This window comes from Macrotis lagotis, chromosome 7 (genome assembly GCF_037893015.1).
Source record: "Macrotis lagotis isolate mMagLag1 chromosome 7, bilby.v1.9.chrom.fasta, whole genome shotgun sequence".
NCBI lineage: Eukaryota > Metazoa > Chordata > Mammalia > Peramelemorphia > Peramelidae > Macrotis > Macrotis lagotis.
Window position 1 is genome coordinate 174,951,117 of NC_133664.1, and position 66,662 is coordinate 175,017,778.

Consider the following 66,662-nt stretch of genomic DNA (forward strand, 5'->3'; position numbering starts at 1 on the left):
AGGGTTTGCATGAAATAACGAAGAGTGAAATGAGCAGAACCAAGATAACATTTACTCAGTTACAGAAATATTGTTTTAAGAACAACTTTGATGGACTAAGTTATTTTGACTGCTATAAATATACAAATAATCTAGAGAAAGAACTGATAAATAGAAGTATGTGTAAAAGGATTTTACATATTGACATACCTATCTATCTATCTATCTATCTATTTATCTATCTATCTATCTATCTATCTATCTATCATCTATGTAACTATCTATCTATCTATCTATCTATGTGTCTAATGGTAGTCATCTTTAGAGTGGAGGAGGAAGAAAAAAAGAAAGTTACCTGATAACTTTTTATATATTTAAAAAGAATAACACATTATAGATTTGCAGTTTCATCTGCAATCATCTTTAAAAAAGTTTTACTATATTATAGTTATGATTGTATTATTTCAGAAATTTAAAAAAATGTGTAGCAAGTTCATCTCCTGATTGAGAGATAATAGACAAAAATGCATAATAAAGTGCACATTTTTTGAAGCCAATATGGAGATTTGTTTTGCTTGACTATACATATTTGTTATAAGGGTTTTGTTTTGTTTTTCAGGGGGATCAGGAAAATATTGGCTGGAGAAAAAATTAATTCTTGATCATTTAAAAATAAACAAAATATCTAATATCAAAAATAAAACAAAACATCTAGCTACTCTCTATTCAAGACCAACTGGCAATAGGATTAAAAATTTTCTTTGCCTCACTAGCATCATGCTTTACCTAAATGGGCTAACAACTCTGTCATAAAGAGTTCTCTTTTTAAATAGCATTCCCATGGGGCAGCTAGGTGGCATAGTGGATAAAGCACCAGCCCTGGAGTCAGGAGTACCTGGGTTCAAATCCAGTCTCAGACACTTAATAATTACCTAGCTGTGTGGCCTTGGGCAAGCCACTCAACCCCGTTTGCCTCACAAAAACCTAAAAAAAAAATAATAAATAAATAGCATTCGTATGAGTTCAGCTGTCTGTTTAGAAAGAGTCCTACCATGACTTCACTTTTCCTTGATGACTATAACTGTCCTTACCATTTTTTTTTTTTATTTTTTGCTTTTGCAAGCTTACCAGAGAGCTAAAGGTAGATAGGGTTTCCCATATCCAACTGCAGAGTAGTAGCAGAGTATTAGGGGCACCTACCTGGGAATCTTCCAAATGTGAACAATCATTGCCCTCTGCTGGAATATATTTTTCACTGCTGTACTTAGTATTGAGGAAAAAAAGGAACAGGAAAGGCATCAATCATTAGGTTATTTTCATTTAGCAACTTCTGGCATCAGTGACTTTAATCATGTACTGATCATACCTAAATGTCTGGAGGTCAGCCTACTTAGCAGGAGAAGTTATGTGGTATAATGGATAGAATGACCAACTTTGGATTCAGAAAGTCTCTTGCTACTGACACATTGTTGGTGTTTGTCCTTTGTTCTCAAAGAAGACTGTGAAGTGGGAACTTTGGCTTTTTTTTAAGCTAAAATCTTTAATAGGTCTCAGTATGAATGAGGCACAATGCCCATTCAGTGATTAAGGCTAGGTAAGAAATGAGATAAAGATAGCTTCTTTTACCAAGTCAAAAAAAAAAAAAAACCCAACACAAAACAGTCTGGAAGGAGAAGACCTCCGGTTTCCTGGTCAAAACAGAAACAATTTCCATATACACTCACTCTGAGCCATCAGGACCCAAACAATGACTAAGTGGGACTTGGTTGGGACCTATTATTGGCCAATCAAGAAGAACCAGAGTGATTCTGGTTTAAGGCATGGTTGTCTTTTGGGCTTGTTGCCCTTCTTTCTTGAAAAAGACCATGACCTCAGGGACTATGACATGCAAGTGAGGCACTGCTGTGAAAAGTCAACAGCTCCACATTCTCCTCTGGAGCTAGTTTCTCTTCCAGAGTGGTCAGATATGGATCAGGGTTACTAACATAAACAAGGCAGCTAGTTGACTCAGTGGCCAGAGTCCTGGACCTGGAGTTTGAGTTCAAATCCAGCCTCAGACATTTACTAAACTGTGTGACCCTGGGCAAGTTACTTAATCTGTTTGCCTTAATCTACTGGAAATGGCAATCCACTCAAGGGGATTTGAGTATTTTTGCCAAGAAAACCCCATGGATAATGTTGGTGAGCTATGGTCTACCGGGTTATGAAGAATTGGATCCATCTAAACAAATAACACTTGACATATACAAGCAAATCATTTAACCAATCAATGTCCCCATGATAATAATTATGACAGGAAGTCATGACATGTCTTGGAGGAAAAAATCAAAAAACGAACACAAGCTCTGTTTCTGACCCCAACTCTTTCATCACCTGTAGGGCATTTTGAACTGCATGTCCCAAAGACACCTCAAATTTCACAAGTTCAAAACAGAACTCATTAGTTTCCCCCCAACCCACCATCTATCTGACATAGTCTATTGCTGCCATAGGCAAAGGCATCCTTTTGTTTCAAATATGAGTCCATCCATTTGATTTCCTTCTCCTTTTCAGCCCACATATTCACCCAGTTACCATTTCTTGTCTTTCCTCCCTCCAAAACTTCTCTCCTTTCAAACTCCTAATTACTTTTATAGCTATCACCTTAGTTCTGGCTCCCGTCGCCTCTCACTTGGACTATTGCAATAGTGGACTGATTTGTTTCCCCTACTCAGTTTTCTCTTCACTACAAATCTATCCCCTAACACAGCTGCCAAAGCAATTTGTCTCAAGTGCTGTCTGACTATTTCATACCCCTACTAATAACCTCAAGTGGCTCACTATTGCCTTTAGAATAAAAACCAACAACTCTTTTAGAACTTTTTAAGCCTTTCAGCAATCTGATTTCAACTCACCTTTCTATCCTCATTAGATATGATTCCCTTTCTCAATTGATGATCCAGGCAAACTGATTTCTTTGCTGTTCCTCATACACAAGTCATTCCTTTTTCTGTCCCTATTGGACCCTGGACTGTCTCTCAAGTTTGAAGTATCTTCCTCCTTATCACTACTTCTTAGAATCCCTTACCTCCTTTAGGAATCAGCTCAAGTCCACCTTATACATGAGACTTTCCCTGACTTCTCTTGAAGTTTCTTACAGAACACATATGAATGTATGTGTATATAGAAGTATGTATATAAAAACACATACATATATATTTATGTAAACATATACATATACATCCACATGCATGGACCCTTTAGATATTTATATATGTGTCAGTTGTCTCCCCAGATAGAATGTTAGCTCCTTGAGGACAGGAATAGTTTTTTTTCTTTGTATTCCTAGCATCTATTATAGTGCCTGGCATAGAGCAGTATTTAATTAATGCTTGTTGAATAATTAATTAATAGATAAAAATTACAGCCTTGTCATCATCAAAGGAAGGAGTCCTATCTATACTGGGAATTGAGAAATATTAATCCTGGATTGAAGGTCAAATTCCTAGCATAGTAGGAACACATGAACAATTTTTCTTTGTTGATGATAACCCAAGATTCTTCATTGTCCTCTAAAGAAATAAAATTAATTTGATATTTGTTTAAATATTCAAATATAGGTAAGTTTATGATCCTGAGGGTTCCTCCAACATAGCAAGATATGAGAATTGTTTTCAGACCATAGCATAAAATAATTGGGGGATCCTATTAGATAATGGCATAATTTTGGCCCGATTTCTCTGGTGTCAGTATTTGAGCCAAGGAAGAAGATATAATCACTATCAGATCAAATCAAATTATGTATTAGGTGAAGGATATAAGAAGAATACTAGTCAGGAATCAATGTTCATTCAGTATCAGCTATACCCCACACTCTCAGATTCCAGACTCTGGGGTGTGGAGTTCCACAGATGTCGGCATAGTATTTACCAACCTGCAGGTTGTTAAGCATTGATTTGGGATAGACTCTTCAGGCTGAAGAGCCCCAATAGGAGTGATTAGGAATGCAGGCTGTTTAAATGCAGTTTCAAATATGAGTCCACTTAAAAAAAAATTCCAAATATTGTAAGAATCAGCTTCTAGCATTAAGAAAGGTCCGAATGGGAATAAATGTTGCATCATGATCAACCAGGGGAAAGAATTAGAATTAGACCAATTCCATCAAGGGAATTGGGCAAATTGGAATAGTAGTTCTAGGAAACCTAGAGAGGACAGAATATCCAGGATGCCAAATGTCAAAAGCAGCATAAAGGTCAAGAAAAGCAAACGATGAGAAAAGGTCATTGGATTTAGCAATCAGGAGATCATTGGTAGCCATGAAACCAGCAGTTTCAGTCAAGTGGGGGGGATTAGAAGTCAGATTTCAGGGTGTTGAGATTTGTGTGGGATAAGAAGCGCAGTATTGATTTATCCCACTTGAGTTTATGTATAAGAAGGGAGTTATAGGACAAGACTTGAGAAGAAGCTAGAGGCAAGTGATAGGTTTTTTTTTTAAAGGATGGACAGATCCTTGTATATCTGTAGACATCAGGAAGGAGCCAAAGAGAAATTGAAGATTAAAAAGAGATAGGAAATGATTGAAGAGACAGCCTCTGGCAGAAGATGGGTTATGAAGGGATGGAAACAAGGGCACAAAAAAGGGGCTACTATTTGCAAGGAGAAGGGTCACCTCACCTTCATAAACTGGGTGAGGTGATAATTGATTGGGATCATGTGCTCTTCAGAGAATGAGGGATTTCTGAATGATGGACAATATTCTGGAAGTAGCAATAACCAACAATGAATAGGCTACAGTGTGTCCATATGTCATTAGAAAACATATTTCTAACTGGATAGTGTGCCTAGGAATGCCATTTCTACTGAGGGGAACCAGGTTTCTGTGATTACAGGCAGATTGAAAAAAAAGTGTAAAAGGAAGAAGTCCAATATGCAAGTAATTTTTCAACAGTAGAATGAGGTTACAGAAGGAAGAAAACAAGTATCAGGCACTGTACTAAGTCCTTTATAATTATTAACTCATTTGATTCTCACTGCAACCTTAGAAGTATGTCTTTTATCCCATATGATTGAGGAAACTGAGGCAAATTGTCCAAGTATCTAAGATTAGATTTAGGTGGCACTGGCTTTGAAGCCAGTTCACAATCGGACTCAGTCACTTATTATCTATATGACCTTGAGCAAGTCACTTACCCCTGTTTGCCCCAGTTTTCTAATTTGTAAAATGAGCTGGAGTAGGAAATGGAAAACCACTCCAGTATCACTGCCAAGAAAACATCAAATGGGGTCATGAAGAATTTAGACATCACTCAACAACTTTTTAATTTCAGAACCAGTTCTTTGTGTACTCTCTACTACTCAAATACCTTGAGAGCAAAGCAGACTCAAACCCAGAAGAGAGAGGACAGACCTGAATGGTGATGAGGGAATCCAAAAAGGGAAATTTTTGCTTACGCAGACTCCAGATTCATTTTACATGCCCCTATCTAGAAGGCTCTCAGCTAAACTTACCTTGTCCTTCCCCTCTCCAAAATATTGTACAAAGCTCTTTTTTTTTTTTAGGTTTTTTTTTCCAAGGCAAATGGGGTTAAGTGGCCTGCCCAAGGCCACACAGCTAGGTGTCTGAGACCGGATTTGAACCCAGGTACTCCTGACTCCAAGGCCAGTGCTTTATCCACTGTGCCACCTAGCCACCCCCACAAAACTCTTTAATCACTTCCAGATCCTATAGATGTGTATTGTATGTGTTGGGTATTGGGTCTGTTGAGAAGTATAAAGACTATGTACGTGTATCTTGACACAACTGTGACTGATTATATGTAATTTATAGGCAGTTGATGGTGAACTGGTTTTGATTTTTGAATCATAGGTTCATAGTTTTAGAGATGGAAGAAATTTTGGAAAGCCCATAGCGTGATACCCTTCATTTTACAGATGGGAAAACTGAGACTCATCCAAGGTCACACAGAAGTAAGTGACAGAGTACTGCTTCCTTTGTCTCTAAAACCAGGTATTTTCCCATTTTTGCCTCAATGCCTGCTTTGTAGTATCTGTATCATAATAGTAGGTGCTTGAAATGGATTGGTTGGTTTAAGGAAATGCTGTATAGTTAATATACATAGATGGCTTACCTAGTTATTGAATGGGAAAGGCAGCCTAGTGGGGTGGATAGAGAGATAGCCTCGGTCAAGAAGATGTGGGTTTGAGTCTCACTTGTCTCAGATCCTGGTTGTGTGACTCTGGGCAAGTTATTTAAACTCTCAGAGCCCTAGGCAACTCTGACACTATGAACTGTGGTGCAGGTGCTGAGTTGCTTTGGGTAATGGAGTTTCTTTTCTGACACTTTCCTATATCAGTGAAGTCACAGGTCTGATCAAACCATTTAAAAAAATGAATGTGAAAACAAGGATACAATAAAAGTGTAGCATTCCATTCTATAGTCCCTTCTGCTCTAATCCAACTAATTAGAGTCATTCGAATAAAGACATTTCAATGATTTTTTAAAATCATCACTACACAAAATAAAACTAAGAGCATGATCATAAGGTATATATTTAGCTTGGGGAGGAGAGGATGTGTGTGTGTGGATTGTGTGGTTTTGCTCATTTAGGTTGTGTGTCTACATAGGTCTATCAGGATGTGGCTTATAGAAAGTCAAGAATAGTCTTCTCCCCACACCTTTCTCCAAAGGAGTGTTTAATACCTATCAGAAACGGAAGTGGAAAGTTGGAATCAGAGGCCCGTCTCTCTGTTCTCCTTAGAAAGTGGGTACTGGGTTAGGATTATATCTATCTCCTCCTTTAAATATTATTAGTCCAGGGAAATTAATTTTTAAATTCCAGTTGAATTCTTGATTTTATTTCCTTAATGGTAAAAACATTGCCGATATTTATACACACACATACATACATAATATATATATATATATATATATAGACACACCATTGCTTGTATATATAGATGTCATGTCTAGTGACATCTACTGTGAATAAACTAATTTATCAAACAAATAGCAAATAGAAATTAGAGAAAACTTGTATAGGAAAATATATGCCATATAAGTCTGGGAGTGATCTATCGTGTGTGTGTGTGTGTGTGTGTGTGTGTGTGTGTGTGTGTGTGTGTGTGTATGTATGTGAGAGAGAGAGAGAGAGAGAGAGAGAGAGAGAGAGAGAGAGAGAGAGAGAGTCCTTTCAAGGGAAATTTCCCTGAAATGTCTAGGGTAGCAAACTGGGGATATGAAAGTGATTGCCAACTCCTCAAAATATTAGCATCTCATCTTTCTGTCCCTTTGGGTATCTAAAGAGAGAGACTGAAATGGCACATCTTCTCTCTCAAATCTGAAAACCAGAAGACTAGGGCTTCTCTCTTAAGTAACTCCACCTCCCATACAGGCAAAGACCTCTGAGCATTCAATCTCCATCAGTGAAAATGCTATTGGTCCTTTGAATCAAGAATTATATTGGGTTTTAAACAAGCCATATTTGGAGGATAGTGGGATAGTGGGAAAGTCTGACCTATTTTTCATAGAATAATGGATTTCGAATTGAAAGAAATCTTAGCAACCAAGTCCAACTCCTTCACTTTTACATATCAGGAAACTGAAAAACAAGTGATTTGTTAAAGTGACTTGCTCAGTCACCCAACTAGAGTCTAAGACCTAATCTGAACCCAGGTTTTCCTGGCTTTAAGACCAGTGTCCCTTCCACATCACCATGATGCTTCTCCAAACGGCCCTGTGTAGCTGGCAGGATTTGAACCAATTCCACTCCCACAGACCATCCCATACTTTTTGCTTTCCATTTTCAATTTCTTTTTTCTGATCCTGTTTACCTTTTGGGAAATCTTCCTAAGTATATATCCTAAGAACAAAATCCTTCTGTGAGTGGACTTAGCAATAAAGTCCAATTCAGTAAAGCATAACTCTATTAACACATTTATTCAAATCTGGGTCTTCTGCCACTTAATGTGTGTGCCTCCTTTTAAATCTTTGGGTTTTATCTATCAGCATGGAGCAATAGGAGAAAAATTCCAACCTAGATTTTAATCTTAAAGGCCCATTGGAAAAAACCTTAATGAATTTCCTCTCAATGCCCTTCCTAGATCATAATTGTTTAAAGATGGTAGATTTAGAATCGGAAATAAACAGTTCATTAAGGAGGCCTTATTCTTTCATTTCTAGCTTGTTATTCCCAGTCTTCTTCATGTCAGACTTATCATTCTTGTATATAATCATTTCTCAAAAAGCAAGTCTAGTGATTATTTCACCAAGTTCTCTATAACTGACCTTAAAAAAATAGAACCAAAAATTTATTTGTAAAAGAATGACAGAGATGGGATCCAGAAAGATGAGCTATTCATTAAAGTGCATCCATTTGTCTGAATTTTATGTTAGTGCTCCAAGGCAGCTGTCAGCATGTTAGGGGGGAGTATTTAAGCAGGATTATTGAAGATTTATGCAGCTGTAAAGATGGATAGTCTCTATGTAGAATCTCTCCTATTCACAGTGGCCAAATGTGATACTGAACAAAATAATGGCCAGAAAGAACATCACCAAGCTCCTAATGAGAAGTTGTTGACAGAAAAATTGCTCTCACATTCATCAAAAAGGCAATAAATGTCAAGAAAGGGACAGACTGGAGATACAGTAGCTCATAAATTCCTTCTTTCAGACTGCCCTAGGAGAATTTAAGGACAATACACCTGTCATGTTCTTCTCATAAATGATGGAGAACTTTCAGAAATCCAGGACAATTGGATGGAGAAGCAGTCACTTATTCATTCATCAAGCACTACGTCAAAGTGCTAGGTTCAAGTCTCACTTCTAATATACTGGTTGTATGAGACTAAGTCAGCCACTTAACCTATGAGGACCCCAGGAAAATTCTCTCCAATAACAAATTGTAGAGCAGGTGTGCACTGGTACACAGTTTCTTTGATGGAAGGTCCTTTTAACAAATGAAATCACAGATCTGATCCAAAATAATAATTATGTTAATTGGTGGGGATATAAAGACAATAAGAAAAGTCCCTATATTCAAGGAACTTATATTCGCTAGAAGAGTATTATGCAAAATATTTTTTTAATTTTTATTAAATATACAATATAATTTGAGGAACAAAGAGGGGGATCAAGAAAACCCCGTTTCCACCCCCATCTCCCTAGGAAGTGGCACACAGAAGGAATCTAAGGCTTTTAAAAAGTAATGTATTGTAGCCATTCAAAGATTTGGAGGAGGGGAATGGAGAACCAAGTTCAGGAAACAAGAGTTTGACTGGAATGGAGAATCTGAAGGGGGAATCATATGAACTGCTGGGAAAGAAGGCTACTGTGAAGGGCTTCTGTTCAAATGAGTTCATAAAGGCAATATAGGGAAGAGGTGACAAGCCCTGATAGCAGAGCCTGTTTAAGCATAATTTCAACCTGGAGTTGGCTGTGGGTTTGTAATAAAGGCTTCTGAGTGAGAATTCCATAACTGACTGGCCCTGTAATTTTAAAAATAACTAGTCAAAAAATGACTTGTCATACACTCTGGAATATGGTACATTCACATCATGTTATCATTAGTCAGTGAAATAAAAGTTTTGATCCTAAAGAGTAATTTCTAATTGAGGAATACAAGGGTTATGTAATATCTATAAACTCAAATGAAAATCATTGAAAAAATTTAGTCCAAAAAAAGAAAAAGAAAAAAATCTAGTCACCTCTGTCTTCTCTGAACTTTTAAACTCTTGGGCTAACTTACTGTCATCAATTAATTATATTTTATTAATTTTGCTATCTCTATCAGTAATTAATATATAATTCCAACATATAATTAATTCTATATTGCTGTGCAACAGTGCCTCTATTTTTGGAATTTTGGTGGAATTGTGACTTACAACTTAAATTATTTATTAGCAAATGAGATAGTACATGCAAAATGTTTTGCAAACCTTTAAGTTCTATAAATAGGTTAATGATTATTGATATGTTACAAATTTTGGTTTGTTTCCCCAATTTGCTTGCAAATGCTTTGAAGACAAAGTAGCTTGTCTTATAATTCTACATCCTTAATCCTCTCAGTTGGTGTGGTCTTGTCCATAAAGTTTATTTGCAACTGTCCTGAGGAGCTAATACCAGGCTCAGAAAAGGGAGCTAGCATTGACGAGGAAGAAGGTGAAGTGGAAAAATGTTGGGGAAGTAGAGAAGGAATGGATGAGCTAGAGATAACTCCCACAAGTGATGAGTATCATAGGATCAATGGATTTTGGACTTGAGATCTGGAAAGGGTATTTAGAAGCAACAAAGTCCCACTCTCTCATTTTACAGTTAAGAATACTGATACTGAGAGGGAAACTATTGGGGTTTTCCTAAGGAAGGATGTACTCCAATAAGACTTTGGCAAAGTTGAAAGTCATAAAGGTCCAAGTGTGAGAAACTATAACAGTGAAGCCCTTTCAGTGATAATTAAAGCATTCTTATAAGGATTTAGAGACTTTGAGGAAATCAACTGCATTTGAAAAGGCAGACAGAGACATATTCAAAATGTTCAAAAGACAAAAAAGTGTTTTAAAAAATCATACATTTCACTCACCTGGGGATTTGAGAATCCAAACATTCTCAGTTTAGTCACAAGATACACAATAGCAAATACATTTGACCTCTTTTTTTCTCTCTCCAATCAACTCTAAGGTTTTTTTGGGTGCCTCAGTGACTCTACTTGGGCATTTTGATATTGTCAGATATGATACCAGGTATAGATAAAATGCTTTTAAAACCCCCCTGAGTTTGTTGCCACTACAATGGAGCAATGATATCTGGGAACTATGGACTTCAGGCTCTTACACAGATACATTTACTAACTGTTGAAGGAATCAGGAAAAACTTTCACTAAGTTTTTGCTTTATCTATGCATCCTCAACAGAAAAAAAACACAAAACTGTGGACTGGGAACTTTTTGATTTAATTATGAGATGCAACTTGTGTGAAGGGAATGCCACATTAATCCACTGGTAGTAGGAGCTGTGCTAGTTTAGTGCTGAGAATCAGATAGGGGTGGCTGGGACAAGATTGCATTCATAGTCCCAGCTTTACTATTCCTACTTCTCTTTTTGCCCTACACCCAGCCTTCCCTCTTCTTGTTTTTTCTATAGGTATTGTTCAATCATTTTTCACTAGTGCTCAATTCAACATGATCCCATTTAGGGTTTTCTTGGCAAAGTTACTGTAGTGGTTTTGTCATATTCTTCTCCAGTTCATTTTTCACATGAGGAACTGACACCAATAGGGTTAATTGACTTATCCAGGGACACAATTAGTATCTGAGGTCAAATCTGAATTCACATTCTCCTGACTCCAGACCTGGTGCTCTATCCACTGTGAAACCTAGCCACCCCTTTTTTGACAGGTATCCCTGACTAATATTGTACATGCTAGAAGGCAACTAGCCCCAGGTTAACAAGGCTGGCCCTATAAAAAAGAGAGAAAGGTGTTCCTGCTATTTGAAATACAAAAAGCTTAGGGGAAATTTGTTTTAGAAACTATACTGCTGGTTCCTATACACTCTGGGGGCCTCCTTTCCTGACCTTATACTCTACTGATTTTAGGAAGGGGATATTTTATAACCTCCCCTCCCTCTTTTCCCCCATAAACTTTGTTCTTTCAATATTTTTATTAGGAAAATTGTTGTTTAAAGGGTTTTAAAGTTAGAGCACCTGCGGCTTTTTAAATCTGAAAACTGGAGGGAGCTAACCTGGGAGAATAAGTGGAGGATCAAGTTTTGTTCTTAGTAGAATGAAAGAATTTTTCAGTGTGGAGATTTCCAGCACCTCTGGCATCTTATCTCAGGGACATTATCAACTATTTCATGTTATTTCACATCTGAAGATGACTGGAATCAATTCACTCAATCTTATAAGACTACAAAAGGATTGTGCATCTTTCTTTTTAAAAAATACTTGCAGCCTTTCCTTAGATTTTTACTCATCCAAGTTCCTCCAAACTATGTAAAATTCCATACTTTGTAAAAGAACAGGGTCGATATTCAATGACCTTTCATCACATTTTATTATTCTGAATAACACTTCATTTTTATTATCTGTTTGTATGTCATATCCCATGTATTAGAATCTTTAAAATGAAATAAATTGCAGTCAGGCTAATTTCATCTTGGAAATTTCAAATTTCTGCTTTTTCAACAATGTCCTTAGTCTCTTAGGACAAGTCATTGTGCTTGATGATTAGAGGCAGATGTGGGGGTACAGAGAAGGGAAGAGAATGTCACAGTGAAACTTCTAAGGCCTCAACCCATAGGTTTTCATACAAGACACTGCAGATAATGAGAAAAATGTTTTCTCCAAAAGGGGTCATTATATAATCATTTGGGGGAGATTTGAGCTTTCTTGGGCTGGCTTCATTTCCTCTGAATACTTCCAGTGGTTCAAGCCTAAGAATGTGACCATATAGGCTTGCGCTTCTGGATAAAGGCCATGATTCCCTCCCGCCCATCCTGAGTGGCCAAATTGTCCACCATAGTTTGGGAGGTGAAATGGTAGGCAGTCTTCAGATCCTGTGCCAGCTGCTTGTAGAAGGTGGCCTTGCCCAAGGACACAACAGACCGACTCACTGAACAGATCTTTTGGGCTATTTTCATGGTCTCTTCCTCCAGCTTCTCTTCTGGAACCACTTTGCTGATCAACCCATGAAGTAATGCTTCCTGTGCTGTGATGGGTTCCCCAGTAAACAGCATTTCTAAGGCAACCTAAGGAGGAAGTCAAGTCAGGTTATTAAGGTATTTGGAAATCATAAACCTCAGTCACTCAAGCTTTCTGGTTTCCTTTTCCTTCCCCTTTCCCTGAGATTATATGTACTTTGATTCACTTACAACCCTGGACCAGATATGTAGAGGACAGGAAGGTGGTATGATAGATAAAGCGCCAGAGTCAGGAAGATATGAGTTTGAATCCTACTTCAGACACTCATTATATACTCTTTTTAAAAAATAATTTATTTAAGGCAATGGGATTAAGTGACATGCCAAAGGTCACATAGCTAGGCAATTATTAAATATCTGAGGCTGGATTTGAACCCAGGACCTCCTGATTCCAAGGTTGGTGCTCTATCTACTGCACCACCTAGCTGCCCATGATATACTCTTGGTTAAGTCATAATGCCTTCTTTTTAAGTTCTTATCTCTGAAATAGAAATAATAATGGGATTTACCCTAAAGGTTGCTCTAAGGTGATGTGATAGAATGGTGACATTGGCATCAAATAGATCTGAATGCAAACCCAACCTCAGATACTTACTAGCTGTGGGACACTGGGCACTTAACCTATGTATTCCTCAATATCTGCGAAATGAGGACAATTGCACCTGCCTCCTGAGTTATTGTGAGGTTTAAGTGAGATAATATTTATAAAGTGCTTTGCAAATCTTAACATACCATATAAATGTTAACTATGACTGGTATTATTATAAATTACTTGTCTGATCACAGGCAAGTCACTTCCTTTTTCTTTTCCTTAGTTTCCTTATCTGCAGGATGATAGGGTTGGCCTAGATGGCCATTTGAGGTCTTTTCCAATTCTATTTATTATATTATGATCAATTCATATTATAGAGAAACCTTGCATATCTCTCATTGTATGCAACATTCTGGTTATATGACCCATGGCAAATCACTTAACCCATCAGTACTCTAGGAAACTCTCTAAGTTGCAGAGAAGTTACTGACCTGTACTAGTGGAGAGTTTTTCCATCCTAATTCCTTCTGCTGGGAAAATCATGGGTCTAGTTCCTATCTTTATCCTATCCTCACTGTTGTTCCATCATTTTTCAGTTGTGTCTAGCTTCTCATGACCTCATTTTGGGATTTTCTTTGCCATTTCCTACTTTAACTTATTTTACATATGAGGAAATTGAGGCAAAAGTAAACCTGTGATTTGCTGAAGGTCACACAGTTAATGTTGTCAAATTTGAACTCAGGGTCCTCCTGATTTCAGGGCTAGTTATCCTCAACACAATACCCCAAATTCCAGGACAGAGAAGGTCTTTTCAAAAGAAAAGAAAACTCACAATGACCCAAGAAAAACCATTCTATCCTTTTTGCTCCTTCCACAGGAGTGATCATCTTTCTCCTAGTCAAAGTAGATCTGATCTGTCAAGTTCATATCCCTAGCCATAACCGATGGAATAAGACCCCCTAAACTGAGAGCTGAGGAACCAATCATCACATACCCATGTACTAGACATTTACATCAGGGAAAAAAAATGTTCATTTCTTTTGACACAAAAACTCATTTTATACCATGATACCAAATTTATTTGAACCCAGTTCCCTTAATGGAGGAGGAGAGTTTAAAGCAAATTTCTTTGGATAGAAGAAAGTATATATATATATATATATATATATATATATATATATATATATATATATATATATATGTAAATTCTCTTTGATTACTAATCTCCTCGCAAACACAGAAGAAGGAAGGAAGGGAGGAAGGAAGGAAGGAAGAAAATGAGGGAGTTAGGAAAGAAGAGTGAGATGAAGGGAGGGAGGAAGGAAAGAAGGAAAAGTGAGGGAGGAAGAGAGGAAAGGAGGCAGAAAGGAGAGATGAGATGAAGGCAAAGAATGAGAGAAGGAAAGAAGAGAAGAACGGAAGGAAAAAAGAAGAAACCAAAAGGGAAATAAGGCAGGGAGGGAGGAAACATTAAACATCTACTAAGTACTGGAAATAAAGAGAAAAATGAGACAGTCCCTGACTAGGAAGGGCTTGTACTCCACCCCATTTCTGCCTAAATGATATGAAACTTCTTAAACCTTCAAGGATAATACTAATTAAAGACAGCACGAGAATCAAAATTCACTGGATTGGGAATCAAGAAATATGACTTCTAATCTTGGTTCTTCCACTATCTACTATATTGCCATGGTTTAGCCACTTCTCCTGTGTAGTTTATCAGTAAATTGAAGGACTGGGCTAATTGACCTCAAAGAACTCTTTCTGCTTCACGAAACTCTGTAAAAGGAGAATCAAGAACCTAAAACTACCAGATTGTCTAAAATTCCAAAAAAAGTTAAATAATCAATGTTGGAAAAGATGTAGGAAAACTGGGACACTAAGGAACTGTTGGTGGAGTTGTGAACTGATCCAATCATTCTGTTTTTGTTTTTTGTTGTTGTTGTTTTAGGTTTTTGCAAGGCAAATGGGGTTAAGTGGCTTGCCCAAGGCCACACAGCTAGGTAATTATTAAGTGTCTGAGAACAGATTTGATCCCAGGTACTCCTGACTCCAGGGCCGGTGCTTTATCCACTGAGTCACCTAGCCACCCCCATGATCCAATCATTCTGAAGAGCAATTTGGAACTATGCTCAAAGGGCAAAAGGAGAACCATGTCTCCTATGGAACACTTTTTGGGGATTTCATAAAGAGGTTTGCTGCTCTTGTGGAACTCATGATTCTCACTGATGAAAACAGAGAACCAGGTCCCATGGCATCGCAGATAGAGCTGATCAGGAAGACATAGCTTCGAGTGCCATTTATGATATACCTGACTGTGTGACCCTGAGCAATCAGTGATTCTCTTAGTGCCTAAGGAAGCATGCAGAAAAGATGCCAATCCAATCTGGTAGAAAGAATTCCTTATATTTATGAAATCACAGGTTCAGTCTCTTTTCCCTAATGACAAACAACAAGGAAGGCAGAATGGACAGAGAACTGATCTGTAGTTTAACAAGACCTGGGTTCAGGGTCTGCCTCTGACAAGCCCTGTGACTGTATGACTCTGAGCAATCTCATTCCTCCCAGGCCAATGCTCAAGTCTTGAAATGACACTCAAAGAACTGATTTATATTGGTAGAGAGAGTTTCTTGACTAGTGATTTTAATTCACAGGTCCAGAGACCAAACATAAAAAATGAATCAGAGAAAAGTTTCTGGACATTATTTAAAAATGAGGGTCCAACCAAATCAGAAGTCAAAGTGAAGGGGCAGCTAGGTGGTACACTGGAGTCAGGAGGACCTGACTTCAAATGTGACCTCAGATGCTTAATAATTACCTAGCTATATGATCTTGGACAAGTCACTTAACCCCATTGCCTTGCAAAAAAAAAAGTCCAAGTGGGGAAAAAAAGGTGTTCTTTATGCCCACTTGCCCAGTGTTGTCCTATTAATACATATGATTCTCAAGAGAATTGGGAGGATTATACCAACATGAAATTGCCAATTCTGAGTAATGTGATGCAAAATGAAAAACTAGCCAATTGAAACCCGCTCTCTCTATTACAGTTTGGAATGATAAAAGGCCCAAATATGTGACAAGGCATTGTAAGAAAGATGCCAAAGTTCTGGGAGGAGCAGGCAGAACTTAAAACCCTTAGTAGAGGCTCAATTCAGGGCTGGTTCCAACTGATAGAAGAAATTGTTTATTCTCGTGTTGTAACAGATGGATGCTGGTTGGTCTCATGATTTTTCCATAGGTACATTTCCTTTTTTTATCAAATATCTTCTTTCTGCCTCACACTCAGCTTTCTGACTTCTTTTTATGTCTCTTGCTCTCTCTTCCTCCCCTGTGCCTCTTTGTCTGGGTTCTCCCTTTTTATGGTCCCTATTATATATTTATAAAGAGCTCCCCTGCCTGTCTCTTGCATTATAGCTGTATCAGATCCTAGATGCCACAAGTAGCTTTCAACTAGAGTCCTTTAGATTTTTAAAGCTGCAGATTCCCATATTAGGTAGAGCATGAGATAGACACAGGGGCTATGGATTCTATTCCTATCTCTGCCACTGATTCACTGTGTGAATGAGCAGGTCATTTTTCTCTTTCAGTTTCCTTATGACTAAGACCAACTGGGAAACTAACTATAACCAGAAAGCACATGGTCCACATAAAGTTAGATGGAAAGAGTAGAAAATAGCATCTTAAAAAAAGAAAAGAAAAAAAAAGAAAAGGGCATCTTTCAGGAAACAATAAACTGGCAGAGATCATTTTGATTATTTTGCCTTGAGAAGTGAAGATCTGGGGACCTAATAATAATAATAATAATAATCTTAAAAATTTATCAGAGGTAGAGTCCAGGTGTTCTCTCTCACCACTGAAAACATGAGAATAGGTCTCAAATTATATCAGGAAAGATTAACAACATACTAACACCACATCTTTCTTCTGAATAACCCCAAGGAACTTCTTGAGATACTATATTTTTAAGTGTTGAAATCTTCTGTTAATTTTTATGTTAGGGCAGAAACATAAATTTCTTGAAACATAACCTTTGTCCAAAGGTAGGGAGATGGACTGACATCTTGATGCAGGTAAATATTTAATAATAGGCTCTCTGAAAAGGCATAACCTACTTTTTATGTTTAACATGCATTATTATTAACATCTTCATTACTTTCTTAAGTCTAATATATGAAGCCCTAGTTTGTAGCTTTTGTTGATTTCCAAAGTGTAAATGGTCTCACCTCAATATTCAATAATTAGCTCTTTCCAGCCAGCAAGAGCTGGCTCCAGCATATCCCTGAATAATGTACTTTTTGGTGGGAACACTTTTGTTCTACTAAAAAAGTTTTAGAATAACCAGTCTTCTAGTCTAGTTAATAAAAGAGGAGCAGTGTGATTTAACTACTGGTAGAGAAGCCTCATAAAAGCAGCTGAGGAGGGTGGAGTGGTGGTAAGAGTGTGGAAGTTGATTGGCTTGTTTCCTTCACCTAACCTTTGGTCCTGGCCCTTAGTTTCATTGGCATACCAATCTGAGAAGATGTTGAGATCAGGATCTACCTCACTGCCTGTGGGTTAGGACCTATTCTCGACCAGGGCAATTGTATCCCAATACATCATATGTTCAGCAAAAGTCCTTGACCAAATATTAACCTCTTCACTCTATCCATTGCAGAGTTTGGAGTAGCAGTTTTCAAAATGTGGTTTAGGGAACCCTGAAGGATCCCTGCAATACTTTCAGGGGTCTTTGAGTAAAAATAGTCAAAACTATTTTCATAATCATTATCATCATACATTTTAATTTTTACATGATAAATATCCGTAGACATAGCCACCATAAACAAAGATTCTTTGGAGCCTTCAATAATATTTAAGAGTATAAAGAAGTCTTGAGACCAAAAAGTTTGTGAATTATTAGTTTAGAGCTTAGAACCTGGCCCAGAGGAATTCATTCAATTCAGAAATTTAGGTCATGAACAAACTTTGACACTTTTGCCCTTGGTTCAAGGTCTAATCACCTAAACAGGGTATTTGGGGTTGGGTAAGAGAGGCTGATTAAGATTATTTTAAAACTCCTAGGACCTACACAAAAAGCCATCTTTTAAATGACTGCAATCAGAGGCTCTAGTTTACCCAGTTACCATGTGGGGTTTTAAAAGTTAGATTCCCCAAAGTAGATTCACATTAGGGCTATCAAAGGAGTTATAAGGAATATCTTAACCCTAAGTTACATGGTTTGATGGGAGTACAGTCTCTGATTCAGTACTAGATACAGATAACAGAATAATCTTGGGATAATCAGGTGGCACAGTGGATAGACTACTAATCTTGGAGACAAGAAAACTTGAATCCAAGTAGAAGTGGTGCCAAGGTTAAGAAAAACTGACCCCCTCATCTCTATGAGAAGAGGCCAAAGACAGCCAGAGGATTTCCAATTCTTTCTACCTCCCTTTCTCCCAAATATCCAAAATCCCAAAGTACAGATCTGGAAGGGAAGTAAATAAGTATTGATTAAGTCCCTACCTTGTGCCAGACATGTGATAAGTTCCTTACAAACCATTTACAATATTATCTCATTTGATCCTCACATCAATAACCACAGTAGAGATAATTATGACTAATTTTGCCTTGAGAAGTAAAGATCAGGAGACCTAATAATAATCTTCAAGGAAATGACAGTGTTCTTTTTCATCACTGAAGAGAAAATTACGTGGGGAAGACTTCAAGTTATACAGGAACAACATATTGAAAGGGAGGACTTACATAGTGTCTTTCCTTCTGAAGAGTCTCAGGAACTTTACGAGATATCATATTACTAAGTGATGAAATCACATAGGTACTATTCTAATCATCACTTTCCAGATGAAAAAAACTGAGGTAGATAGGAGTTAAATGATTTGTCTAGGATCTCCCAGCTTATAAGTGTCTAAAGCTGGATTTAAACTTGTCTTCCTGATTCTGGACTCAGAACTCAATTCACTGCACCACTATAGTTGCCTAAGTATAAGCAAGCATAAGCCACAGGTAACACATTGATCTCTCCTAATTGCTATTATAGAACCTCCCAAAAATGGAACATCCTGGATGTAATTCAGAAATGGGACTTGTAGTGTTCAAAGAGCAAAAACTAGGAAACTATTTGTGAAGCCCCCATTGGTACAAGCTTTGAAGGACCCCATCATGTCTTCAGCTCTCTTTTAGAGACAGGTATAGGGACTGTTCACATAGGGAACTTCTGTGTGAGGAAACTCCCTTTACCAAAGCAGACTAACACCATCTCTGCATCATGTCTTAGCTGTCCTACGCACTAAAAGTTCAGTGACTTGTCCAGGGTCATATAGTTAGGATGCAGCTCTATATATTAGTTTGGATAGCCAGTATGTATCACTTGAACTCAGATTTTTTGTATTTGAAGCTATATCTTTAAATATGTACCCTTTATGTGCCCTTTGTTAGGGCACATAAGTCTTTTAAGTAGATTTTTCTCATTTTCTCTTCCTAAATTCAAGAAGCTGATTTTATAATTATTCAGTTGTTTCAACTGTGTCTAACTTTTTGTGAACCCATTTGGGTAGGAGAACTGAGCAAGATTTTATTTTAAAACTTACACAAGTGGAGCAGCTAGGTGGCACAGTGAATAGAGCACTGATCCTGGAGTCAGGAGGACCTGAGTTCAAATCTGACCTCAGACATTTAATAATTACCCAGCTGTGTGACCTTCGGCAAGTCACTTAACCCCATTGCCTTGCAAAAATAAAAAAAACTTACACAAAAACTTTTAAATGTTTGCAATCAGGGACCCAACCACCATGCAGTTCTTGTAGGGTGTGTGTGTGTGTATATATATATATATATATATATATATATATATATATATATATATATATATATATATCTTATTTTTGAAGTTAAACTTACTTCAAGTTGATTTTCATACTCCTTTCTTTCACATCCATTAAAAAGCTTCTAAATTCCTCTTCACTTTATCACAATAGCACTATGAAGTAAATAGTTAAATATTCTCCAGATGACAAAAACAAAACAGACTTTGAATGACAGATAATGACAAATGGTTAGAGTTCAGTGATCACCTAAATCTTCCATATCCAACTTTGCCATTTTTTCTCATGCTTCTTTTCTCTTCTTTTAGGTATTTTTTTTTTGCAAGGCAAATTGCAAGGCAATGGGGTTAAGTGGCTTGCCCAAGGCCACACGGCTAGGAATTATCAAGTGTCTGAGACCAAATTTGAACCCAGGTACTCCTGACTCCAGTGCTCCTGTAGGGTTTTAAAAGTTAGATTTCCCCTAAATAAGTTCATAATCAGGGCTATCAAAGGAGTTATAAGGAATATCTTGGGGCGGCTAGGTGGTGCAGTGGATAGAACACCGGCCTTGGAGTCAGGAGTACCTGGGTTCAAATCCGACCTCAGACACTTGATAATTACCTAGCCATGTGGCCTTGGGCAAGCCACTTAACCCCATTGCCTTGAAAAATCTAAAAAAAAAAAGGAATATCTTAACCCTGTTACATAGTTTAATGGGAGTACAGTCTCTAAATCAGTACCAGATATAGTTAAAAGAACAGTCTTAGGGTAGTCAGGTGGCACAGTGAATAGATCGTTGATCTTGGAGACAAGAGAACTTGAGTTCAAATCCAGTCACAGATATTTGATATTACAAACTGTATAACCCTGGGTAAGTCACTTAATCCTGAATACCCTGTCCCCACCACAACCCCACAAAAAGATAAAAGTTGTATTTAATCTTAGCCTGAGGCATTCTACTTGTGTTGTCTACCTGGATGGTTGTGGAGGCTCAAAGACATCAACTACACAATAATTGGACTATTTTCCGGGAGAGGTTTTTCAGCTTTTACATACTAGCTGATGATAACAGCAGAAATAGACTTTGAAGACATTAGCTCATTAATGCCTAAGAAGGACCCAGAAGCGATGACATGACAAAAGATACATACATACATGGTATTAGCAGAGAACTTTCTGATAACAGAACAAGAGGACAACTGCTACTTCAGAAGTATGGGTTGTCCCAATAACTCATGTGCTCTGGTTAAACATGACCCTAAATGCAGGCTAATAGACATTAAGTCTGAGTCAACAAATGTTTATTAAATGCCTCTTCCTTTGAACCAGGAACTGTCCTAAGAGCCATGGATTCTGACATGTGTGCTTTCCATGTGTTTTTCTTGTCATATATGTTTTCTCCATGTGAATCCTCTCCCCTGCTAATGAGATACATATGGGGTATCTGAGATTGGGAAGGAAGAGGAAGAATCTTTTGTTACTACTATAATTGCCATGCTATATGCTTGATTGACTTCTGATTTGAACTATTTTTTTTTTGGCTTGGCTGATGAATGAATGGGTGCTGAGCCATAGAAAAAATAAAACTTACAGTATTTTTTTTGCAGGCCCACATATGAAGAAATGCCCCAAGTAATGACAAACTAGATAGACTGGACCTGTAATTTCATTAATATAGGGAACTCCTGAGGAAACTCCCTTTGCCAATCTAGGCTGCCACCTCTGCAATTTTTAGTTTTAGTTGCTTAGATTATGAGAGGTTGGTGACTTGCCCAGATCCACAAAGCCTATATGAATCAGAGACAGGAACTGAATCTAGGTGGGTCGTTCTGATTCTGAGGCTATCCATTACTCCATCCTATCTCACTGCACAAAAGATCTCTGGATGGGAGGCATCTAGGTGGTGTAGGGGATCTCTTGGTCCTGGAGTCTTGAAGAGTTGAATTTGTATTCTGCCTCAGACTTAGCTATATGATCCTGAGCAACTCACTTAATCATTTCCTTTTTTAAATGGCTTTCCATAAACTCATTATTCTGCAAAATATAATCAATTCTGAAACTTACTTCCTCAGAGACTCTTGCTCCTGGAGTGCCTCCCTCTCTCCAATTGAAGTGAATGAAAGATAGATTTTGAAAATCTCCTTCCTGATACTCTACCATATAAGTAGACAATTCACTTCATCAATTCCAAATTTTCCTGGACTTCATGATCTCTAGAAACACATAATTCTTCAAGATGAAATAACTCTGAAATTTTTCACCTCCTCTCATCATCTCCCTTTCTGGCTGCAGAACATCATGCCCCCTTAATACTTTTTATGTATTGTCCCCCCCCCCCCCAATTATGAGCTTCTTGAGGACAGAGACTGTTGCATGCTTTTCTTTGAATCCATGGCTCTTAGGACAGTTCCTGGCTCATAGGAAGAGGCACTTCATAAAAATTTGTTGACTCAGACTTAATGTCTATTAGCCTGTTTCTTCAACTGAAAAATAGGAATCACCATAGCAATTATCTCATCAAGTTGTGAAGATCTGAGGAGGTGATGTTTATAAAGTATGTAGACAGTGTCTGGCATGTAAATAGACAGTGCTTATCACAAAGCAGATGCTTCATATCTACTTCCCATCTCCCCTTCCTCCCTCAGAATAAGAGGCAATGGAGTTAATTGCAGAGTGATCCATTTGGATTGGAAAGAAGGAAAAAATTCCTGATGTCAAGGCTAATAAACATTATCATAGGATCATAGTTCTAGAGCTGGAAGGACATTTAGAGGCCATCTAGTCACCCTCTGTGGCCATTAACTCCTTTTGATGGCCATATTCATCCTCTCACTCTCCCAAACTTCCTTCCTTGGCCACCACTGTCCTATATGCATTGTTTTCTCCATTGCCATGCAGGTTTCTTTGAGGAGAGGGGCTGGTTTTGCCCCATTATTGTTCATACGTAGCTGGCACCTGACTCATACAGCAGCTGCTCATTAAATTGTTGAGTCATTGATTGATTTATGTTGGGCTACCAGCTTTTATTGGTTCTCTTTTTGTAATTTGTCTGCATGTTCCCTTGGACATTTTAAGAATCAACATATTGAAAGGACCACCAATTTTTTAAGAAACACAAGTTAGTCAGGGAGGGAAAGGTAGGGGAGAAGCTAACACAGGGAAAAAAACTGGTTGAATGGTTTCCTTATTAGCAACTAATGAGCACATTTCAGTCAATAGCAAATCCAGAATAGGTTTGTTGGGGGAATTATGGCTGTGCACATATGAAGCTTCTCTGCTAAATTGGAAAATAAAAATGGACAGATAGGAGAGAATTAAGCTACATGCAATTTTGTATATTCTGGCACATCTCCATCTTCCCTTTGGGCTGGAAGACTAAGAAAAGTTCTTTAATGGAATTAATTTTAATTACTGAAAAGTAACACTGATTAGTCTTGGACTCAGTTTCTTAGGCTGCCTCTGGTTTTTAATATACCTTCTCTACGTCTTTGGGTCTTCCTTTTCCCATCTAGCATGATATCTAATTAGTACAATCCTTTGCATATATTGTTTGTTTTTAAATTGTTTTAGTTATATCAGACTCTTTGTGACCCCATTTGGAGTTTGCTTGGAAAAGATACTGGAGTGGTTTGCCATTCCATTCATTTCTCCAGCTCATTTTACAGATGAGAAAAATGAGGGAAACAGGGTTAATTAACTTGCCCAGGATCCCATTGCCAATAAATATCTGAGGCCAGATTTGAATGCAAGAGGGCATAGCTGTGAATTGATTTTATTGGGATGGTGTTAAAAGAACATAGGACGAAAAAGAAGTATGCATTGGAAGAAGGCAAAGGGAGATGAGAAGGGAGAGGTAGAATGGGGCAAATTTTCTTGTATAAAGGAGAGGTGTACAAGGAAGAGATTTTATGGTGGAGAGGAAAATGGGGGTGGTGGTGATGATAGTGTGTAATACTTGAACTTTATTCTCATTGGAATTGGTTCAAAAGGGAAGAATATATAAATTATAAATATATATATATACAAATATTATATAATATATATATATATATATATATATATATATATATATAAATATGAGGGTAAGGAGATAAGAAATATGAGAGTGGAGAGATAAAGAGGAGGGCACATTAAGGGAACCAGTGGTCAAAAGTAAGAAAGACTTTTGAGGAGGCACAGGAGAGAGAGAGAGAGAGAGAGAGAGAGAGAGAGAGAGAGAGAGAGAGAGAGAGAGAGAGAGAAGAAAATGATGTGGAGAGAAATGTAACTAGTTATCATGGTTATGAATGTGAATGGGATGAAGTAAGCCATGGAATGGTTGTTACTTCAGAATGGATTGGAAATTAGTCCAACAATATGTTATATGCAAGAGATACAATTGGGACAGAAAGACACACATACACACATACAGTTGGAATGAAAAGCTGGAGCAGAGTCTTCTATGCATCAGCTGAAGTGAAGAAGCACAGGGGTGGCAATCATAATTCAAGACAAAGAAAAAGCAAAATCAGACCTAAATGTATGAAATAGTCAGGGAAATTAAATTTTGCTAAAATGTACCATAGACAATGAAGTAATATAAAAAATTTTATAGTAAGATTCTCCGACAAAGGCCTCATTTCTATATAGGGAACTGAGTCAAATTTATAAAAATAAGAACTATTCCCTAATTAATATATGGTCAAAATATATGAACAGTTTTCAAAAAAGAAATAAAAACTATCTATTTAATGTTAAAAATTCTCTAAATCATTACTGATTAGAGAAAGGCAAATTATAAAACAACAATGACTCACCACCTTACCAGAAATGACAAATGTGGAACTATGCTCCAAAAGCTAAAACTCTGTCCATACCATTTGATCCAGCACTACCACTGCAAGGTTTATACTTTGAGGAGATATTAATAAAAGGACTTATATGTACAAAAATATTTATAACAGCTCTTTTTGTGATGGCAAAAAATTGGAAATTGAGGGAATGTCCATCAATGAAGAATGACCAAATCAGTTGTGTCATATGACTAGGAATGGAGTATTACTACTTCAATTCTGCCTTACTCATAGAGTGCAGCACCCTCTCTGAGGAGGCATGCCATGATGGGCAGTCCTGAAGTATTGATTTGATGACTATTTCCAGAACAAGACATGGGTATATAAGATGGGAGGGGGAAAGTTAATGAAAAAATTTCAAGGGAAAGTACCTGGTTTCTAGTGAGCAGGTAGATCGGATGTAAAAATGTTATTAAACTAGTGAGCTATATTCACTTATCTACCAATTAGGAAGGCATGGTCCCATTAGGTGTAGATGAAGAAAATGGGAGAAAAAAGGTAGGGCAAGAAGGCAAAATTCTGGGGTAGTTTTTGGTTTCCAGTTGAATTACAAGATAGACTGTAAAGTGAGTGTGCTTCTGAAATCCCTATCTCCTTTTTCTGAATGTTTTCCCATTTCAGGATTCCATTCCTTCACATCTAATATTTTTCTATTTCTCTTGTTCCTTTTGTGATTGAGAAACTAATTCATACTAAATTATCAGTGTTATAATGTTTAATCTTCCCATGTGTATCTGTACTTTATTGATACATTCCAGGGAGAGAATAAAATTTAACTCAGTAGTAAGTTTCATTCCAACTCTCAAATTCTATATATTTCTAAAATGGTAGAATTATGGCCCTAAATGGAATTTGAGTTGAGTTTGAGACCATAGGGTCTTTTTTTTTTTTAATTAATTATTTCTTAATTCAAGGCAATTACTAAGTGTCTGAGGGCAGATTTGAACTCAGGCACTCCTGACTCCAGGGCTGGTGCTCTAACCACTGTGCAACCTAGCTGCCCCCATAGGAGGGCATAGTCTAGAAAGTCTGGCAATGATGGCTGTTTGAATGGAGGCAGGTAGTCAGCTCAGCAGCCACATACCTTCTCCAATAAAAACCTGAACGTTACACAGACCAAATTATCATCAAGCAATATAATGTGAAACTACAGTGACTTGTTCCATTTCAGAACTATCCAAAAGTTCTGTCAGAAATTCATGGATATTAGGAAAAGGGACCAGTAGCAAAATCCTTACTTACATAGGCAAACAAACTGGCAACCTCTCAGTGAGACTAAAGACTGGTCAGAGAAATGTATAGTTCACAAGACTTTGTATCTGGAGACAGTAAGAGAGGAGGACCCAGATAAGAAAGCCATAGGGAAGTCAGAAACCACCCCAGGGTGGGAATTTAGAAGCTAATGGGAGTAGCAGTGACCAGTGTGAGTGAAGTTTACACTTCAGACACCCTGAGGCTCTGAATTTACTAGTACTCAAAGATAGTCCTAAGAATACAGAGCAAGGCTGACTACCCCATTCAGAAGTGCAACAGGGAGTAGGGCCATGGCTAACCCTGGCACAAAACCTCAGGGTAGCAATTAAGGCTGGAGAGATGAGTCAAGAAATTAAAGATGACACAGATGACTCTGAAGAATTATTGTAGACTTTTCAGTGTTGTAGGAGGTCCACAGGTGTTAAACATTGTACATACTTTCTGATTTTCCCAATTCCTAATGTTTTGTTGATTTTTTCTTTCTTTTTTCTTAAAAAACAACAACAAAACTTATAAGGAATGCTTCTCTCTAGGAGAAGAAAGGGAAGGGACATAGGGAAATATTTGGGTACTATAAAAATAAAATGTCAACAAAATTTAATTTTAACAAAAGAATTATTATATATCAAAAGATGTCCCAAAGTCAAGTCCAGGAAAAAGTAATACAGAACAACTTTCAGCAAAGCCTAAAAGGAAAAAAAACATGGATTTTCAGGTAAAACTATATGAATACCAACTGGGACTATAATATATACCAAGAAGAAATGAAATGAGATAAAAAATGAAATTAAAAACTCTAGAGATTTGGAAGGAGATTAAATAGTTTAGAAGAATAAGTAATAAATCATGTGGTAAACCCAAGTAATAAATTCCCTGGAAATTAGAATAGTCTAAAGAGAAATGATCAATTTGACAAGGAAGTAAGAAATAACATAACAAAAGATTTTGTTATGTTTTTATATTTTTATATTATATAAAACAGGATAAAAATAAGATAATTTATGTCAAACTTACATTAAAAACAACTGATTCAAAAGACAGATCAAAAAGAGACCATTTAAGAATCATTGGGGGCAGCTAGGTGGCACAGTGGATAGAGTACCAGCCCTTGAGTCAGGAGACCTGAGTTCAAATCCAACCTCTAACACTTAATAATTTGCCTAGCTATGTGACCTTTGAAGCAAGTCACTTAACCCCATTGCCTTAAATATAAAAAAAGGAAAAAAAAAGAATCATTGGTCTCCCTAAAAACCATATTAAAAATACTCAAAGGTCAGACACTATATTTCAAGAACTCATAAATGAAAACTGCCTAGATCTATTAGAATCAGAGAACAAAGTAAGGATCTCTAAAGTATTTAATGATCACCTCCAAAATTCTAGGAATGTCATAACCAAAATCTGGAGCATCTATTTCAAAGAAAATATTACTGAGAGCTATCAAAAAGAAGTAATTTAAGTACCAAGGAACCATAGTTAGAATTACGTAAGACCTGGCAGTTTCTATTATAATCAAGAAGAGAACTTTGTACAATATTACAAAAGACCAAATATAAAGGCTTACAATCATGAATAACATCCTGGAAAGTTAAGTATAATCTTGTATGGTGAAAAAAATGGATCTTCAATGGAATAGAGGACTTTGAAGTATTTCTCCTGAAAAGATCACAGGTGAACAGGAACTTTGAAATGCAAACACAAGGGCCAAGGAAAACCTAGGGATGTAAACTTATTTGAGCAATTGAAAGTAGTTGTATGAAGACTTAGAGCTAATAGGGGTCTTTTCAGAATTTTGATGTTATTTAGTTGTGTCTGATTCTTCATGTCCCAATTTGGAGTTTATAAAGATTCTGGAATGATTTGCCATTTCCTCCTCCAGCTCATTTTACAACTGAGGCAAATAGGATTAAGTGCCTGGCTCAGGATCACATAGTTAATAAGTATCAGAGACCAAATTTGAACTCAGGAAGATAAATCTAGCTGCCCCCAAACGATAATGCCTTCAAAAAGTATTGAGGAAGTTAAATAAGAAAAATAGAAGGCATGGGGAGTGAATTGGTTTTATTCTGTGGGTTTTTAAGAGGGAAAAGAGAGAGGCAGCTAGGTGGTACAATGGATAGAGTACCAATCCTGTAGTTAAGAGGACCTAAGTTCATATCTGGCCTCAGATACTTAATAATTGCCTAGCTATGTGACCTTGGGCAAGTCACTGGACCCCAACATCTTGTAAAAACCAAAAAAAAAGAGGGAAAAGAGAATGAAGGTAAAGAGAATATAATAATATAGAAAGGAGGAAGAAGGGGGATGAAATTTACTATTTTTATAAATAGGATATGTAAGAAAGAATATTTAAACATGGAGGAAGGGGTGGGAGGAGCAAGCATGAGATGAATCTGACTTTATATGCACCACACACACACACACACACACACTCCCAGAGTTTGGTATAGAAATATATAAAACTTAATAGGAAAACAAAGAGCTATAGGAAAAAAGGAAGAGGGAAAAATTTGTTTTGAAAACAGAACTTCCTGATTCTAAAGTAAGGATTAAAAGGGAAAGAAAAAAAAAAGAAAACCAAAGTGCTAGAATCTTAAACTATTAATTATTAAATGGTCAAACTAATTTTTATGTATAAATGTTTATTAGATTGAATTTGATCATCAGATTTATTGGATATCATGGAATATTATTATGCCATGAGACAAAAGAAACAATTTCAGAGGATCCTGGATAAGATGTACCGATATAAAGTGAATAGAAATAGGAGAACCATTTATACAAGGACAACACTATAAAGAAAACTAACTTTGAAAGACTCAGGAACTGATCAATGAAATAACCAATCACGCCTCAAGAAGCATGTTATCTACTTTCTGACAAAGAGGTGAAGGAATTGGGGTGTTGAAAGAGATGCATTTTGGAATATGGCCACTGTGTGGACTTGTTTTGTTTATGCTTGTTTGTTAAAGTTCAGAGTAAAAAAAAATTATAGAGTACATTCTAAGACCAGATCTGTGTGTTGTTATGCTTGGGAGATCCTTAATTGCTTTATGCTTTTTTGTTTGTGGTATGTTCACCTCAAGGAGAAAATCAGCTAATGAGCCTGAAGTTATAGTTTGGAGGCTAATATACTTGAGATACAGGTAGGATGATATATATTCCTTCTCTTATGATGTTGGCCATATATTTTCTCATTCATTCTTTTTTTTTCCCTTTTACTAATTCTGATGTTAACTCTGATAAGTCCATGGTCTGACCGTATAAAGCTAGTGGATTCAGGGAAAACTATTTCATTTTTCTGACTGTTATGTGGTTCTTGTCACGTCTAGTGCCTCCCAATTCTATTACTGAATAAAGTATTCATGATATTTAAAAAAAGGTGTGAGGCTTCTGTTTAACCCACAAGTTTATATCTACCATTTAAATAAATCATCAGCAATGGGAAATGGACAATAGAAATGGTTCTGACACTGATTACAATAATTTTATCCAGAAGTTTAACCAATGTAAATTAATTATCACAAATAAGGATACTTTTCCCCTAGAAAGTGCCTTAGTCAATAAAACATTTGACTTACTTGCCAAACAGAGAGGGATGGCTGCCAAAGGCAATACTGGGTGAGAATATAAACTTGTTTGTAAAATCTTATGAAGAAGAATGATGGATGATTATGAGCAGTATTGTCTCCCAAAGCTGAGAGAAACAGTGGACAGCAAAACAAGTTTAAAGAGAGCTTGGCAAGCAGATCTACTAAGCAAAGTCATCCCAAGGGCATATAAGGATGAAAATAGCAGGAAGACCACAGAAGAAAAATAGAAAAACTTTTTGTAAAACTCATTATAAAAGACTTTTCTCTATCAAGAACAGAGGAACCACCACCCTTGGACCTAACATCACAATCCTAGATATGCTTATGGATAGGGTAGAAATTGCACTAAAGAGAATAAATAAGAAGAAAAAAGCAGCCTGACAGGATCAAGGACACATAAAGGAGATCATTGTGGGAGGCAGCACAATTGTAAGGGTGTTAAATATATCAAGATCAGAGAGGGAGAGATACTAAAGGAGTCTGGTCTAACAAGTGGAACAAGTAGATAAAGAATGTCTTTTGTCCAGATGCTTGGATGGATAATATATATTAACTTGTCCATTACTAAATGTATATGTATATGTGTCTGTCTGTTGGTCTATCTGTCATCTATGTATCTATCTATACATATAACTGGGTCAGAACCCAGTCAATAAACATTTATTTAGTGTCAACTTTGAGTTAGGCACTGTACAAAGAAGTGGGGAAAAGAATAAAGTCAAAAAGACAGTCCCTTCTCTCAAGGAGCTCACAATCTGCTATGGGAAACAACATACAAACAATTATATTCCAACAAGATAAATACAGGCTAAATTGGAAATAATCAACAAAGAGAAGATGGTAGCACTAGTAAATATTTATTAAATACACTATGTACTAAGTATGCTAAGTATGCTAAGCACTTGATCTTCCAGGATTGTAGAGTGGGTTCAGTTCTCTTCAAGAAGCTGCAAAGTCATATGAATGTAAAGGTTCATCTTCTGATAATGTTGCCATAAGGCAACAGGACACAGAATATACCAGCTTCTGAAGAATTAAAAATAAATATCACTCAAAGGGTGGGGAAAAAGCTCATGAATAAAATCGGTGAAAAAGCTCATGAATAAAATCTCAGGAATGATTTCAACAAGGAAGTTTAGGATAGAAAGAGAAGATGGGCTCCTCATATGAGGACAAGAAATGACCAAGTATTCCATTGTTACTCCCTTCCTGTTAGGAAAAAAGAAAGCTTTCAGAATGTTGGGTGGACCCTTGAGCTAGACATGTTAAGGCAGATAAAAATCCCACAAGCTAGGAAGTCGTAGATGGGTGGCAATCTGAATCACTGAAGGAACTCTCAGAAATGAGAAGAGCTGATCCACTGGAGCAATTGAGGATGATCCTGGCACTCTAATGTATGAGAGACAATGTGGCAGAGTGGACAGAGAGCTGATCTTGGAGTCAAGACCTGGGTTCAAATCTCTCCTCTGACATATACTGGCTATGGGACTCTGGGCAAATCACTTAGCCTAGAAGAGGATAGGAAATTGCAGAATGGAGGCGTGACATGATGATACCAGTGCCTTTGGAAGATCATTGTAGCTTCAGGATGCTAGGCAGTATGTGTGTTTATATAGATTTGCTAAACCTAAAGTCTGGATGTACCTATATTCAAATGACACTTATTAGCTGTGTGACCCTGGACAAGTCGCTTAAGTTTCCTCAACTGTAAAATGGAGGTAATAATAGTACCTACCTCCCAGGATTGTTGTATGAATTGTTGTATGATGTATGAATCAAATGAGATAATATTTATATGTGCTTAATATAGTGTCTGGCACAAGTAAGTACTTAATATAGGCATGCTTCCTTCCCTCCCAGGATTACAGATTACTCTCTTAAGACTGTAGAATACAGAAACAGTTGCCAGTAGGCATTTTTATAAGGGGCTTCCCCCATGAAATTTCTTTGCACTAATGAAATCAAGGGCAGCAAGGTAGCTAGAGTGCCAGGCCTGGAGTTGGGAAGACATCTTTTTAAAAAATTATTTTAAAAAATTAGTATTTGTTTTCCCCCAAAACATGCAAAAACAATTTTCAACATTTGTTTTAAAAATTTGAATTTCAAGTTTTCTTCTTCCCTCTCTCCCCTTATTGAGAAGGCAAGCAATTTGTCATAGGTTATACAAATGTAGTCATGTAAAATATATTTCCATATTAGCTAAAAGAAAATATAGATCAAAAAACTCCAAGAAAAATAAAATATAAAAAAGTATACTTTCAATCTGTTTTCAGACTCCACCAGTAATTTTTCTGGGGATGAATAATATTTTTCATCAAAAGTTCTTCAGAATTAGTTTGGATCATTGTACTGCTGAAAGCAGTCAAATCATTCACAGTTGATCATCTTACAATATAGCTATTAGTGTGTCCAATGGGTTCTGCTCATTTCACTTTGCAATAGTTCATGCAAGTCTTTCCAGGATTTTCTGAGGGCATCTAGCTCATCATTTTCTATAGCCAATAGTATTCCATCATAATCATATACCACAAATTGTTCAGTTTTTCCTCAGTTGATGGCATCCCCTCAATTTCCAATTCTTTGTCACCAGAAAAGAACTAGGATAAATATTTGGGCAGTTTCAAATTACTCTACAAAATGGTTGAATCAATTCACAACTCCACTGACCATGCATTAGTGAGTCCATTTCCCCACATCCCCTCCGTTAGGAACTTCTTGAGCTCAAATCTGGCCTCAGACACTTACCAGCCATGTGATCCTGGGTAAGTCCTTTACCCTAAGTTTCCTCATCTGTGAAACAAGCTGGAAAAGGAAATGGCAAACTGCTCTGGGATTTTTGCCAAGAAAACTCCAAATGGGGCCATAAAAAAATAGGCATACTACTGAAAAATAACTAAAATAAAATCAAAGGAATGAACCCCAAAAAATTAATACTGACATCATTGAAGATTTAAGTTATTCAAGATAAGACTATGATGGCAATTGCATAGAGGAGGGATTAGAGTACAGGACTTGGAATCATAAAATACTAATTTCAAATCTGACCTCAAATATGACACTTACTGGCTATGTGACCTTGGACAAGTCATTTATTCTCTTAGCCTCAGTTTCCTCACCTGTAAAAGGAGAAAAAGTAACACTTACCTAATAGGATGGTTGTGAGGATCAAATGAGATCAAATTGAAAACCTTAAGGCACTATATAGATGTAAGTTTTTTTTTTTAAATACTAGATGACATTGGAGAAATAGGCCTAAAAGATAAAAAGTTTAGAAAGATGGAAGAAAATAACTTTTATGTCTGGTTAATGAATGAAAGAAGAGTATTCAGTTTCCCCATTAGTACTCTCTACTGGCAACTTTGGTCCAATCAGGGATGGGGTCTGAAGCTTTTTCTATTTCCTTTGGGCTTTCTCTGATTTCTTGAACAAAGACTTTTTTAACTGCAAGTGACTCACCCCTATTTTTGTGTGGGTTGCAGTTGAGACCAGCCACAGTCACTTTGTTAGGAAGTCTATAAAGTTGAATTACTAACATTTTACAAATGCTTCATATCACCAGGAAGGGTCAGTGTGAACTTGAACCCCAGCTGTCCAGGCTTCCGGCACTTAACTGTATCCTGGTCTTGCCCTCTCCAGTGTTGCTGGGTGGGCGTGCCTTTCTGGGCAGCAGAGGGCACTGTCGACTTGCATATATTGTATTGAAGGCAGCGGTAGCTTGCTTTCCAGTGCAGTTTAGATGTAGTAATGATGAACCCTGATATCTGTTCCACCAAACTATAAATCCTGGAAGATATTTTCTGATCAGATTTTAATTTTTTCTGGCTCTACCTTTCTGAAAAAGTGAATCTGATTATTCTAGCTATTACTACAGAGAAATGGGGGCAATTGACAGTCATAGAAAATTCAGAAAAAGAGGAAAGACCTTAATTCTAATATTTTTTACATTTCAAAAAATTAATCATTAAACATTTATTAAATGCTAAAAAGGCAAAAGACAGTCCTAGAAATTCACAATGTAATGGAGGAGACAACATGTAAGTAAATATATACCAAGGAAGCTCTATGCAGGATAAATAGGAAACAACAGAGGGGAAGGCACTGGGCTTAAGAGGGACTGAGGAAGGTTTTTACTGTTTTTTCCTTTTAATTTTGAGTATTTGAATGAATAGAGTCAGTTAGAATTCAACAGCTTGATAAAAAGGTTCAAACTTTTTTTTTTGTTTGTTTGGGGGGATATTTAGAATAAAAATTCCTTGAGATGAGAGACTGTTTTTACTTTTGTGTTACTATCTCCCCCAGGCTTTATGCTCAAATAATATTTAATAAACATGTACTGATTGAATTCCATCTGCAAAAAATAAATTAGATGTCCTATACTTTGTACATTTACTTTGATGTAAAGTATACATTAAAATGCATTAGTTAATCTATCCTTCATTTTGGCTCTTTGGTATTTATGCATTATTGTGGGTTAAGTTTTTCTATTCCTTGTGGATTGAGAGAGCAAGAATTAAATCAAATGTTCAGTGAAGTCACTTTACTTTCACTTTAAAATACTGTCTAAATCAGAGGTGTCAAACCCACATCTCAGGTTGGATATGGTCCACAACATTCCTGAGTATGGCCTGAACCAGATTAAAATATAATTGGGAAATATTTAACAACAACAACAATAATAAAAATGCAACAAAACATAGATAATGATAATTTGTTGTTTTCTAGGTCAATATGAAAGCCCTAAGGAACTGCTCCTATTTTGAGTTTGCTATCCCTGGTCTAGATCGTTGATTAAGAAAGATTGGTTCCCTAAATTAAAAATATACAAATACTGTTGCTAACCCAAATAGCATTGGGGGGGAGCTATCAGGTGTCTGATCAGTACTGATACAAGTAGGACTTTAAGAAAGGCAATTAATTATTATCCTTGTCCCAAATTCCACTTTAAGCAACAACAGCTGGACAAGGTCAGTTTGAAAGTAAACTACTGAGGTTTCTAAGTATCCTTTATCCCATAGTCTCACTGCACAATAACACAAAGTAGATGTGGGTGAGTTTGTTGTTACTGTATAAAGCTTCAGATCTGTTGACTTTTTTGGAATGAGAGACCTATTCTATTTTTTTTTTTTTACATTAAGGCTTTTCCCTCCCATCCCTCATTTCTGTTTTCTGTTCCTTTTCCAGAAACAATTTATAAGATAAAAAAGATAAAACAGTGTTACAGTGTCTAAAAGATCTTTCACTAAAAAGTTTTGATTTCAAATTTTAGCACAGAGAAAGAATGGAACAAAATAAAACTGTGAGTGGTGTTTTATTAAGAATTTAAAGTGATGACCCTAGCACTCATTTTGAATGCCAAGGACAGAGACTGTGAGACTATTAGCCCAATCCTAAAGGGATTGTATTATATCTGCCTTTTATTCTATGTAGGTGTCACAATTTGATCCCATAGTCTAAATAATGAGTAATATTTCATAATCAACTTCTAATGCATTTTAATGTGTACTTTACATCAAAGTAAATGTACAAAGTATAGGACATCTAATTTATTTTTGCAGATGGAATTCAATCAGTACATGTTTATTAAATATTATTTGAGCATAAAGCCTGGGGGAGATAGTAACACAAAGGTAAAAACAGTCTCTCATCTCAAGGAACTTTTATTCTAAATATCCCCCCCCACCAAAAAAAAAGTTTGAACCTTTTTTTATCAAGCTGCTGAATTCTAACTGACTCTATTCATTCAAATACTCAAATTCTATGAATCTTTATAATGGATCACAATTAGATCACCATTTCTTGGTACAGCATTGTTATAGTCCACTTATAGTGACTTCTCCCCAAGTATGTTTTCTTCTATCTACATTCTCCCACAAACTCACACTCCTAATGAAACCCAGTAAGAGACAATGTAAAAGAGAGGCAAACCTTTCAAAATTACTCTGTCTGGCTGGCTTGATTTCCCTTGGGTCTCATTTTTTCTGTGCCCCAGGCACATGTGCAACTTTTTAATATATTCTAGATAGTCGATTTTCCCTCAAAGTTATTGTATGTGACACACTCTCTCTCACTTAACAGCAGGGGTTCTTGGCCTTTTTTTGTGTCTTGGTCAATCTGGTGGGGACTGTGGATCCCTTTTCAGAACAATCTTAGATAGAATAAAATACATGGGACTGAAAAAGGAAATGTTTTATTGAAATATATCTAGCATCTCTCTGTCTACACACCCACACCTACATTTTTTTTAATTTTGCCACCCCCAAACAAGTTCAAAGATCTTAGGTTAAGGACTTCTGCAGTGTAAACAGGCTTCCAGTATAAAGGGAAGAGCTGGTAGGGAAATTCCTTAGTGTATTGATATAATAACCTGGTACAGTATCTAAAGGATGCTCAATAAATATGATTTAATGATGGCAAAAACCATTTTCTTAATAGAGGAAATGGAAGAGTTTGCCTCTTAGGAAGGATTCAGGAGACATTCAATATATTTGAAATCAGTGCTAGGGTCATCACTTTAAATTCTTAATAAAACACTACTTAGAAATTTTATTATTTTTCCATTCTTTCTCGTTGCTAAAATTTGAAATCAAAATTTCTTTTAGTGAAAGATCTTCTAGACACTTGAACACTGTTTTATCTTTGTTAACATAAATTGTTTCTTGAAAAGTAGGAGCCTTTTATAGGAAGCTTATTTCATAGTTGTACTACCATGAATCAGATCAAGTCCCCAGGGGAAAAACCATACACAATAAGTCTGATCAAATGTGTGTGCTAATCCTGTCCCCAAACACTAGTGTTGTGAAGAGGGTTCTACTGTATCTGATAGACAGAGATTAAGTTCTATGAAAGTAAGGCCTATTATTTCAAATAAAAGTTCCCTCCCCTAACAGGAAAAAAAAATATCCTAATTCACTGGAATATATGTGATTTTTTTTTTTACAAATCTATCCTGTTACATAGCAACACAAGAGGATGTCAAGGAGGAAGCAGCTGGACATTTTCTGCTTCTTAGTAACTTTCCAAAAAAGGCCATGTTCCCACATAATGTCCAGTCCTGCCATGCTGTAGGAAAAATCACTCAAAAATCAGTCATTTTCTGAGGCTTTGGGCAAGTGAATTCTGAAATAATCTTCCAAGGACACCAAAGGTTGAGAAATGGAAAAAAAAAACTCAAAGAGATTGATTTACCTTTTTAGGAACTGCTCTCCCCAGGGCAACTCCTGGAGTGGAGCAGAAGAGTCCGATGTTCACACCAGGAGTTGCAAAATGAGAATTTTCACTTGCCAAGGCAATGTCACAACTTGCAACCAGTTGACAGCCTGCAGCAGTGGCTAGACCATTCACTTTGGCGATGATGGGGACAGGGTGTTTCTGGATTAACATCATGACCTAAAGGATCAAAGGAATTATTTTCAATTCCACTCAGAAATTAACTGATATAAACAACTTTAAGGATAATGATGTCATTTAGCAATTCTAGACCAGAATATTCTATTTCATAGAATTTTAGAGTTTGAACAGATCTCAGAAGCAATAAAGTAATTCATTTTATCCTGGGAAAAAAAAGATTAGTTAAAAAATAATTTACTGTGATGGCTTCTCTTCAATGAAGAAAAGAGTTTAGCATAGTGTCTGAGATGGGCTCCTTCTGCTAATGTATTAATGGTACATGATCTGTGAGATTTTGAAAGGTCAGAAGGACAAAGAACTAGTAATGGGGAGTCAATACCAGACGTTACAAATAACAAACTCAGGAAACCAGCACAGTCATGGGAGTCATATCCTTAACCTAACCGAGGAGTGGATCAATCTTGTAGCTCAAGATGCTATTTGAGAAGGGCAGTTAGATGGCGCACTGGAAAGAGCACTGATCCTGGAGTCAGGAGGACCTGTGTTTAAATCGAACCTTAGATGCTTAATAATTCCTAGCTATGTGACCTTGGGCAAGTAACCCCATTGCCTTATCAAAACCCCCCCAACAAAATAAGATGCTATTTGAATTTGAAAATGAAATTGATGGGTTGAACACTTTTAACACTCTAAGCCTATCTTCCCTATGAACTGAGTTGGTAGAGGAGAGAACATGTCTCCTGGTTTTTGCTATTTCTTCTCAGTAAATATCCCTTCAAAAAAATTTAATTGATGGTATACTGTTCAAAATAATACCGGGGTGCTAATTGCTTGTTTTGATGATATTGAAGAACTATATACTGGTACTGACAAATGATACTGGGATGGTAACTATTGTTGACTGACAATGGAGACAATACCAACAGAAAGGGTATTTGAGGTGAGAGCATCAGGAAAGAAATCCATTCCTCCTCAGAAACATCCCTAGGATCCTGAAAGGAATAGCTAGACAGAATTTATAAGCTGCTAAAGGTATATATATATATCTATATATCTATATATCTATATATCTATATATCTATATATCTATATATCTATATATCTATATATCTATATATATATATATATGTAGTGGTTGAAGAATAAACCCAGAATTTCACTACATTTCTTTAATTATCTTATTGATAATTATATTCCTTGAAAGTAGAAAAACTGAAAAGGGAGAAGTTTATTCTGGATGACTCTCACGAGTAGAAATAACTGATTAGGAAGTGACTACTCATCCTACATTGTGTGGTATAGAAGGAGAGGAAATGTAGCCATTAGTCTCACATACTCTAGATATCAAGAGAGAAAATTTCTAAGAGTTCAGAAGAAGGAGAAGTACAATTTCAGTCCAAGAAGGGAAACTCTCAAGAAGGAAATTATGAAGATATAAGATCAAAACAAGCAGCTGTCAAGTAAAGCTAAGCATGACAAAAATTGAATTTTTATTAAAGAAAAAAGAAAATCAAAGGACAGGAAGCAGTTCAAGATGGATAGGATGACAATTAACAACAGAAAGAAGGGCTTCATTTTAATTTTGCTTCCATTTAATGTCAAGGAAAATGACATTTAGACTGGAAAGGACAGAATCAAAATGGTTAATAGGGAGTTTATACTTAAGATAATAATAGATAGTTAAAGATAATGAGAGATATTTAAAGATTACTTAGCCTTCCTTGTAGATTCAAGCTACTTGGCCCAGAAAACTAACTTTCAGTTACTGAAAGAATACACAGATACATGATTGCTGGGTCATAGAGAATGGAAAAGATACAGTAGTACTAGAGAATAGTAAATGTCCTGATTTTCAAAAAAAGTAAGATAATGGAATCTGCAAATTCTAGGCCAGTGAGGTTGGCTTAGATTACTGGAAAATTCTAGAAGATGCAATTCAAGATTACCATTCTTATAGTAAGTTGTGATGAAAATTAGGTATGGAGGGATAATTGGAAGTTAGTATGGAAGAAACTTAGATTAGACATACACCTCACACCCTTTACCAAGATAAGATCCAAAGGGTTACAGGACTTAGACATAAAAAACAATACTATAAGCAAATTAGAAGATCAAGGACTAGACTACCTGTCAGATCTATGGAAAGGGGAGCAAGTTTATGACTAAGGAAGAGTTGGAGAACATCACTAAAAACCAATTAGATGATTTCAATTACATTAAATTAAAAAGTTTTTGCACAGATAAAACCAATGTAACCAACATCAAAAGAAATGTAGTAAATTGGGAAACAATCTTTACAACTAATGATTCTGACAAAGGACTCATTTCTAAAATATACAGAGAACTGAGTCATATTTTTAAAACAAAAAGCCATTCCCCAATTGAAAAATGGTCAAAGGATATGCAACGGCAATTTACAGATAAGGAGAGCAAAGCAATCCATGGCCATATGAAAAAATGCTCTAAGTCATTAATTATTAGAGAAATGCAAATGAAAGCTTCTCTGAGGTACCACCTCACATCTCTCAGATTGGCCAATATGGATAATGGCCAATAAGGATAATGATCATTGTTGGAAGGGTTGTGGGAAATCTGGGGCACTATTACACTGTTGGCAGAGCTGTGAACTCATCTAACCCTTCTGGAGAGTTATTTGGAACTATGCCCAAAGGGCAACAAAAAATGTGCATACCCTTTGACCCAGCAATACCACTACTGGGTCTATACCCTGAAGAGATGATGAAAAGGGTAAAAACATTACTTGTACAAAAATATTTATAGCAGCCCTGTTTGTGGTGGCAAAGAACTGGAAATCCAGTAAATGTCCTTCAATTGGGGAATGGCTTAGCAAACTGTGGTATATGTATGTCATGGAACACTATTGTTCTATTAGAAACCAGGAGGGATGGTATTTCAGGGAAGCCTGGAGGGATTTGTATGAACTGATGCTGAATGAGATGAGCAGAACCAGAAAAACACTGTACATCCTAACAGCAACATGGGAGTGATGTTCAACCCTGAAGGACTTGCTCATTCCATCAGTGCAACAATCGGGCTGTCTGAAAAGGAGAGTGCCATCTGTGTCCAGATAAGGAGCTGTGGAGTTTGAACAAAGTGCAAGGACTATTCCCTTTAATTTAGAAAAAAAAAAAGATATCTTATTGTCTGATCTTGTTACCTCTTAGACTTCTCTTCTTTAAGGATATGATTTCTCTCTCATCACACCCACCTTGGATCAAGGTAAATACAACATGGAAACAAAGTAAAGACTAACAGAGTACTTTCTGTGGGGGGGGTGGAGGGAGGGAAGCAAGATTGGGGGGAAAATTGTAAAACTCAAATAACATCTTTAATAAAAATAAATTTAAAAATTAAGAAAAAAGAAAATTAGGTATGGATTGGAATAGATGATCTCTGAGGTCTCCTCCAAATCAGAGAATCTGTGATTCTGATTCATCTGTACCAAAACAAGAACCCTCTATGTAACTTACCAAATAAGTATGGAACATCCACTCTGCTAAGAGATCACCAGTGAGAGAGTCCATTAAAGGAAGCCTACTAAACATTTGGATAGTGCTAATTGTTATGGAATGTTTTCTTTACATCAAATGAAATGTGCTTCTCTGCAAAATCCACTTAATGCTTCTAATGCCCAACACATGACAGATTTGCCATTAAATTCTTGAAGATAGTTATTGGTCCATTTTTACATTTTCTTTTCTTCAGGATAAATATCCCCAGTTTATTCAAGCAATCCTCATCATATAGCTTAACTTTGAGGTTTTTAAGCACCCTGGCCTGCTAATTTTATCATACTCCTTCCTAACATGTGACACTTTTAACCAGACAACAGTATTCTAGGGGTAGTCTGCCCAGGACAAAATATATAATGACCATCAAGAGTGGTAGACTTGGAAATGTTTAACAATTGACTATATATATATGCTCCCCGAAAACTTTTAAGTTTAATCTTCATGATCAACATTTTCTCCATACTTTTTTATGCTAGACAATAAATAAAACAATAAATCAAGGCCTGACTTGTAGCAGTTATTGTTTTAAAGGCTTATGTAGGCTTTCATGAACTGGTAAGAGTTAGCCCCAGTGTCCCTGGTAATAATTCCTTTGCTATGTTTCTTTAACTGAAGTCCAAGATGGAATTAGTTTCCTTTTTGACTATCATATCTAATTATTGTTTCATTGTTGATTTCATATTGATCTTACAATCCACTGAAGGACCTAGTTTTTTTTTTCAGACAAACTTATCCTGCCAAGTCTGTCCATCTTATACTTATGAAGTCAATTACTTCAATTCAAGTATAAGTAGCCCATTGAGATTGTTATGACTCCCTGCCTGTCATTCAATGTGTTAGCTAATCCTGCTAGTTTTATGACATTTTCAAATTTGATAAATATGCCATTTATGCCTTCATCCAAATAATTAATGTTTATATTATGTATTTTCAGTCATGTACAGCTCTCAGTGACCCCATTTTGGGATTTTCTTAGCATAGCTACTAGAGTGATTTGCCATTCCTTTCTCTAGCTTATTTTGACAGATGAGGAAGCTGAGGCAAACAGGGTTAAGGGACTTGTCCAGGGGAGCACAGCTAGTAAGTATCTGCAGTCAGATTTGAACTCAGGAAGAGGAATCTTCTGGACTCCAAGCTTGGTGCTCTATCCCTGTCCTTTTATTAAGTAATTGATTAAAAAAATATTTAAAAGCAAGGATTCCTAGGATCCACCACTAGGAGGCCCCTCCAAAACTGGCACAGATCACTGGGTCAATTAGTTCTGAAATCCCCTAACTACACTATTGAACAGACCAAATATCCCTATCTTGTCCACTATAGTGGTCTGAGAGACTTTGTCTTTTATTAAGATTTCAATAAAATAGATCTATAGCAGTTACCTGATGTAGCTTATTGACCCTGTCAGAAAAGGAAATGTTATTGATAAAGCCTTTTAGTTCTTTGAATCCATTCTTTCCCTTTCTAGGCTTTAATTAATTTTACCTTGAATTAGGTGGTTGAGAATTTTTACAGGTATTGAAGTGTATAACTCTTTATATTGTGCCAACTCTTTCTTAAAAAAAAAAAGAGATATTTGCTCTTCTCCAGTCAGGCAGCCCTCTCATTCTCCAGGATCTTTCAGAGATCACTGACTTGGGCATAGTAATTTATATCTGCTACTTGTTTCAATATTTTGGCAATTAATTCATCTGGTGAGTTGAACTCTCCAAAGGCACATTGGTGTTTTCTTTCTTTCTCCCTATTCATCTTTCTTCTAAAACTAGTTGGTTTTTTTTTTGTATCTTCAGGATGCCTTTCTTGAGAACTTCCCATCTCTTCTGAGATTTCCTCTCTAGACTTTTAGTTCATAGGATCCTACCTTTTCTTTCTCTGAATCCTCTAAAGTCAGTTTTCCAAATCTAGTATGCATGTTACACTATGCCTTATTTTTCTACTTCCCTTTTTTTAAAAAATAAGTTTTTTATTGATGTCTTTTTTTTTACATCATCAGTTTTCCTTTGTATCCTTCCCTCTCTCCTATAATTGCTTCATTTAAAAAAGCATTTTTAAAGTTCAAATGAAATGGAAATGCAGAAAACTGATAGAAAAAGTCTGAAAATGTTTTCAATGTACATTTGTAGACTTCTCAGCTCTACAAAGGGGTGGGGTTCTCCCTCTCTTTTAAAAACATATTTTAAAATGGAACAGTCACTTTCCACTAAGATTCCCATCATTACCATCCCAGCAACCAGTTCTTCTTCTTATGAGAGAATCATATTTAGAATAGAATTTTCCTTTGTTGGTTCTTCCACCTTTTGAAAATAGTAAATAAGTTATTATTAAGGTGAATTTAAAAACTATTAGCATATACTAGCATGATATTCTTTTGGAAAGGAGAGATCAAATACTTAGGCAAAGTCAACTCTCATTACTACGTCCTTTCTTAGCATCAGGTTCATGATCTGTTTCCTGAATGCCTGGTCTATTTCCTCTCCTAAGCCAGGTGGTTTGTAGGATACTCTGCTGACAAAATCACTTGTTTGTCCCACAATTGAATTTTATCCAATACTTTCCATCATGCTTTCCCTGCTCTGGATTCTGGATTTTCTCATATAAATAATTTCCTCACATGAGTATATTTATGGCAGCAATGTGGTATAATGGATAGACAGTTGAACTTGAAGTCATCATGATGGAAAATGCTAACCACATCCAATAAAGAACTATGGAGTCTGAATATAGATCAAAGTATACTATTTTTCACTCTTTTTTCTTTCTTATAGTTTTCTCCTTTTGTTCTTTCAGAACATGAACACTGTAGAAATAAGTTTAACATGATTGTACATGTATAATCTATATCTGATTGTTGTCTTTGGGAGAGGGAAGGGAAAGAAGGGAGAGGTGAAAAATGTGTTATTCAAAATCTTACAAAAATGAAAAAATTATCTTTACATGTAATTGGAAAAAATACTATTAAATTTTTTAAAATGAACTTGGAGTCTGGAAGACCTAAGTTCAAATCTTGCCTCAGAAACTAGTTTTAGTAAGACCCTAGAGGTAACCTTGGCTATGCTTTAGTTCCCTCATCTCTAACACGAGGTTAATACTGGAACTTCTCAAGGTTATTGTGAGTATAAAGGAGATATTATTTGTAAAGTGCTTTGTACACCTTAAATCACTATCTAAATGTTAACTATTGTTATCATTATTGTATTTTAATATATAATATAATATATAATTTTGCCTTAATATATAATGCTCTGTAGACACATTCCATTTTAATTAACTGGCTCCTTTTTTTTTAGTTTTTTTTTTGCAAGGAAATGGAGTTAAATGGCTTGCCCAAGGTCACATAGCTAGGTAATTATTAAGTGTCTGAGGTCAGATTTGAACTCAGGTACTCCTGACTCCAGGGCTGGTGCTCTATCCACTGCACTACCTAGCTGTCCCTACAGGATTATTTGTTAATAAATTACAGAATACTGTGTTATTTTGTAGACTTTAAAAACTTAAATAGTTGGAACAAAATTTGGACTTCTTTCCCATGAAAGGACAATCCAAAAGATTATAGGTGCATATAGACTGAGGGAACTCCACAGGCAATCAATTTAGCCTAACCTCTTCATTTTTCAGATAAGGTAATCACAGTCCAATGAGATTAGGCATTTTGCTAAATGTCAGAAAGGGAATATTTAGCAGAGCTGGGATTTGAGCCCATGTGTTTTGACTGAAAATCCAACATACCTTGCCTGTACCACAAAAGCAGTCTCCATTTAATTTCAAGAGATTGCCTCAAATAATTCATTTTTTAAGGTCAATTTTCTTATTCATGGAAAAATTTACATTTGTTAGAATTTATTAAAAATGAGTATCTCATTTTCTAATAATCTAATTTAATTTCTTTCCACTAGACTCATGAGGCTGTAATGTCACTATTATATCTAATGAGAGAGTCACAGAGCTGGGGTAGAAAGTACCCAAGAGTATTTCTTTTAGAATATTGGATGGGGTAATATGAACAAGTGAAATTAATATATCATAAAAGAAATTTATCCTAATACTGAGTTTTAGTCTTTCAGAAAGCAAACTAGAGCAAGTCACTGCTATGGCAACTGACTTGTTAACATCCTATCTAATTTTGGTCTGCATATTATCTTTAGGGAAGCAAAAGAATGGTTGAAGCAATCAACACTGGGCAGCCAGAGGAAGAAACAAGAGGCCTGGTTAATACACAAATCAAACCCTTGATAATCCTTTCAAAGTCAATTGCCCTTTTGGTCATGCTGTATTTGAGAAGGAGCTTAAACCTAGAGAAGTTGTAGGCATAATCACTATTTTTATCTTATTCATGGAAGGAAAAGGGCAGGTTCTCACTTGGACCTCCATTTTTTACTCCTGATACCTGAAAAGAAAGCACAAAAAAATACAGAATGGGCCACTTTGATAAAGGATCAAAGTGTATAACAGTCCCATCAATTATTATTTCTGCTTTTTGAATGACCACACTTACCATTCTTGAATTAACTTGAGTTCCTCTTCCCACCCTGTGCTGTAAATAATTAACTTAATTCTAATGTAACATTTGTTGTTTGTCAAAAAGTTGCTATATTTGTTAGAAGCTGAGCAAATTCAGACACCTCCTATGACTTCCTCTTGAAAATCAAATTTTCTCAAGCATGAATTGAACAATGAAATATCTAACTCATTCTGTTCCAATCTGCCTGTTGATTACATTTGGAAATTGAAATCTTGCACAAGTTCATGGTGCACATATTCATCCAAGACAATTTGATTTCCTCAGAAATGGTATTAAAGGAATCAATATGTTCCTTCTCTCATTCTATTGCAATGGGTCCAGATATGTGTTTATGAACTGCATCTTTCCTGTGAGATAAGCAGTCCCTGATAAGCTATAGGTCAAGTTATTTGCAACCTGCCTACCCAAGGGTCAGAAACAGTATACAAGGATGTGGGCTTTAACCCTCTGCTGAGAGTGGATGATTTTATTCCCCTTCTCTGGGAAGCCTGTTTTTGTAGGTCATGGGTCCATGGATTTAGAGCCAATGGCTTAGAGGTCATCAAACTCAACCCCTGGCCAGTCTTCTGGAGCAGAGCCAAGATGGTGGCATGAAGCTAACATGCTCCTGTAACTTTTCCCTACCAAAGATAAATGAAGCCTCTGCTCTAACATTCAAACTACAAATGCCACCAAGAGAAAGATAAGATTCAAAGAGGTTTTCAACTGTAGATATCATGGAGGATCTTCAGTGAAGGTCTGTCTCTTTGGGGGGAAAGAAGAAGTAAAGCCCAGGAAGCAGAAGAGCAGGAAAGCTAGCAGGAGGCTTTTAGACACAGTGCAATCCAGATCCTGACAACTTAACAACAGCAGAGGTCCTGGTAGCTAGATAGCTGGAGGATTCCAACCCTAAACAAAGTCTGAAACCTGAGAACACTGGGATAAAAGACAGGACTGGGTCAGGAGCAAACAACTGCTAAGTCAGAACCTGGACATAAAGGAGGAAAAAAATTCTGCAAAGGCAAAAGCCTGGATTGCATAGACAACATCTTGGCCAACAAATTGCCAGACATCAAATCTCAGCCCCAGCAAAAAAAAAAAAAAAGCTTGGATCTATACTCCCTATATCCCAGGAGCAGAGCTAAAACAACAAAGATGAGCTAAAAAGCTAAGAGTGTTCACTATAGAAAACTACAGACAAAGATGACAGCAATAGCAGGTCTGAAGAAGAAAGCAGTGAAAAATCACTCACAGGGGAAGTATCAAAAGAGTCTATAAATTGGACTCAAATACAAAAGCTCATTGAAGAGCTTAAAAAAGAATTTAAAAACCAAAGAAAGGAGGAAAAAGAAAAATGGAAAAAAGAAATGAGAGTCATGTAGGAATATTATGAAAAATTGACCAAAGAAATCAACTCCATTAAAAGTAAAAATAACCAATTGGAAAAGGAAACACAAAAGCTAATTGAAGAAAATGAAACCATAAAAATTAGAACTGAATAAATAGAAACCAATGAACCTACAAGATTCTATCAAACAAAATAAAAAGGCTGAAAAAAATTGAAGAAAATGTAAAGTACCTTTTAGGGAAAAATTGAAAAAAAATACTTGGAAAATAGATCCAGGAGAGACAGTCTACACATCATCAGACTATCAGAAAGCCTAGATTAAAAAAAAAAAACAACCTAGAAAACATCATGTAGGAAATTACAAGGGAAAACTGTCAAAATCTACTAGAACAAGATAACAGAACCATTGAAAGAATTCACAGAACCCCTCCAGAAAGAGACCCCAGGATAAAAACTCAAAGGGCTGTTATAGCCAAATTCCAGAACTCTCAAATAAAGGAGACAATTCAAATACAACTCTCAAATAAAGAAAACAATTCAAATACAAAGGAAATACAATTAGACTCCTCCCACAGGACCTATCAGTCAAAACATTAAAGGATAAGAAAACATGGAATAACATATATCAGAGAGAAAAGGACCTGGGATTGAAACCCAGAATGTACTACCCTGCAAAACTCAGCATATACTGTCAGGGGGAAAAAAATGGATGTTCAACAAAATAGAGAACTTCCAGAATTTCCTGACACAAAGAACAGAACTGAACAGAGAATTCTATTGCCAATATATGACCCAAGAGTTGCATAAAAAAAGTAAATGAAAAGGGGAAGGGAAAAAATAAAGCAAAACAAATGTTGATCAAGACCATTAAACTGCATACAACCCTAAAAGGGAAGATATAACACTTCTAGTTCTTTAGAACTTTACTTCTCTTAGGATAATTAAAGGGTCGAATATAATTAAAGAGAATGGACTTATAGGATATGGGTATAGTTGGGTCTTATCTCTCCACTGAAGAGGTTCAGGATGACATCACTATGCTTGAGACAAAGCCCTGAAGAAAAGCAGGAGTGTTGATTTTAAACTTAAGTATTTCATTATCCTTTGACCCACTTAAATCATACAGTGCTTAGCACTTTGTCTAATGAGGGCATCATAAACTGGGAGGACCTAAGTCTGTATCTCTATAACTTACAATCATTTGTAAGGTTCTCAGGTGAGACTTCCAAAGCCTCCCAGTACTTAAAGATCTTTAAGATTTTTGCATTTAATTAGATCAGGGTTTGACTTAACCCTTGCTTCACTTAACAAGGGGTTAAGTACCCTGGGCATGTGAGAGAAAATAGGCATGGGGGAGAGAGGCACAAATAGTTCGAGAAATGATATGGCTTGGGATGATTCTTTCACTCATGGAGAGGATTGTGTGTACTTGAAAGATACTTGAAAAGGGGATAAGATAAAAAATGGTTATAATTTGATGTAATTTGAGACAATGCTGCTTATCAAGAAATCAAGCAATCTGTGATGATACCTTGATAACAATATAAGCTTATCAAGCAATCAAATAATCAAATTGTGAATGATGATGCCTGATTAATATTACTAGAGTAATAAATAACACCATGGGAAAAGGCAAAAAGATTTATAATTTTAGAGGGAAGAAAGGGGGGAATGTGAATGTTGAGCAGATTCTATTCAATAGATTTAGCCGAGAGAGGGAATAAGATACATTCCCACTTGAGTTTAAAAATCTATCCCAGGGGGCAGCTAGGTGACATAGTAGATAGAGCACCAGCCCTGGAGTCAAGAGGACCTGAGTTCAAATTTGACCTCAGACACTTAATAATTATCTAGCTGTGTGACCTGGGGCAAGTCACTTAATACCATTGCCTTGTTAAAAAAATAAATTAATAAAAATAAAAATCTATCCCAATCTATGGGGGGGGGGGTTGAGAAAGGGAAAGATAAGGGAAGAAGGGACTGATAAAAGGGAAGGCAAAGGTATAAGTGAAAATAAACTGAAAATTTATTTTTTAATAGAAAAGTCAAAGAGGAAAGGTGGTAAAATTTTGTTGAGGAGGAATAAGGAAAAAAAGGAAAGAAAAATATAAATGGAGAAAGATGACAGAGGGGGGAAAATACAGAATTAATAATCTTAACTGTAAATGTAAATGGGATGAACTGTCACATAAAAATGGAAGCAGATAGTAGAATAGATTAAAAACCAGAATCCTACAATATGTTGTTTACAAGAAACACTCTTGAAGCAGAGAAATACACAAAGGGTAAAGGTAAAAGGCTGGAGCAAAATATATTATGCCTCAGCTGAAGAAAAAAAATCAGGGGAAGTGATCCTAATCTCAGATAAAGTAAAAGCAAAAATCAATCTCATTAAAAGGGATAAGGAAGGAAACTACATCTTCTTAAAAAGCACCATTTGTAATGAAGCTAGTACATTACTAAACATGAATGCACCTAGTGGAAAAGCATCCAAATTCCTAGAGGAAATGCTGAGTGAATTACAAGGACACACACACACACACACACACACACACACACACACACACACACAAACAAAGAGTAAAACATTAATAATGGCAGACCTCAATCTCCCTCTCTCAGAACTAGATAAATATAACAACAAAATAAACAAGAAGGAAGTTAATTAGAAGGTGAATGAAATCTTAGAAAACTTAGATATGATAGACCTCTGGGGAAAACTTATTGGGGATAGAAAGATATATCTTTTTCTCAGCAGTACATGGTACCAAAACTGACCATGTCCTAGGGCACAAAAATCTAATAATCAAATGCAGAAAGGCAGAAATAATAAATACACACTTCTCAGACCATGATGCAATAAAAATTACACATAATAAAGAGTCATGAAAAGATAAACCAAGAACTAATTAGAAATTAAATAACTTTATCTTAAATAATGGATAGATCAAACAGCAAACAATATAAATAATTAATATTTATATCCAAGAAAATGATAATGAGATATCATACTAAAATTTATGGGATGCAGACAAAGCAGTTTTGAGGGAGAAACTTTATATCTCTAAATGCCCATATGAATAAAATACAGAAAGAGGCAAACAATGAATCGGGTATAACTGAAAAAGCTAGAAAAAGAGGTTAAACGTCCCCAATTAAATACCTAATTAGAAATTCTGAAAATCAAGGGAGAGATTAATAAAATTGAAAGCAAGAAAACCATTTCTCTCATAAATAAAACTGAGAGTTGGTTTTGTGAAAAAGTCAATAAAATAGACAAACCTTTGATTAAACTGATTAAAAAAAGAAAAGATAACAAAATTACCAGTATCAAAAATGAAAAGGGTGAACCAATGAGGAGGAAATTAAAGAGATAATTAGGAGCTATTTTGCCAAACTGTATGCCAATAAATTGGATAACCTGAGTGCAATGGATGCATATTTATAAAAATACAAACTGCCCAGATTAACAGAAGAAGAAATAAATTACCTAAATAACCCATTTTCAGAAAAAGAAATTTAAGAAAACATCAATAAACTCCTAAGAAAAAGTCTCCAGGTCCAGATGGATTTACAAATGAATTCTACCAAATATTTAAGGAACAATTAATTCCTATTCTACATAAACTATTTTTAAAAATAGAAGAGGAAGGAGTTCTGCCCAACTCCTTTTATGTCACCAATATAGTGCTGATACCTAAACCAGGAAGAAACAAAACAAAGAAAATTACAGACCAATCTCTCTAATGAATATTGATACAAAAATCTTTTTTTTAATTTAATGACTTATTTATATTTTGCAAGGATATTTGAATTTTATGTTTTATATAAGAAAGCTAAGTTAAGCTATTTTTTATTTTATTCTCATTTTGTACAAATGTTTTTTACATTAATAAAATATTCTTGTTTAAGAGTAAACAAAATACCCCCTCCCCCTCATGAATATAGACTTGCTTGAATGATAAAATAAAGGGGAGAGAAAAAAATTAAAATTAAAAAAATAATAGCAATAATTGTAGGTATGGCCAGGTGGCACAAAGGATGAAGCACCAGCCCTGGAGCCACGAGCACCCTAGCCCACATCCAGCCCCGTAGACCCAACAATCACCCAGCAATGTGACATGCAAGCCACCCGATCCCCACTGCCCTGCAAAAACCAAAAAGAAGAAAAAAAAAGAACCCAAAATAAAATAAAATAGTAATAATAGTAGGCGTGGCTGGGTAGCGGACAGAGCATTGGCCCTTGAACCAGAAGCACCCGGGTCCAAATCCAGCCTCAGACACTCAAAGATCACTCTGCTATGTGGCTCTAGGCAGGCCACCCAGCCCCATTTGCCCTGCACCCTCCCCCTAATAATAATAATAATAATAATAATAATAATAATAATATTAATAATAATAAATGTGCTTCAGTCTTTGTTCCAATATCAACAACTCTGTCACGGGTGGATCACATTCTTTATGATAAGTCCATCACAAAAGTTACTTCCATATTCCAATGTTGCCATTGCTGATTGCAACTCCCTCCTTTCTTATTTCCCCACTACCATGTACTATATTTTCTCTCTCCTTTCACTCTGACTCTGCTGTAGGGTAGCTGAGTGGTGCAGCAGACAGATCCCTGGTCCTGGGGCCAAGAAGCCCTGGGCCCCCATACCACCCCTTAGGCCCAGAATCTGCCTGGCCCCATGGTCCTGGACAAGCCTTCCAGTCCCAGCCCCTTGTAAAAAAGTAAAAAAAGAAAATGTGTTATATCTGACCACTCTTCCCCCATGGTCCATCCTCTCCTCCTTTATTCACATCCCCACCCCTTCCCCCTGCTCCCCCCTCCTTCTTACTCCAGATGCCTATACCCCATTGAGTATATATGCTGTTTCCTCTCCTAGCCTCCTCTGATGAGAGCAAAGGTTCCCTCATTCCCCCTTGCCTCCTCCCTTCCATATCATTGCAATAGCTCATTGTAATGAAAAAAAACCCTTATTATGTGAAATATCTTGGCCTATTCCCCCTCTCCTTTTTCTTTCTTCCATTAAATTTCCCTTTTTTACTATTGACTCCATTTTTACACCATATTTTATCTTCGAATTCAGCTTTCTCCTGTGCTTCAACTATAAAAGCTCCCTCTACCTGCTCTATTAACTGAGAAGGTTCATATGAGTATTATCAGTGTCATTTTTATATGGAGGAATACATGCAGTTCATTATCAAGTCCCTCATATTTTCCCCCTCTCCTCCAATGTCCATGCTTCACCTGAGTCCTGTATCTGAAGATCAAACCTTCTGTTCAGCTCTGGCCATTCCAACAGGAACATTTGAAATTCCCCTGTTTCATTGAAAGTCCATCTTTTTCCCTGGAAGAGGACATTCAGCCTTGCTGGGTAGTTCATTTTTTTTTGTAAGGCAAACAGGGTTAAGTGGATTGCCCAAGGCCACACAGCTAGGTAATCATTAAGTGTCTGAGACCGGATTTGAACCCAGGTACTCCTGACTCCAGGTCCGGTGCTTTATCCACTATGCCACCTAGCTACCCCCTGGGTAGTTCATTCTTGGCTGCATTCTAAGCTCTTTTGCCTTCCGGTATATTATATTCCAAGCTCTACGAGCTTCCAATGTAGCTGCTGCTAAGTCCTGTATGATCCTGAATGTAGCTCCACAATATTTGAATTGTGTCCTTCTTGCTGCTTGTAATATTTTCTCTTTGACTTGGGAGTTCTGGAACTTGACTATAATATTCCTAGGGGTTATTTTTTTGGGATCTCTTTCTCAGGGGGATTGGTGGATTCTCTCCATTTCTAGTTTGCCCTCTGCTTCTAGAATATCAGGGCAATTTTCCTGTAGTAATTCTTTGAAAATGACGTCAAGGCTCTCTTCCTGATCATGACTTTCAGGTATTCCAATAATTTTTAAACTATCTTTCCTAAGTCTGTTTTCCATATCAGTTGTTTTTTCAATGAGATATTTCACATTTTCTTCTAATTTTTCATTTTTTTGGTTTTGAAGTATTGATTCCTGATTTCTGTTAAATTCATCAATCTCCCTGAATTCTATTCTTTGTCTGAAGGATTTGTTCTCCTCAGAGAGTTTTCTTATCTCTTTTTTCCATCTGGCCAATTCTGCTTTTTAAAGCATTCCTCTCCTCAATAATTTTTTGAACTGTTTTATCCATTTGACCTGAGCTGGTTTTTAGCATGCTATTTTCTTCAGCATTTTTTTGGATTTCCTTGACAAAGCTGCTGACTTCATTTTCATGTTTTTCCTGCATCTCTCTCCTTTCTTTTCTCAGTTTTTCCTTCCAACTCCCTCATTTGATTTTCAAAGTCTTTTTTGAGCTCTGTCATAGCCTGAGCCCAATTTCTGTTTTTCTTGGAGTCTTTAGATGCAGGAGCTTGTGCTTCCTCATCTTCAGACTGAGTATTTTGATCCTTCTTGGGCTCATTTGCAAAATACTTCTCAATGGTCTTCCTCTTGTTTCTCTGCTTGCTCATTTTCCCAGCCTGGGCCTGGTTTTGGGGTGCTTCCTGGGCTTTTGGGACACTCCCACAAGGGTCTCAGTGTGTGAGGCTCTGTCCTCCCTCCTGGTCTGTGAATGACCATATGCGCCTCCCTCTGCCACGGGGCTGAGGTGGGGGGGGGGGCCCTGCTGTTCTATGGGGGGGCCTAGATTGCGATCAGGATCTGAATGTGGTCAGAACCCCAGAGTCCTGTTGCAGAGGCAGAGGACAGAGCTCTGCAGTCTTTCTTCACTCCCCTCCCTCAGCTCAATGGGCTCATGCCCTGGGGTCTCTTGCTTACTGGCTCCGCCTGCTTCTGTTTCAGGCTCTGGGCTGCCGGAAGACCAGGTTGCTTGCTGTGTTCCCTGAGGGCTGAGCTCCACATGCTCACTCTGGCAGAGGTCCTCTGCTGTTCCCCCACTTTGTGCCCGGTGCTCCCCGGGGTGCAGCTCAGGAGGCTCCCCAGCTGCTGTGAGCTGGGGCTCCCAGCATCCTGGGGCTGCCTTGGGAGGCTGAAGTTCTTTGGCTCTGGCAGGCCACCACTCTGACCACTCTGGCGGGCCAGCCCTCTGGCGGGCCACCCCTCCGACCCCGGGGAGCAGAGCCTTTCTGCTCTTTTCCAGGTTACCTTGAGTAGGAGAACTGCCTCTCTGGGTCCCTTTGTGGGTTCTGTCTCTTGAAAGTTCAGTTAGAGTCCTTAGTTTCAAGTTTTATCAGACAGCGCCTAAGACTTGATCCCTTCTTGGCACCATCTTGGCTCCTCCCCTCTGACGATACAAAAATCTTAAATAAAATTTTAGCAATGAAACTACAGCAAATTATTACTAGAATAAACCACCATGATCAGGTAGGATTTGTACCAGGTAGTAGGGATGGTTCAACATTAGGAAAACATTCAATATAATTAACATATCAATAGCAAAACCACCAGAAATCAGAAGATTTTCTCAATAGACTCTGAAAAAGCCTTTAATAAAATAACACCCATTCCTATTAAAAACACTAGAAAGTTTAGGAATAAATGGAGTTTTCCCTAAAATTATAAATAGTATCTATCTAAAAACCATCAACAAATATAAATAATGGGAATAAACTTGGAGCATTTCCAATAAAATCAGGGGTGAAACAAGGATGCCCATTATCACCATTACTATTCAATATAGTATTAGAATTGCTAGCTGTAACAATAAAAGAAAAAAAGAAATCGAAGGAAGAAGAATTGATAATGAGGAAGCAAAACTATCACTCATTGCAAAGGTTATGATGGAATACTTAGAGAACCTGAGAAAATCATCTAAAAACCTCCCTAAAACAATTCACAAATTCAGCAAAGTAGCAGGATATAAAATAAATCCAAATAAATCATCAACATTTCTATATATGAACAAAAAAATCCAAATGAAAGAGATGGAAAGAGAAATTCCATTTAAAATAACTCTAGGCAACATTAAATTCTTGGAAATCTACTTCCCAAGACAAACCCAGAAACTGGGTTATAAAGTTCTTCTTGCCCAAATAAAGCCAAATCTAAATAATTGGAAAAATGTCAAATGATCATGGTTAGGAGAAGAAAATATAATAAAAATGATAATTCTACCCAAATTAAATTACTTTTTGGATGCAATACTAATCAAACTACCAAATAACTACTTTACTGAGCTAGGAAAAAATAGTAACAAAATTCATCTGGAGCAACAAAAGGGGCAAGAATAGCAAAGGAACTGATGAAAAAAAATGTAAAGGAAGGTGGCTTAGCTCTACCAGATCTAAAACTGTACTATAAAGCAGCAGTCATCGAAACTTCCTGGTACTCATTAAGAATAGAGTAATGGATCTGTAGATTAGGATAGGTTCAAAAGAAACTGCAGTAAATGATTACAGCAATCTCTTATTTGACTAACCCAAAGACATCAACTTCTGGGATAACAACTCACTATCTGACAAAAATTGTTGGGAAAACTGGAAAATAGTATGGCAAAATGAGTAATAAGTATACACCCTATACCAAAATAAGGTCAAAATGGGTATACAGGATTTAGACATAAAGAGTAATACAGATAAAAAATACTCTATCTGACCTATGGAAAAGGGATAAATTTATGACCAAACAAGAAGTAGAGGACATTATAAACTTCAAAATGAATGATTTTGACTATATTAAATTTAAAAGTTTTTGCATTAATACAATCAATGCTGCCTAAATTAGAAGGAAAGCAGAAAGCTGGGAAACAATCTTCACAACCAGGACTACTGATAAAGATCTCATTTCTAAAATATATAGAGAATTGCATCAAATTTATAAGGTTAAAAGTCATTCCCCAATTGATAAATGGTCAAAGAATATGAACATTTTTCAAATGAAGAAATTAAAGCTACATATAAAAGTGCTCTAAATTATTATTGATTAGAGAAATGCAAATTAAAACAATGAGGTATCACCTCACACCTATCAGACTGGCCAAGATGAGAAAAAGGGAAAATGATCAATGTTGAAAAGGTAGCGGGAGGATTGGGACATTGATGCATTTCTAGGTGGAGTTGTGAATGGATTCAATCTTTTGGGAGAGCAACATTGGAACTATGCCCAAGGAGCAATAAAACTGTTCATACCTTTTGACCCAGCAATTCTAATTCTAGGTTTATATCCAGAAGAAATTATAAAAAAAAAAAAAAGGGAAAAATCCTACATGTTCCAAAATATTCAGAGCAGCTCTTTTTTTGTAGTGGCAAAGAATTGGAAATTGAGGGGATGCCCAGCAATTGGGAAATGGCTAAACAAGTTATGACCCATGAATATTATGGAATACTATTGTTCAAAAGGAAACCATAAATGGTCATACTCTAGAGAAGCATGGAACAACTTATGGGATCTGGTGCTAAGTAAAGGGAGTAGAACCAAGAGAACAATGTACATATTAACAACAACATTATAAGATGAACAACCTTGATGGAAGCAGCCCTTCTCATCAGTTCAGAAAGCTAGGACAAACTAGCTAGGATTAAACTAGCTAGGGACAATGTTATCCCCATCCAGAGGAAGAAAAACAAAACAAAACAAAACAAAACAAAACAAAACAAGCAAAAGCAGCCTCTCAGAATCTGATGAATACTTAATAAAAATTATCTCTTACATATCTCTTTCCCTTAATCCTAAGTCCTCATTCTGAAAATAACCAATTTGTAAACATGTTTATCAAAACTATGTATGAACAATGCTAACCTGACTGTTCATTGCTTGGGGAGGGGGTTGGGAAGGGAGGATGGAAGGAGATTTGGTCACTTAAAAATATACATGTGCATATGGATGAAAATAAATAAGTAAATAAATTTTTAAAAATAAACTCAATGCCCTCATTTTGCTTGCCCAGCAATCACATAGTTAGTATCCAAGGTTGAAATCTGAACCTTGATTTTAACTTTATCTACAAGCAGGAGTTCTTAACTTGTGAACTTAAAAAAAAATTTTTGATAACCATATTTCTTTTTTTTTAGGTTTTTTTTTTTTGCAGGGCAATGGGGTTTGTTGAGTCCAGAGGAGGGAACTCAGGCCGACATCAATATGATGCATAAGCTGGTTCCTTTATTGATCACAGGATACATACTTTTATACTCTACATTTACGTAACCAATTACATAAGCGTTTGAGCAAGCATTTTTTTTCACATGCATACCTTGTGTATGTCTTAGGTGATTGTTTTGAGAACCAAACAGTGTTTTGATAAACAGAATGCAGATTGTTTTGAGAACCAAACAGTGATTTGATAAACAAAGTGCAGAAGGTAATTATCTCAGAATGCGCTATCTATCTGAGCCTGGGAATACACCTTGTTAGCTCAGACATGCAGCTACTCCCTTAACTAAACTCTGAAGTACATCTTGCTGGTTAAAGCACATAATTATTTCTGTGTTAACCCTTCATAGCTCTTAGCCTGGAATACATATGACACAACAGGGATTAAGTGACTTGCCCAAGGCCACACAGCTAGGTAATTATTAAGTGTCTGAGACTGGACTTGAACTCAGGTACTCCTGACTCCAGGGCCAGTGCTCTATCCACTGAGCCACCTAGCCACCCCGATAACTATATTTCAATAAAACTGATTTTCTTTGTAAGACTATATTTTATTTATGCATTTAAAATGTTATTCTGAGGTGTTCATTGACTGTCAAAGGGATCCAAGGCACAAAAAAGGTAAGAACTCCATGCTATATACCATGATTCTCTTTGGGAAGATAGCATTGTCTTGTAATAAAAGACAATTGGTTGGTTTCCAGAAAGGGGGTGGGGTGGGTTAAGCAACTCCCTCCTTAAATAGTTTACAGAATAAAAATCAGGCAAACAAATAGATTCTGAATAAATACTAGTTACCTCTAATCCCCAGCAGATTGGGGAAAACAGATTAGAAGAGAGAACTAGGTACAAAGTAGTTGCCCAAGGCAAAGGGGTCAAATTTAGAGCATGCAGTTGGCAAAACTCTTCACTGAAGCCTGAAGCAGATTAAGATGTAATTGGGAAATGTTTAACAAAAATAGATATTATTACAACATAGATAATGTTAATTTCCATTTGAGTTTAACACCACTGGTCCAGGGTATAGTTTCAGTGATAGACCCCATTACTTTACATCTAATCTGTAGGGAGTTTTGAGTTTTCATCCTTGCCCTTGAGCAATGGGTATACTTCAAACAAAACAAGAAGTCCCAGAGAAATGGGAAGCTAGGTCCCACAGTGGACAGAGCATTGACCTTGGAGTCAGGAGAAACTGAGCTCGAATCCGGTCTCAGACACTTAACAATTACCTAGCTGTGTGACCTTGGGCAAGTCACTTAATCCTATTGCCTTAAATAAAAAATGTTTTTTTAAAAAAGGAAGTCCCAGATACTTAAATTCTTAGAGGTCAATGCCACAACAAGGACTTGCCTCTTCCACTGAAGCCTTCAAAGCTTTTCCATGTTAGTTATGTACACTGAAACAGCAAGACTAAACAAAAGAACAAGGTGTTACCTATAAGGTTAAAATAGAATACAAAGACCTAGGTTCTACATCTGGTTTTGTATTTATCTTGCCATGTAACTTCAACAAATTTACATGTCTCAATTTCTTTAAAAAAAATACTATTTTCCTTTTACTTAGCAGTCCCTGTGTGGAAAATTATCTATCTATCTATCTATCTATCTATCTATCTATCTATCTGCCTATCTATCCTTCTTGGTCAAAACAAACTTTGGTGTCTTCAGTAGTTCCTAGAAACAAAGAGTTACTCATGTTTTCCGAGCTGAGAGGAATCATATCCCCTGAAATATACAAATGAGAAGATCAAGATACAGATTGATTAAATTGAGCTGTCCATGATGATACATAAAATTAGTGGCAGAGTCAAAATTAGAACCCACATCTCCTGACTTCAGTCAACTATTCCATCATGGGACAAGGTATTTAATAAATGCCTACTATGTGAAAGTCACTATGCTAGACTCCAGAGAAACACAAACAAAAATAAAAATGTCCCTGATTTCAAGTAGATTACATTCCATCAGGGAGAAAATATGTACATGTATAAGTTTATAGAAAATATATACTAAGTTAATGCAATGTGATCATAGGGAAGAAGCACTTGCAATTGTAAGAGATGGGGATCTAGTTCAGTGCCTTTTCCAAAGATCATCCCAAATGCAGACAATCTAATTCTGCTCCTCATTACATCACAAATTTACTGGAGACTCCAGGTAAGATAATCTATGACTAAGGGTTATTATTTTTCTTGCTTTATGGAACAAGGAAAGCCCTACTGACCCTCTACTCCTAGGGATATCAGGATGAGTATCTATGTGTCTGAAATGCAATGAGCTACCAGGAAGAAAGACAAGCTCTGGATGAAAACAAACTAGAAAATAGCCATAATTATTTCCAAGATTGCAATGCTGGTTACCTCACCTCAGAACATGTCTGAAATACTTCAGCATGGTAATCCTGGCTTTGCTCATCAGTGAATTCCTTTAAATCATGGCCAGAGGAAAATACAGGCCCTTCAGCTGAAAAAAAAAAGTCCAGAGGAGAGAGAGGAAAAGAAAAAAGAAAAGAGAAATATAAAGAGCCAGTTCTAGGAAATTCAGTTCTATTTCTTCTCTTTGACACCAATCTAAAGAAATTCATTACTTTTGGGACCTGATTCATTCTGACTTCTGCCAACTCTAACAGGTATATCTGATGTTATTCTATGAAAATTAAAGGAGGTCATTAGGTGATTTGTTGGATAAAGCACTAGGCCTGGAATTAGGAAAACCTGAGTTCCAATGTGACCTCAGACACTTACTTGCTATGTGACCCTGGGCAAGTTACTTAATCTCTGCTTTACTTAATCTACTGGAGAAAGGAATGACAAACCAGTCCAGTATCTCTGACAAGAAAACTCCATGGACAGTAATGTCCATGGGGACATCAAGAGTCGAACACAACTGAATAAAAACAAAATGAAAAACAAAACAACAAATTAAGAGCAATGTCTTAAATAAAATCAGAATGAGAAACTGATGAAAATGTGCAATTTAAAAAGGGAAAATGAAAATTCATTCTCCAGGACTGAATGAACATTTTCTGGATTTGTAACTCAAGTTTTCCGTGATTGGATTACCAGGCACAGATTACCAGGATCAGTAAGCATTAGGTCACTAAAAAGAATTGCTCTAAATCACTAATTATTAGAGAAATGCAAATTAAAGCATCTCTGAGATACCACCTCATACCTCTCAGACTGGCCAATGTGACCAGAAAGGACAATGATCAATGTTGGAAGGGGTGTGGGAAATCTGGGACACTTAATACATTGTTGGTGGAACTGTGAATTCATCCAGCTTTTCTGGAGAGCAATTTGGAATTATGCCCAAAGGGCAACAAAAACATGCATACCCTTTGATCCAGCAATACCACTACTGGGTCTATACCCTGAAGAGATCATGAAAAAGGGTAAAAACATCACTTGTACAAAAATATTCACAGCAGCCCTGTTTGTGGTGGCAAAGAATTGGAAATTAAGTAAATGTCCTTCAATTGGGGAATGGCTTAACAAACTGTGGTATATGTATGTTTATAGAACACTATTGTTCTATTAGAAACCAGGAGGGATGGAAATTCAGGGAAGCCTGGAAGGATTTGTATGAACTGGTGCTGAGTGAGATGAGCAGAACCAGAAAAACATTGTACACCCTAACAGCAACATGGGGGTAATGATCAACCTTGATGGACTTGCTCATTCCATCAGTGCAACAACCAGGGACAATTTTGGGCTATCTGCAGTGGAGAATAACATCTGTATCCAGAGAAAGAACTGTGAAGTTTGAACAAAGACCAAAGACTATTACCTTCAATTTAGGAAAATAAAACCCATTATCTTATTATATAATTTTGCTCTCTCTTATACTTTATTGTTCTTCCTTAAGGATATGGTTTCTCTCTCATCACATTCAACTGAGATCAAACCTCTTCTGTGGGGGGGGAAGCAAGAATGGTGGAAAAATTGTAAAATTCAAAATAAATGAAACATTTCTAAAAAAAAAAAGATTATTGTGCCTTTAACAGGACTGCTTTTTGAATACTCTATTCACAGACAAGTGACCATCAACAAGGGTTGCAAGTGAGGTAGAGTTGAATGGACAAAGGGTTCAGAGTAAGGAAATCTAGATTCAAATTCTGACTGACATTTATTAGCTACATGACCTTGAACAAGGCAGCCAGTCTTTTCGAATCTTTGCTTTCATTCATTTTCCTAGAATGAGAATTTTACAAAAAACTGCTTTGTTAATCTGAAAGGATTGCATTGACTATAAAGGGAGATAAGCACTTTATACTTGTAAAAATGCTATATAAATGTAAACTATTTTTTATTACTATAACTATTAATTATTATTCCTAGGTATAGAATGTTAAAATTGGAAGGTACATTAATGGTTATCTAACTCAATTCTCTCATTTTTCAGCTAGGATAAGTGGCTTGTGAATCATGTCCATTTGGCAGGCAACCATAAGGCATAATCATATGGCACTTTAACATCTATATCGGAGTATTTGGGTGAATTGCTCAAAGTGAGAAAAAGTTTCCTCTTTAAAAAGGTCTCTCTCTCCCAAACTTACTCCCCCCCCCATCATTGCCAGTATTGGAGACATCAGGATGTTATTCACTAACCTAAAAATTTATCTCAACAGAAATGGTTGTGTAAGGTTCCCTTAAAAGACACAAAAACTGAGCAACTAATGTGCAGTGTAAAAGGAAATGTAGTTTAACTCCTCCATGCAGAATATTCCTGGTTGGATTCTGTTTTTCTTTCAATAGAAAACTAAACTTGATTCCTGGCATGCTATTTGGGTAACTACAAAATGGGTCAAAGGCTTTAACCTAGGGAGACCCACAAATGGACTGGAACATTTTTCTCTTCCGGTATACAACTTGCACATCATAAAAAAATCCAGTTTCCTTTTTTGAAACTGTCCCTACCACGTTATTAGAATGTATCTATTACTAGTCATCAGGGCCCATGCACCATATTTCAGTAACACCACATGTGTACTTGCCCTCATTGTGGTAACTATTCTTCTATAGTCCATTTAAGGTATTTTGTGAATCTAGAGAAGTATTATCACAGAGATCACAATGTTTACTACTAAAGTAATAGAATATAATTTATTGACTGAATTTAAGATTAAGTGTTTTGAACAGCATGTTTTGAAGAACAAAAAGTTGCATAATAAAAAAATGAAGGGTATTTATTAGAAATAAAATAAGAAGTATAGAAGGAAGCCTCCTCCACCCCAACCCCCTTAAATCCCAGTGCTTTCCTTCTGAGATTATCTCCCACAGTACCTACTGTGTACCTTTGTGAGTATATATGGTATGTCTATACTTAGTTGTTTGCATGTTGTTTTTCTCTTTATAGTGTGAACTCCTCTAGGCCAAAGACTGTGTTTTGCCTTTTCTTTGTTCCCCTAATGCTTAGCATAGTTTCTGGAACATTTTAAGTGCCTAATAAATGATAATTGGTTGATGGACTGACTAATGAACTCACAAGCTCTGGATTTGGAGTCCAGGGGAGGGAGAATTGAATGAAAATCATGCCCCTAACAGTTTTATGGGAACACAGACAAAGCACTTAATCTCTTGTTCTCAGTGTTAACATCTGTAAAAGGGGGCTAATGTTGCACTTACATCATAGGTTTTCATGAGAATTAAAGGAAAAAATATATGGAAGCATTTGACAAAAACTTGAAGAACATATCAGCATGTTGTAAATGCTTATTGACTGATTATAAAAATGTTATCTATAATAAGTAAGGGCAGCTAGGTAATACAATGCATAGTGAACCTAGGCCTGAAGTCAGAAAGACTCAGCTTCCTCAGTTCAAATCTGACCTCAGATACTTAACTAGCAGTGGAACCTTGAGCAAGTCACTTAGCACTCTTTGCCTCAGTTTCCTCATCTGTAAAATGGACATGAGAGAGAAAAAGTAAAAAACCAAATCTCTAAATGGAGTCAGGAAAAGTCAATAAAACTAAAGAACAAAAATAATAATGATGAAGATGGTTAATAAATTTAGTAGGTACAACAGAATCTCATTCTTTGGGAAAAAAATGAATTTGAAATAAGTGTCACCTTTTAAAAACATTAGCAGCATTTTTTTCATTGTTTGTTTTGTTAATTCCCTCTTAATTTTTGGAAACTATTGAGTACACAACCAGTATAAATAACATAAGCAATAAGATAAAAAAGTATAAACATTAAATACTTTTCCCTGAATATTTTTGAATTAAAGAGTTGGCCAAGTACTGACAAAGCAGCAGTCAGTATACCTATTAACTTCCAGCCACTACAATATTTAATCTCTCTGACAGTGTCTTCATGAAATTTAAAGGGAGGTTGATGAGGAGTATATATATTAGTTGATTTCTGAGGTCTGGGCCATTCAAAGCCTCTCTGATGCTATAAACCATTAAAATCTAATCTCCATGCTTGAAATAGCTCAGTTTTAAAAAAAAGAGAAAACAAAACAATGTCTGAATAGTAACAAAAGCTAGTTTGTTATTCCCAAGTCAACAAGTATTCCTTGTTTAGTCAATTTTCAGTTGTGTCTGACTTTTTGTGACCTTATTTGATGTTTTCTTAGTAAATCAGAGTCAAGTGACTTACCCAGGGTCACACAGCTAGTAATTGTCTAGGGCCATATTTGAACTCAGAGGAGTTGAGTCTTCCAGACTCCAGGCCCAGAACTCTATCCATTGAGCCACCTTAAATATTCCTTCCTGCAATATGGTCAGTACTGAAATCTAAGCTCTAATGATGTGATTTTAAGGCAATATAGTAAACCACTATTTATCAGTTTTCTTTCTGTCTATGAAATGGAAATATCTGCCCTCTCTGATAACACTATTTCAACCTCACAAGACTTTTAGCTTCAACATGAATGTGAGAAAACTAAGATAATTAATCATGAGCAATTGTGTTATCTATACCAGAATTGACTATGTAACATAAAATGTGCTTTATTTTTCCTGCACAGCTTTCAGAATTCAGGTGAAGGTGGCAATAGACTTACAGAAAGCAGTTTTCTTCTATATTGAACTTGTTTTCTTTATCAGTCACGGAGATAGACCTTTTCCCTGGTAAATAAGTGACCCTAGAGACCTAATTGGAATAGGTTTCCTCTTAAGAACAATGTCATTGAAATGGTTTTAATACTGATCATCTGCTAAATACTACAGAATGAATTTTCATGCCTTAACCTTTTAAAAAGATTAGTCACTTATTTCTCCACTACATGCAAAGACAGTTTTCAACATTCATTTTTTGTAAGAATTTGAGTTCCACATTTTTCTCTTTCCCTTCCCTTCTCTCCCCACTCCCCTTGATAACAAGTAATATATAGATAATATAGATACATAAATATGTATATAGATATAGGTTATATACATATAACTGTGTTAATATTAATTTTCATATTAGTCATGAGAGAGAAAATAATACCTAAAACAAATTTTAAGAATTTAAAATAGTATGCTTTGATCTGCATTCAGAATCTAAAGTACTAAGAGTCCTATCTCTGGATGTGAATAGTATTTTTCATCACAAGTCTTTTATTTATTTATTTGTTTGTTTATTTACTTGTTTGTTTAGATTTTTCAAGGCAATGGGGTTAAGTGGCTTGCCCAAGGCCACACGGCTAGGTAATTATTAAGTGTCTGAGGTCAGATTTGAACTCAGGTACTCCTGACTCCAAGGCTGGTGCTACCTAGCCGCCCCCATCACAAATCTTTTAGAATTGTCTATGATCATTATACTATTGAGAAGAGCTAAGTCTACCATAGTTGTTCAACACACTATCTTGCTATCAATATGTACAATGTTTTCCTGGTTCTGCTCACTTTATTCAGCATCAGTTCATGCAAGTCTATCTAGTACATACTATCCATTACTCTTAAGAGGAAAAAAGAAAAAATCCCAAACTCTAAGCCAGAACTGAGAGTTAAAATAATTCATCAAAGTGCTAAAAGGGCATAGAGTAATAGGTACTACCAAGTAGACTCTGGGGTACTTGCAGTCTCCTGGGTGGAAAAAGGCAATGTTACTGCAACATGGTCCTGTTAAAAGGATTTTAGGAGGCTTGAATCCTTTCCAAAATTTTGCTTTTGGACCAGAAATTTACTTTGAGCTTATGGCATTGACAGGGTGGTAGCCTTTTGGATGTTTCCTAAGGCAGAAATATTTTTTCCTTTCAGTGGAAATATTTCTAAGCAACATCATGAAACAGTGGGAGAAAGTGAAGAGGATTGGGGATCAGACCCTAATTCTACTATTTGCTTAGAGGAAAAAGCAATTTAACCTCTAGACCTCACTCTTCTCACCTTTAAAATTAGGGAGTTGTACCAGATAACCCATGAGATCTCTTTCTGTTCTAAACTTGGGATCTTTGTCAGTTCTCTTGCCACTCCCAAATGGAAATTTTGTACTGCACTAGCTTTACACATGCAGGAACTTTTATACATATAAGTAAATAATGTTTATGGAAAACAAGAGGATGAACATCATACCTATTTGAACAAGACCACAAAACTGAAATGACATCCTGGAACTACCCCCAAAATCATTATTATTACGATTGCATTGGGATTAATTCAGTCACCAATGGGGACCGAAGCAAAGGATGTTATTTACAGAGGGACCAAATTGCCCTATATTGCAGTGAAGAAGAAGAAATCCATCAAAGAAAGGGATAAGTAATAATAAAAAAATCTAGGTGCAGAGTGACAAGAGACTGTCAAATATAAAACAGTGAAATTGCATTTGGCTCATTGCTGATTTCTGTCCTGTTTTTATAACAGTTAATAATAATTCATATCTGCATATATCCAACAGGATAATGATCAAGGTTATTAGAGTCAGCACATGAGGTATCATGAAACAGTGATCAGGCAACTTTGCATGCACAAAGGCATTTTGTTAGATAGTTTTTTTTTTATCAAGAATTCCTCTCCCATTATAAATTTTTTGTTCTCTCCTCACATATTAACAGAATTCTGCCAAATTATAGGACATCATGGAAAAGGAGATGAGAAATGCTGTCATGGAAGCATCTTGACAAATGTGCCAGTTTTTGTCCTCCCTCAGAGTGGGTGATAGGAGCTTGGGGGAGGAGGAGGAGTTTCGGTCATATTTGACTCTTTTTCCTAACCTAATTCTGAAAAACAGCTGGAAGGAATCAAGTGAAGTAGCTGCTGTTTTGTCAGATTCTTTCTGGCTCCTGCCACTGTCATGTAAAACTTGCAGCTTCTCAACAAAGGACAATGATTTTGAAACTACTGTGCCTTGTCCTTTCCATGGAGGTGACAGCAATGTTTTTGACAGGAAACCCAGAGAAAAAGAGAAACAAATCAAGGGAGGCAGATAAACTCAGCCCCGCCCTTCAAGTATTCTTTTCCTTGTTTTGACTTGAGTTGTGACTCCAGTTAGTTGACAGCTACTCTAAATTGCAGAAACTGAGCAGAACCAGATCAGTTTTTTTTAATAGTTCCCAAATTAGAAAGAAAACTGGAGGGGTTCTAATTTGTTTTGAAGGATATATGACCTAGTAATTATAAAATGTTCTTCACAGGACCATTATCTTGAATAATCCAAAGAAAAGAAATGCTCTGTCTTTAGCTATGCTGAAATCTCTCCAAAATGACATTCTCCATGATGCTGAAAGCAAAGATCTAAGAGTCATTATCATTTCAGGTACTTTTTTTTAATAATAGAGTTGGGAAAAAATAATGAGTTGCACCTTGAGAGTATATTTGCATATCACTATCTAATTTTTACCAGTTTCAGGAAAGATTTGACTCAATTTGGAGCTTAACCTGGCAATTTCCTCATATTTAGGTAGAGAACTTTTAAATGCAGATTTCTAGATATGTAAAATGGTAACATAATTGAATCTTTGGCAAAAGTGCATCTGAGGTATAGATTACAGCATCATTAATAATGAACATTGAGATCAACAAGAATATTTATTTTCCTCCTTACTATTGGATGGTGTACATTACAAGTGTCAGTAGTAATGATCTCTCTCTCAAATTTCAGTAGTAGGTTTGTCCATTTCTTCCCCTGACCCTAAAAAAAAATGGATTTGTTTTTGATGATTTTTTTGTATACCTTAAGTAATTTGAAGAATGTTAAGTAGCCAGGGAATCTGTGTAGGCATGATGTTAGTGATTGAAAGAAAATTTGACATTTGAATTAGGTTCTCTCATCCCAACTTTGTC

General features: G+C 36.4%; 1 protein-coding gene across 1 annotated transcript; it reads right to left on the reverse strand.

Annotated features, from left to right (window-relative positions):
* Nucleotides 1-11,954: 11,954 nt before the first annotated feature.
* Nucleotides 11,955-60,725, reverse strand: ECHDC3 (enoyl-CoA hydratase domain containing 3). Its single transcript, XM_074194128.1, has 3 exons — nucleotides 58,814-60,725; nucleotides 36,850-37,050; nucleotides 11,955-12,698 (listed from the first exon to the last, which is right to left on the reverse strand). The coding sequence occupies exons 1-3, from the start codon at nucleotides 59,051-59,053 to the stop codon at nucleotides 12,384-12,386; spliced, it is 756 nt and encodes a 251-aa protein (XP_074050229.1). The 5' UTR covers nucleotides 59,054-60,725; the 3' UTR covers nucleotides 11,955-12,383.
* Nucleotides 60,726-66,662: the final 5,937 nt, after the last annotated feature.

Bases quoted from the DNA above. Each gene is read 5' to 3' on its own strand.
- ECHDC3 (XM_074194128.1), bottom strand. From the start codon at position 59,053: ATGAATCAGGTCCCAAAAGTAATGAATTTCTTTAGATTGGTGTCAAAG. The intron at 37,051-58,813 runs GTGAGGTAACCA...TTGATCCTTTAG, and splicing joins TATTTCAGACATGTTCTGAG to GTCATGATGTTAATCCAGAA. The intron at 12,699-36,849 runs GTAAATCAATCT...CTTCCTCCTTAG, and splicing joins GGAGAGCAGTTCCTAAAAAG to GTTGCCTTAGAAATGCTGTT.